Source organism: Asterias rubens, chromosome 12, assembly GCF_902459465.1.
Source record: "Asterias rubens chromosome 12, eAstRub1.3, whole genome shotgun sequence".
NCBI classification, from domain to species: Eukaryota; Metazoa; Echinodermata; class Asteroidea; order Forcipulatida; family Asteriidae; genus Asterias; species Asterias rubens.
This window is the reverse complement of record NC_047073.1, coordinates 5,486,610-5,547,557: the sequence shown is the minus strand read 5'-3', so window position 1 is coordinate 5,547,557 and position 60,948 is coordinate 5,486,610. Positions and strand designations below refer to the sequence as shown.

The 60,948-nt window shown below is 39.4% G+C and overlaps 2 protein-coding genes, 1 long non-coding RNA gene and 1 pseudogene across 4 annotated transcripts; 3 read left to right on the top strand and 1 right to left on the bottom strand.

Moving 5' to 3' along the window:
- Positions 1-989: 989 nt before the first annotated feature.
- On the bottom strand, positions 990-5,246 carry LOC117297554 (alpha-amylase 1-like). The gene is made up of 4 exons (XM_033780650.1): positions 5,220-5,246; positions 4,106-4,245; positions 3,106-3,347; positions 990-2,789 (listed from the first exon to the last, which is right to left on the bottom strand). The coding sequence occupies exons 2-4, from the start codon at positions 4,243-4,245 to the stop codon at positions 1,693-1,695; spliced, it is 1,479 nt and encodes a 492-aa protein (XP_033636541.1). The 5' UTR covers positions 5,220-5,246; the 3' UTR covers positions 990-1,692.
- Positions 5,247-11,477: 6,231 nt separating this feature from the next.
- On the top strand, positions 11,478-16,340 carry LOC117297527 (alpha-amylase-like). The gene is made up of 3 exons (XM_033780614.1): positions 11,478-11,620; positions 13,217-13,443; positions 14,479-16,340. Exons 1-3 carry the CDS (start codon positions 11,478-11,480, stop codon positions 16,281-16,283), a joined length of 2,175 nt encoding a protein of 724 aa, XP_033636505.1. The 3' UTR covers positions 16,284-16,340.
- Positions 16,341-22,343: 6,003 nt separating this feature from the next.
- On the top strand, positions 22,344-43,626 carry LOC117297809 (annotated as a pseudogene).
- Positions 43,627-56,419: 12,793 nt separating this feature from the next.
- LOC117297368 lies at positions 56,420-59,083 on the top strand. Of its 2 annotated transcripts, none has more exons than XR_004519876.1 (3): positions 56,420-56,509; positions 57,119-57,195; positions 57,791-58,824. It is a non-coding gene; the product is annotated as an uncharacterized LOC117297368 (long non-coding RNA). The 2 variants fall into 2 exon arrangements; XR_004519875.1 differs by lacking the exon at positions 56,420-56,509 and adding an exon at positions 59,041-59,083 and having other exon boundaries at positions 56,676-57,195; positions 57,791-57,881.
- Positions 59,084-60,948: the final 1,865 nt, after the last annotated feature.

Sequence of the window (60,948 nt, the reverse complement as noted above, 5' to 3'; positions counted from 1 at the left end):
CAATAACTTTTGGTTATTGTCTAAGACCAGTACTATCACTCGGTGTATCTCAACATATAGAATAACAAATCTGTGAACATTTTGGCTCAATTGGTCATCGAAGTTGCAAGAAAAAAATAAGAAAAAAGACATTCGTTGCTCAAGTTGATGTGCTTTCAGATCCCTGAAAAATGCTTCGGGGCTGCAGTATTTTTGAGATTAAAATATTTTAGTGAGAAATTACCTCTTTCTCTAGAACTACATTATTCCAGATGGACAACTCTCCTTATCTTCAAGTACGCGCTAATCCTCCAATCAGATTCGCAGAATGGAGTGGTGATAAAAACCTATATTGCACGGCTAATATCACTACCTTGCGTATTGTGTGTTCTATGTCACGCGCCAAGTTTGCTTGAAGATAAATACGTTATCACACGCACGCTCGTGGAAATACGGAAAATATAGCGCGTCTGCGTCCCATATCCAACTCGGCCTTCGGCCTTCGGCCTCGTTGGATATGGGACGCAGAAGCGCTATATTTTCCGTATTTCCATGAGCGCGCGTGTGATAACTTATAATATTATGCTCGTTACAAAAAAAGGTTTGTACGCTTGTTTGAGTAATTACCCAAAGTGTCCAGTGCCTTTAATAACTTCATTATGGCCGTATCTGAATGGTTGGCTACGGCTAGCTATGACCATTGCTAGGGGTGTTGCTAAGGATGTTATAAACGTCAATGCACGATTACGCAGTGATCTAGCTGTAGCCATAGCCAATACAGCCATTTCGGACACGGCTAATTTTATCTTGTTTGGAAGAGGGTAACATTTTTAGAACAGATTATTTAAGGAAATTAACTAAGAAATAGTAAACGTCACCCTGTTTTTTATAAACTATAATAAATGTATTTCCGAAAGGCCTTGAAAATTTTGTGGTAATACGAAATAAATGAAAGAAAACAAAGAAAGAACGAAAGTGTATGCGTTGACTGTTTTATTTATGTCCAGGAACCTGATTGCTTCAAAGTTGACCTTGATTTGCTATTTTAAATTCATTTACATTTGATGCTCGTATAATGGGCCTCCCACACACAAAACAAAAATGAGATTGAAAAGAAAAAATGCTCCAACGAATTGTTACGGCACCAGAAGCCCCAAATTATTACCCCCCTCTTTGACAACTTCCAAAATGAAAATGTATAGTTTCACCACTGGTTAGGAAACATTGACTTTGAGTCCGTATTTGGATGAAAGACAGCTTCTTTAATTAGTTTATGGCTAGTTCATTTATTGTGGTCATACAAGAGAAAAGAAAATGCCAAACTAATTTTTTTTTTGGTGATATACTAATTTTCAAAGGGTCCTCGTGTGAGTGGGGGAACTGCTGGGAAAACTATACTGAGGCCCTTTTCGAAACCACGGCTTCGGCTTTTGATTCGGCTTTAGGCTCCGTCCTCTCGTCTGAAGCCCTGCTGAGCATTGTGCGCAAGCTAGCCTGAGCCGAATTTGGGGGCGAAGCCGTGGTTTTAAAAAGGGCCTAAGCGTTTCACGGAAACTCGCCGATGAAAAGCGCCCCCATGCGATAAAAATATACCGTAAATTATTAAAGTAGGCCTACCGGTACTCGATAAAGGCATTCAGTTATCGATCGTACGCTGGGCATTTTCTGTCAACTCAATCTCCTCCCAAACGAGATAAATGAGCTCAAAATAAATCAATATTTGGACCTGATGTGGAGAGCCACAACGGGGTCCTCATTTCCCCCGCCCTGAATATTAAAAGTTGCAAACCCCTGGTAGTCAACGAAGACGGATGGTCCGGTGCACATACCGTGAACATAGTCACCGAGATAGATGTTACAGTAAGTACCCTGAGGAAGGCCTGTTTGAAGCGTCTCGTAGAGATTCCCATGTTCGTTGTTGATGACGAGGAAGCCTTTGTCGCCTCGCCCGAATGCAATCATGTGGTTCCCATTGTCCCACCAGTTGGTGAGTGGTTGCCCAACCACCACGTTACGGAAGTCCACCATGTTCTTGATCTGTCTCCAGCGATGTTCGCAGACCCACCCATTCCCACACGTCTCGTCCGGGTTGATGACGGGGGACAGAGTGTTCCCCTGGGGGTCTCGAGGTGGACTGCTGTCGGGGTCATTGAACGAGAAACTGCTCATCACCCGTACGATGCCGTACGGATGAGCTAGCATGAAGGCGTTCGCCATCTTATACAGCCTTCCTGCCTTGTGTGAGATGATGTTCCCACCACCTCCATGTCCCCTCTGGTTATCATGGTTATCGATGAACACCACGGCAGCGGTCTCTGGAAGGAAGCCCCAGGCCTCACCGAAGCTGTTGAAGTGGCTCAGTACCTTGTCCCCGCGGAAGCCCAGGCTGACCTCCGTGCCGTACTTAAACTCCGTCACACGGCCGAGATGACGGTACTCCCAGGACGAGATTACCTCCCCGCCTTGGTTGATCACCTCTTGGAAGATGAACGGCCGAGCGTTTGGCGGGAACCCGAAAGCCGTGTTCAAATTATTGACCTTCTTCAAGACAGCGTCCAGGTCTCCGGGCCACATGTGCTTAGCAGCATCAATCCTGAAACCAGCAACCCCAGCATCAACCAACACATTCAGATACTCTGCTAGTTTGTCCTGGACGTAGCTCTTCTCTACGTTCAGATCTTTCAGGCCTACGAGATCGCAGTTGCGAATGGAGTCTATGTTACTGTAGTCAATATCACCAGAGGTTGGACATCTTCCTTGGGGCCAGTTGAAATCTAACGCTGAATAGGGGACCAAGCCAAAATCCCATGCTACATTTACAAAAAATAATAAAAGGAGAAAGCTACTTTACTGATTACATTATTATTGTTAACAGCATCTGATTTTTCATAAAGCAGCTGAACTCATTATTAGTCTCAAAACAAGGTTAGATATTGCCAAGTCGACAGAAGCAATTGGGTAAACATGTAGGCCTATTAGCCAATCGGTATTATCAGTGCTATAAACGGTGCAAGTCATGACCGTATGTATATAATGCCGGGAACTTATCATTTTAAGATGGATGAAACAAAAATGCGAAACGAGTCTCAATATTCAAAAATACACAAGACTTGCTGAGTCTCTTACCATCTTTTCCACCGGGGTTACTCGCGGCCATGTGGTTAATGACAGCATCAACATAGATACGTACACCAGCCTTATAGCATCTGGATACCATGTCTTTGAATTCAGCCGGACTACCACTGCGACTATGGAGGGCGTAGCCTATTGGTTGGTAGCGCTCGAACCAGGGTCGATCTGGTGGGAGCTCTAGGTGCTGGTTTGGGGGCGATACTTGTACACCGGCGAACCCATGTGGTCCAAGCCACCTAAACACCAAAAAAGAAATTGCGTATGTTTATTATCAGCTCCACAATATCAGGTCCCCTGTATTAAACAAGAACCAAGTTTATAGAGCCTTTCACAGGACGCAATATTATGTGCTTACTGCTTACTGCTTACTGCTTACTGCTTACTGCTTACTGCTTACTGCTTACTGCTTACTGCTTACTGCTTACTGCTTACTGCTTACTGCTATGCTTACTGCTTACTGCTTACTGCTTACTGCATACGGCTTACTGCTTACCGCTTACTATAGCTGCTGCGGAGAACATGTGCTTAGTAAGCACAAGGCGTCTCTATCTTGTACATGTACTTACTTGAATGTGTACTTAATACCGTAACCTTGTTGAAGGTCGTATAGGGCCAACACAGCTGACTTCGCGTACGTACACTATTTCATAAACGCGCGAGAAGCTTGACTTGCTAAAACGGGACGCTCAATAAGAATGAAACATCTGCATGCTTAGAAAGATTATACAATATTAGGAACCTTTAATCTCAAAAGGAACAGCTATAAGCAAAACAGCGAGGGCAGCCAAAGACGCTAGATGGGCAAATTTTGGTCAAGTCTGCAAGCACACTATTTGCAAAGCTCAAAAGAAAATTTACTAAGCAGAAGAAGTCACCGACCAAGATGTAATCAATTTCACTGTACATGATATTATAAAAGGAATTGGTATACTTCAAAATGAAGCTCCACATACCTTAACAATTAATGGATACAATAATAATAATTCTTATTTACCTTTCGCACTCTGCAGCTATGTCGACCCACCTCCACTCGAAGAGATGGACCAATACTTGACGATTGTGCATCGTGTACGGATCCCATTGAGCTACGGCCAACCCCAAGAATAGGGTTGAAATCAGCCACAAGACGTACATCTAGAAAGAAGGCAACAGTCAAGGAAGATAGTTCCTTTAATTACCAGGTCTCAGATAGTAGTGTACTAACCTCCTGGACCTGTTTCTTGACATGGTGATGGATATAGAAATTCGAAAACAGATCTTGTATTTTGCATGAGTTTTTTGTTTAAAGACACTGGACACTATTGGTAATTGTCAAAGACTAGTCTTCACAGTTAGTGTATCTCAACACATGCATAAAATTACCAACCTGTGAAAATTTGGGCTCAATCGGTCGTCGAATTTGCGAGATAATAATGAAAGAAAAAACACCCTTGTCACGCGAAGTTGTGCGCTTTCAGATGTTTGATTTCGAGACCTCAAAATTAATTCAAATCTGAGGTCTCGAAATCAAACTCGTGGAAAATTGCTTCTTTCTCGAAAACTACATTACTTCAGAGGGAGCCGTTTCTTACAATGTTTAATACTATCTACCTCTCCCCATTACTTGTTACCAAGAAAGGTTTTATGCTTATAATTATTTTGAGTAATTACCAATAGTGTCCACTGCCTTTAAGTAGTAGGTCTTAGAGGTATGTACTAACCTCTAGAACCTAATTCTTGACATGGTGATAGATATTGGAATTTGAAAACAGAACTTGTATTTGGCATGGAAGTTTTTTGTTTGTTTAATTATTACCAGGTCTCAGAGGTTAGTATGTTTATTTACTAATCTCCAGGACCTGTTTCTTGACATGGAGATGGATATAGGAGGTGAAAACATAACTTGTTAGGCATGAACGTTTTTTTTTAATTACCAGGTCTCAGAGGTTAATATTTTTATGTGCTTACCTCTGTTTTTACACAATGTACGTTGCATATTGGAAATACTAATAAGGAAAGACAATAATTAACAAACGGCACTCGATGAGTTTTCAGAGCGGTGTAAAACCAAAATTATATGTCTCAATTTTCCCCCAAAAGTCAACAAAACGCAAACAAAAGTTACTTACCTTGCAATGTGATCTGGTTCTACGGCTTCAAACAATCAACTGCTGCCGTGTAGCTCTCACAAAGGTTTTTATTACTCAGCTAGCATGTCAACATTTCTTGAAATAGGGTATAGACTCACTATCATTGATTGACATTATGTTTTGATACCTCGCGATGACAAAGTAGTTTTGATGTGAAACATGAGATAAAATCATCTACGTCAGTCACTCCATCCAAAAGAAAGACTCAAGATAAATTTTTTTACAAAACATGTAAGCACAAAATTTGCTATTCACAGACAAATATATAGCTTTTAACTGAAACCGGTTACCAACCAACAAAGGGATATATTATTTAGAATAGAAACGGTTCACTTATCCAGTAGTAACAAAGAATCACAGGAACTTGAAGTATTGATCTCACATTATTAAAATAAACTACAGGTATCCTAAAATACAACTCTGAACAAACATACTTTAAAAAAAATCAACACAATAAACAAAATACTTCACATGAAAAATCCCATCAAAAACTCGCAGGGCCGATGATATTAATGGTTTGACCCCCCCATTCTAGATTCCCGATGGCATGACCCCTTTTTGGGGTCAGGCTGACCCGATAACTCTTCAAACTTAGATATTTACTAGGATTTTGCCAGTTAGAACCATTTTGTGTAATTTTGACATAACATTTTGACCGAGATCGGTCAGGCATCATAGTGTGTATTTAAAACCCGGCCATGACACTTGTGCCATTGAGTAAAGCGGCGGTCCCAACCCGCCGTACGTGCAAGTGCGTGCTGTCTACGTGCAAAAACGTGGGCAAGATTTGGGGATCCGTACGTACGTGCCGAGTACCGCCGCAGTACGGATTTGGGAGCACGCACACACGACGTAGCACTTTTAGTGCATGAGGAACTTTCTCTGCGTCACCCGTACGGATTCACCCCCAGTACGGGTGACGTGCGTGCCCTCTAAAACAGCCAACGTGCGCTGAGCGCACTGACTCCGTGAGTCTTTTTGTTTTCTTCCAACGGTCACTTGCACGAGTACGTAAGCACGTGCTCAACACTTACAACACACGTGTGCGCACTGATTTCTGCAGTATAAAACAAAACGAGCCGTCGGACGAGTGCCATCATTTCGTCTCAAAGATGCCGAAGAAGACATAGAATAAGAGGTCGCTGCATCTGCAGCTCAAAAGGCAGCGGATATGGCCAGAGAGGCCCAACAGAAACGGGCCACGGAAGATGAGAGGGCTAGAGAGGAAGAGGGGAGGAAGAGTGAAGAAGAGTCAGATGGTGACGCCAGAGAGTCTGATCATGAGAAGGGTGCTGCTGGTGGATCGGAGAGTGGGACACAATAAGAACAAAAACATTTTACTATTTGTTTGACACAATGAATACATAAAATTAAATTATGAGTTCATGGAATAGAGTTCATCAAATTAAATCATGAGTACCATGAGTTCATGTGCTTAAACAACCCGATCTTGCCATGGTAGGCGGCCCGAAGTGGAGAACTTTAATATAGTCCACCAAATAGTTTCTAAATACACAATTGTACATTTTACATGTAATATTATCGTACGAACATGTACAGACATCGGGCGAAAAGCTCACGTTCATCGCATATGCACGCACTTACAACATGCGAGTGAGTATAGGACACCGTACGTGACAAGCACGTGTAAGTACGGCCTCCGTACGACAACGTGGCAATCGCAAGATTATCGTACGTTGTAAGCACGTTGTAAGCACGTTGTTAGCCCTATATAGGACTCTTTCTCTGTCACTGTAGTACAAAACGAAAGTGTAAGGCCGCCAGGGTTAGCACGTTGTAAGCATGTACAACTCCCTTACCACGTGCGCAACCTACGTTGCACGCAACCACTCACGGCCAGGCGTGGCGTGCGGGCCACGTACTTACACCTTGCGCAAACTGTGCGAGTTACGTGCGTTGACGTACTCCCTCCCTGCTCTTGCCACTCCCTCCCCACGTTTTCAGAAAAATGTGGCGGACGTGGCCTCCCAAAAAAACGTACGGACAAAAAACACGCACGGTGGGTTGTGACCGAGGCTTAAGGCACCTACTGCTTCGTAAACAGGGAAGGTTGTGCATTCTGCTCTACCAGCAAGGTTCCTAGTGGATAATACACATGCATCCTTATAGGATACGGACTGTAGGGGGTAACCCTCTTTCAGCGCAGAAGTAGACAACGTTCCCCCGATGGCAGTTGATTTGAGTAGTCTCCACCCTGAATGGCCGTCTGGAATTGTGGTGTTTTAGGATTCGGGTACTTTTTCAACATTTCCAAAGATTTACATTAAACCTATAGAGTTTGAAGATAATGATAGTGCAAAGCTTCCTTTCAAATTTTGCTAACTAAGGTTGTGTAGTTTTTAAGAAAAACAATTCATAAAATAATTTTGGTTTCATGAGACCAAAATCATTTTAGAATGTAAAATCCCCCTAACCAGTTATGATATTATACTAAAACCGTAGCATAACTGGTTAATAAGTTTTTACATCTGTAAATACCCTTTAAGGCAGTCTCTCATTAAAAACAATAACCACATTCTCTGTTCCCTGCCGTCTCCTGATAAACCCATCATTATTTGAAAGCGGTCGGATGAAGTGGTTCAAATTAATGTTGTAGTTATCAAATTAGTTATAGTTCCCTATTTTTTTAACATGACTGTCAGCTAGCCTGTTTGAAAAGATATTGACGTGTTGATTAAATTTATAAGATAACATTTTGTGAATATTATAGAATGTGATTCTGATGACTTGGGCCTAATGGTGGTAGCAAGTCAATAAAAGACTTGTATCATGCTGCTTCCATCTTGGTCATGTTCCTCGTATCGAAGAACAATAATGATCAATGCTCATAATCATGTTGAAATAGGAACCAGACTATGTTCTTCCAGCCTGGATACCAATGGGAGACATTCAAGATGGCTGCACCATGATAAAGGTCGATTGAATGGGTCTGGTGGTTGTTTGTATTACTTCGGAAAGATGATGATTTCAGGTCTGACGATGGTTTGGAAATTGTGCAGGGTTCTTTTTTCCAAAAGTTGGAATCGGTTACAAAATAATAACACTGATGTACTTCATAGACCGGTTTAAATGCGTAGTTTATAACTATCTTTCTTTATTAAAAGCCATTGGACACTTTCAGTGAACAGTATTGTCCGAGGCCCACACTTCGTGTATCACAAATTATATATAAAATAACAAACCTGTGAAAATTTAGGCTCAATCGGCCACCGGAGTCGGGAGAAAATAACGGGAAAACCCACCCTTGTTTCCGCACGTTTCGCCGTGTCATGACATGTGTTTAAAATAAATCCCTAATTCTTGATGATATTGAGAATTGATATTGTTTTAAAGTTTTCTCAAAAAGTAAAGCATTTCATGGATCAATATTTCAAGAGAAGTCTTTCACCATTACCTTCTGTTAACCCTGTAAGTTATTTAAATCTGTGAGCCTTTAAACAAAAATTCTGTACCGAAAGTGTCCAATGGCTTTAATACAGTGATATGTTTTTAATGTTTTTATTTTTTGTTTTAATCGCCAGCTGCATTTGTTCGTCCACTGAAATGAGTCACGAAAGGAAATTGTGAGGTTCACTTCCTTCCCCTCCTCAGCCTACAGACATGCTTCCAGCTGTGCTCATGGGCCGAAGGAAACCCCAAGAAAGAACAAACCAGGTAGGCTAAAAGACTGGTTCATACATTCATAACCCTAACCCAACCTACTCGATGACAGTAAAAAATAGCAGGAAGTTCTGATCAATACCGGATTTACTCAGCGGTCTAAGGTCACTCCAACAGCTTTATATTATTCCCCGTACTGCGTCTCTTTGGAACTCTTTGCCTTGTGTATGTCTCCATCCATCCTTCAGTCTAGACTGTTTTAAGAGGAATATCAATTCCTCTCTATCAATTCCTCTCTTCAGCTCCCCTGAAGTTCTTTCCACTTTCAATAATGTATCTTCGTAAGCCACATACCAAGATTGTCTTTTAGTCTTGTTTGGGGCGAAACTGCAGACATTTTTTTTGTAATGACATTAATTTGTTATCGTACGAGGTTTTTCCCTCCTGTTTCGTGTAGCTTATCTCTATGGAGATTGTTCATTGGAACCCTTTTACCTCCTGTATTGTCTGATAAGTTTTAAAAACCAATATTAATATGTTGATAAGGTATTAAGTTCGTTTATCTGTTTGTTTCTTCTCTGAAAAGTAAAAGTTGGTTTGAACTGAACCGCGGGGTTGTTTTGTAACAGATCGAGTGCAGTGGAATACATGTTCGGAGTAACATATAACTCAGATTGTTACGAAGACTTAGGTTTAGGTACTCCTTATTGGAAGGAGGACGACAAAACATTTTTTGAGGCCTGTGTTGGGATCTTTCACAATTTAGTGCCTTGAAGTTGAATCAATGTCAATTATTAAAGACCCGAAAATAACCATTGCGTATACTTGAGTTGCAGCAATTAATTGAGCTTGTCACGACATAGGCTTACACAAACGTGCACAAACTCGTATTTATTTCCTTTTCACTCGAAAGTTGTGGTGATATTTTGATAGTTTTTCTTGGATGAGCTTGAGTAGGGGAGATTACCAAACTAAACCACTTCTTAGTTATTTGAAGTCATTCGTTCGTTTCATTCGTTCATTCGTTTATTTTATTAATGGCAGTGGACACTATTGTAATTACTCAAAAAATTATTAGCATAAAACCTTTCTTGGTAACGAGTAATGGGGAGAGGTTGATGGTATAACACCTCATATTTAGAACTTGAGGTCTAGAAATCAACCATCTAAACGCACACAACTTCGTGTGACAAGAGTGTTTATTCTTTCATTATTATCTCGCAAGTTCGATGACCGATTGAGCTCAATTTTTCAAAGGTTTGTTATTCTATGCATAACTGTGCAGACTAGTCTTTGACAATTACCAATAGTGTCCACTGTCCATTGTCTTTAACAATTTATTCTTTTACAAAAATCCCATGGCGACCAGATTCCGACTTATTCTTGTTTTAAAATAAAATTCCCATAGCGATCAAGGGTCGAATTACAGGAAGCTAAAAATACCACCAATCGAGTAGGCGTCACTAACAGACCTTTTGTGAATTTACTAAATCTAAAAAAAAAATGGCAAATAGTTATACGTTCTTGCCCTTGCCAATATTATTCTTAAATCCTTTATGAAACAGTGTGAAATTTAGTCTTAAAACCATGTGGCGCAAAATATACTCAAATCCAACTAAGACTAATGCTCTTATTTTAGTTAAAGAAGATTACAGGGGTTGCACATTTTGATTGTTTCAAAGTTGTTTACATCATCGGATGTACAGTAATTGATATTGGTTACGTAATAATGAAAAAAAAGGTGAGCGACCCCTTAATATTGGATGTCCTTTAAAAGAGCATCTTCTGGATACCGTGCCTCGTCAGTCCACTCTGTCACGGATAGCATTAAGGTGAGTTCACGTCTCTTTAATTTTTAATTTTATACTTAACTTAATTCATTTTTGTTGTTGTCATTTTGCTAGTATTTATTGGGAAACTGTATATATGATTGTATTTATTTATATAAAATGAGTAGGATAGATGTCCTTAGCGATCGATCCAAACCGGACCTTCTTGAGAAGCATTAAAAAGTACAAACAAATGCATATCCATTTATAAAAAATGTTCTGAAAAGAACAGGTGGGTAGTGGGATAAGATCAAATGAGTCAAAACGGAATACAAGCAACATTATATTATATTTATATTTTAATTCGGTGGAAAATACAGTTAAGTTATAACAACCACAGGTCGTCCAGGGAAAGGCAAAAGTAAAACAAAATGCAATCAAAAAAGATGTGCCCTCCCAGACCTTGCTCATTTAAAAGAGTACAATTTTATTTCCTATTATATTGCACAGAAATCTAATATTGTGTATGTACTTAATTTAATCTCTTTTAATGGTAAACCACTACATGGTGCTTTGTAAAGGAATTGGTCTCATCTTCATATCTTAGCTCCACAATACCTTGGTGAAAAATACTTAACGTTTAAGAAGCGCAAAGAGAGCAACTGAGTGACGGATATGAGCGCTGGGCCTATAGTTACAAGAAGCCAGTTATATTATTGTTATTAATTATTAGTCGCTGGTTCAATTCCCACATGCATTGCACCTTCAAAATTTAACAAACTGTAGTCCATAAAAGTGCATACGTTTGTTTCATGTTTTGCTAATAATTAATGTTTGATCCTTTCAGATGACGTCACTGTGCGCTTGTCTTCTCGCCGTTTTCATTGGCTCAGCTGTTGCCCAATGGGAGCCAAACACTGCGTACGGCAGGCAAGCTATTGTCCATTTGTTTGAATGGAAATGGTCGGACATCGCAAACGAATGTGAAAGGTTGGTATCTCTGTCTGTTCAGTTTTATTGCGTAACAAAAACAGGAAACAAAAGCTAAACTTAAAGGCACCGGACACTGTTGGTAATTACTCCAAATATATTTGAGTTAGCATAAACAACTTACTTGGTAACGAGCAAGCTGTTGTTATAAAACATGTTGAGAAACGGTTCCTCTGAAGTAGGCCTGAAGCCTTTTATTAGGCATCTGAAAGCACACCGATTTGGGCCACAAGAGTTTTTTTCTTTCAGTATTCTCTTGCAATTTCGATGACCAATTGAGTCAAAGTTTTCACAGATGTGTTATTGTGGGGATATGTTGTGATTTATTGTTTAAATCCCCTATAAATAATGATTTCTATAATAAAAATAGCCTGCGAAATTTCACTTCAAATGGTGGTCGCGTTTGCTTGAGATTTCAACGAAACCATGGAGTGATTAGGTCGACGCAGGAAGATTAAAGGCAGTAAACACAATTGGTAATTACTCAAAATAATTATTAGCATAAAACCTTTCTTGGTGACGATTAATGGTATAAAACATTGTGACAAACGGCTCCCGCTGAAGTGGCATAGTTTTCGAGAAAGAAGTTATTTTCCACGAATTTGATTTCGAGACCTCAGATTTAGAACTTGAGGTCTCGAAATCAACCATCTAAACGCACACAACTTCGTGTGACAAGGGTGTTTTCTTCTTTCATTATTATCTCGCAACTTTGATGACCGATTGAGCTCAAATTTTCACAGGTTGGTTATTTTATGCATGTGTTGAGATACACTAACTGTGAAGGCTAGTCTATGACAATTACCAATAGTGTCCACTGCCTTTAATCCGTAATGGGAGACTTTGGGACGCTAGGTAGCAGCAGACTTACTAGGTAAATTTCCATTGTTTATGTAGTTCTGAGCATGCGCACATGAACGAGAACAATGGATTTTACCTGGTAAGTCTGCTGCCACCAAGCGTCCCAAAAGTCTCCCATTGGAATACACAATCCGAGAGACGCTACTGTCAGTAACGCTTCTCAGAATCAAATTTGAGGGGGATAAAAACTGATCTTTTTACATAATTTCATTCAGTAAAGTGAAATGGGTCACTCGCAAACCGTTTATGTTCTGAAAGTTTGTGTTCTTCTAACCAAGTCAGTTTTTATTGCAACTATTTTTAGAAGTGATAACCCAACGTGTAACTTCCCTATAATTCTAGTGAATACAAAAGTATTAGGTGAAATGATCGGCCTTTTCGTCGAGTGCAAAACATAACTATTCGTTGTTTTCACTCAAAATGTAACATTCAATCTTGATGAAGAGTTCAAAGTTTGGTGTTTTTAAAAACGGACTAGAGGATACAAATTTGTGGTATTTTTTGACAGGACTCGGGGAAAGTACTGAGTATACAGTTGCTAACACACATCGGTGTATGGGTAAAAACCAAAAATTTATGTTCTTTATTCCCGACGCAAATTTAACATCTATTAGATAAAAATTTACTTGAATTTTCAACAGTGCAGATGTTTTTATGCGAGTATGGAAATGAATTGTAATTAAAATCAATTTACCATGACGGTGAAATAACAAAGTAGCCACATTTTCTTCCCAGCTATCTTGCACCAAACGGATTTGGAGGTGTTCAGATCTCGCCACCCAACGAGCACCGTACGGTATGGAGCCCTTGGCGGCCGTGGTGGGAGCGTTATCAACCCGTTAGCTACAAGCTCACGAGCCGCTCAGGCACGGACTCCGAACTCAGGGATATGGTTCAAAGATGCAACAACGTTGGTGTAAGGATCTACGTTGATGCTGTGGTCAACCACATGGGTGCTGGAGGTATTGTTATTACATGAAACTTTCAGATTATAATTGATTTATACTTTACTACCAAAGCCTAAACATTGAATAATTTAACTTAATAACTCGATTAGGTACAGTAGCGTATTGACGCCATATGAAGACATTTTTTTTTCTCAATTATAGTGAACGTACACAATACATTTGGATCGTGTACGCACACGATAAATCCTAATTTATCGTGTACGTGCATGAACAACTTATCGTGTACATACAAGATACGTTTTGGATTATCGTGAACTTTCGAGGACCTCTAAACCTATCGTGTACGTTTGAACGTAAACGAAGAAAGATTGTTGTTACTCATGTGGCGAAATACTTTTCAATCCGTAGTGCTGCAAACATTTGCGATATGGGGGCACAAGTCATGAGTAAATATACGTAAAGGACACGGCCAAAGCGACTGTCGTAAATATATGCGAATATTTGCGATTTGGAGCACACATTTTTTAATATTAACGTAAATGTATTCATCCAAACGTTTGAAATTAAGCCACCATGCCTTTAAGACTTTCGAGATTTAAACTACTGACATTTCTTAACAAAAAGGGGAAACGGAAGCATTTCAAACAAAATATTTTAAGGGGACTGTTTTACTATGACCATCTTTCTACCATATCAGTTAATAATAATATGTGAGCATATTTTCAGTCTATATAAATGTTGTGCATAACCTCAAAGCTGTTGAGAGGCAACAATGCAAAAAGGCATGAACATTTTTTCAATACAATGTTAAGAGATTTTTTAGTGAAACCAAATCTGCTAGCCTTGTTCAAGAGCTGAACCATTACCAGTCTTAAAGTAGCTAGCCAGCTACTATGATGTTAAGATCATTTCATTTGAACTTAATCTAGTAATTTAAACTTTTCACTTTGTCAAAGTTCCCTAAGTCTTGCTATGCTTATCTCTCATTCTTTTGTACCATCTTTATAATGTTTGCTTATGGCATCCTATTCCACTGTGTTCGTCTGTGATCATTGTTTTTGTTTCTTGATCTCTTGCCATATTATTCAGATACGGGGACTGGCACAGCAGGCAGCTCTTACGACGTTGGTTCATTTAGCTTTCCAGGTGTACCGTTTAGTAGGTGGGACTTCAACGTCCCAAGCGGTAAATGCTCCTCCAGCAGCGGCAATATTGAGAGCTACCAGAACACCAACCAGGTTCGTAACTGCAACCTAGTGGGCCTTCCAGATCTCGACACCTCTACGTCGTACGTCAGGTCTGCCATTGCGGGTTTCATGAACGAGCTTATCGACATCGGGGTGGCCGGCTTCCGAGTCGACGCTTGCAAGCATATGTGGCCCGGGGATCTGGGCGCGATCCTCGGCTCTCTGAACAACCTAAACACTGCATACTTCCCATCTGGGTCTAGGCCATTTGTGTTCCAGGAGGTGATAGACCAAGGAGGGGAGCCGATAACAGCGGGAGAGTACACTCCTTACGGCAGGGTGACAGAGTTCAAGTATGGGTTGAGAGTGGGTGAGGCAATGAAGGGTTCGAGCAAACTCAGCTACTTTAGTAACTTCGGGGAGGCTTGGGGACTGCTTGCCGACACGTCAGCCGTGGTGTTCGTTGACAACCATGATAACCAACGTGGACACGGTGGAGGTGGTAGTATCATCACCTTCGAGGATCCTCGTCTTTACAAGATGGCGAATGCCTTCATGTTGGCTTACCCTTACGGCTTCACTCGCCTGATGAGCAGCTTCTATTTCAACCACGACACCGATGCAGGTCCACCAGCAGATGGCAGCGGCAACACAATGTCCCCTACCATTAACGGAGATGGTACCTGCGGGAACGGCTGGGTGTGTGAGCACCGATGGAGACAGATCAAGAACATGGTTGGTTTCCGTAATGTCGCAGCTGGCCAGCCTCTCTCTAACTGGTGGAGCAATGGCAACCAACAGATTGCCTTTGGTCGTGGAGACAAAGCTTTCATTGCTATAAACAACGATGGATACACCCTCTCTGAGACGCTGTACACCGGCATGCCATCTGGAGAATACTGCAACATCATCTTGGGTGACTTCGATGGGTCTACCGGGTCATGCAGTGGTCCTACAATCAACGTCGATGGTTCGGGTAATGCTTACTTCAGTGTGGATTCTGGTGAAGATCCAGTGGCGGCTATCCACGTCGATGCTAAGGTTGGTGAGTCTACTGGCAATGTACCTATTGATAACGGTGGTGATAACAACACCCCTGTAAAGGACCCGACTGCTCCGGCCGGTACACAACGCACCGTAGTCTTCATCAAGAAGCAAACAAACTACGGCCAAGACTTGTTTATCCGCGGCGGCATCGACCACGCCAAGAGAAGCAGTTGTACGTCTAATGCCGACACCAGTGCCTGCGCAATGCCGATTTACCACAACATCGGGGGAACCAACACCAAGTTCAACTCCTGGAAGGCTGGAGACGATTTCCTTGATTGGTACGGTGCAGAGAGTGACCAGAAGAGCTACGAGGGAAGCACACCTGACGGGACCCCACTTGTCTGGACGACAAGCAACTCTGGCAACGGAGCAAACGTTGACGGCAACGGGTATGGGTACACTCCACTGAACCAATGGGGCGACCATTACTGGATGGTGGACGTGAATATGGACTGCGACAAGACCGAGGGAGGATGGTTTGAGTTGAAAGCGTACCTGAAGAATGGAGATGGGTGGGAGAGTGACATCATGCAAGGGTCTTGTTCGGGGTCCGCTGGAGGAAGCAAACCTTACTCCAGCAACAACCACTTCGCTAGATGCGGTTATCTTAACGTTTTTGATTTTGGTTCTAGCCACTGCACCATTGATTCGTTGTGAGTTCCATATTAACTTGCAAATAAAAATGACTTTATTTCATTGTGATGATTTTATACACTAAAAACTAAATTATGTTCAAAATGACCGTGTCTGATCAAATTATCTTCAAGCCATTGTTACATTGACACATCGTCTTCAAATTGGGCGCTTTGGGAAATAAACAAATATGGTCGGAAAGGTGAATTTAAAAAGTAAAACCTTTTCCACAGAAGTATCCCCATGTGGTTAAAAAGAAACAGTTCAACTAAATAAAATCTGTTCAACCACAATTATTTCATAACAAACGTTTTTCATTGCCAAACGCGCCAAACCCGAAGGCAATGCCTCCTTTTAACATAAGAACTTCATATAACAAAATTGTTGAACTTAATTTCACTCTTTTGCAGTAGAGTCATGTCGTCTCTAAAGTTGTTTGGATTGAATGAGACGTACATTATGCCTACCTCATAATATTTATTTTTTATTTATTAAAAAAATGTAATAATGTTGCTTAAATTATCGAATAAAAACACAAGATCTCACCAGCAACACTCGGTCTACTATTTAGTTTGTCTTGTAGAATTTTTCAAATAAAATTTGTAAAAAAACAAAATGGTTCATTACAACTAGGGATTAACGGAAACAGTGAATCCCATCAATGATCGACAGAACAATATTATTTTCCAAGCATAAGTTCGAAGAATTGACATTTTTGAGATAAAGCTTGCGACTATGTTTAGAATAAATGTTAGATAAAAAGCTTTGTACTAACGTCATCAATTTGCGAGCAGTAAACAGTGCGTGCCAATCAATACGGCATATGGCGCATTCCCAGATACCGAAACAAAAATAGACGTCAGCGAATGCTGATTCAAACTTAAACAAACAAAAACATAGACAAGTTTGGTAGGCTTTTGATAAATGTATAACTCGATTATGTAAGTAGGATTTGAAAGTTTGCATGGTGGTATAGTATACGTAGGACAGGTTTGCGGTAAAACCATGTGAATATCACATTTGAGTAGTGTTTCTGAAAAAGAAAATCCGATGGTTAACAACTCAACGTTTCGATCAGTATGCTCTGCTCGCTTCAGGAGAATACTGGACTGGTAATGAGAAGGGAAAAGAAACATAGAGTATCTACTTGCTGAGAAAACAACAATAAACTGTTGAGGTGATTTACTCGAACGTTGAATCCATCGTTCAGCGGGGTGACAAAGGGTGCCAACCGCATCACTTCGGGTGGAACGTAAAGCCGTTGGTCCCATGTGTTGTGATAACGCATGTAAAAGTACCCAGTGCATATCGAAAAGAGAAGGGGTTCGCCCCGGTGTTCCTGACTGTGGGTGCTATATGCGCCGTAGCACCATAAAAGCGCCTTGTTTAGTAGATACGTGCGCTGTTTAAGACAAGACTTCGATTAGGTAAAATGGACACCAACCCTCAGACATCTGATGAGAATTAAAGTCACCTGGAAGTGGTATTTTTTCAAAATAAAGCTTTTGTCACTAATATATGTGTTTTGATGAGTTGAATGTGAATAAACAGTTAACTAAGGTTTTAAAAAATCAGTTCTTATGTTATTTACAAATTTAAGAGTAGACCCCGACCCGAGAGGGCGCTGTTCGTGACGTCAATCGAGGCAGACTTTGCCTAGAGTAAACACAATTGTAATGCGTAGAGTAAACACAATTGCAAAGTACATGTACGGACCAAGTCGTGAATTTGATTTTTTTTTCCGGCAATGCCGACCAGGTGTAATGCTGCTGAATGCAGAAAAACACTTTTTGAAATGTACCAACTCACGACTTGGACGTACATGTACTTTGCACGTGTGTTTACTATACGCATTGCAGGCAAAGTCTGCCTCGATTGACGTCACAAAAGGGGTAGGTGGAGTCAGCCCCCCAAACAACTTTATATATTTTGTAAACATATAAATCGTGACAAACAAATACTAAAAAAAATTGTTTTATTGTTCGTAAGCATATACTCTTATGTTTGAAAGAAAAAAATTCTATTTCCAGGTGACTTAAAGCGATTCATTCATAAATCTATTACATGTATCTTTAAGAATTGTATTTGTTGCTGTTCTTATTTTGGTACCGTTAAATGCAATGGACACTATTAGTAATTACTCAAAACAGTTGTCAGCATAAAACCTCACTTGGTAACGAGTAATGGGGAAAGGTTGATGGTATAACACATTGTGAGAAACGGCTATGGTCATACTAAGGCTAATACTAATACTGGCTTTGCCCGAAGTTGTTTTGTACGCGCTCAGGGGTTCACACGATGAGAACGGAGCCTGAACCCGATTGCTAGGCAGAAGCTGTGGTTTCGAAGAGGGCCTTTGTTTTACGCCTGAGCGCGTTCAAGGTTACACGCTACATAACGCATGCGCAGTCAACACACCTTCACGCCTGAGAGAACCACAGATTTAAGGTGTATTCTTCGCTTCGAATTAGTTCACGTTTTCACGGGTTAGCTCGAGGTGAGTAAGTTCATTTCTCTTTTTTATTTTTATTTACCATATAATCTTAAATAATCTAGGTATAGGGGGCCTAATCTTAAATAAACAATTTTAAAATTACTTTTTATAAAATTTTGTATGTGTTAGTGCTTTTGGTTTTTTTTAGGGGATGGCAGTGTTCCTCTTTTGAGGTGGATACTACCAGAGGTGTAATTAGTTTCGGGAGGGGGCGGGGGTGGGGCATGGATTTTTTACTTCAATATTTATTGAAACAAAACAGTTTTGTATTGGTACTGATGATACACTCGGGTTATTTATTGATCAATCAAGAAGATGGTTGCTACAATCCACAGCCTTCTACAAATACGTTAAATTGCTAGGCCAGTGTTAACCACGTATTAATTCAGCATGACTTGGAATAAACAGTATATTAAAAGATCACTTAGACAAACATTAAGCATGTATTCTGAAAGTTGAATAATGCTGATGAACGGTGACCAAATATTTTTTACTTGTAAGGTTTGATGTTTTTTTTTGCTTTGTCTTTTGAGGGTGCGGTTTACCAAGACAAGATACCACCGAACTCTTTTCTGAGACACAAAAATATTAATTGGTAACGAGGAATGGAGAGCTGTTTAGTAAATTTGAGAAAGAGATAATTTCTCTTCCAATACAGTAAAAGACTTAAGGTTGCAAGCTTTTATTTGGGCATCTGAAAGCACACAATTTTTTTGTGCAACAAGGGTGTTTTTTCTGTCAATACTGTCTTGCAACTTTGACGTCCAATTGAGTAAAAGTTTTCACAGATTTGTAATTGTGTGTAGGCTATTTTGGGACCCCCCCCCTCCACAATTACCAAAAGTGTCCATGCCTCTATCGTGTTAACCCACAAGGCCTCGCCTGGTATCACAAACAGTGCAAAGCTACACTTGAAGTAGCTGTTAAAAACACAAAGTTTGGTTACCACAAACATTCATTTTTCTGGCAATTTTCATTTTGCGCACTACATGTCTAAACCAGAGAAAACGTTTACGATCGTGGTTCTTGTTACATTGCTGTTCCAGATATTTCGGTTGAGTAATAACCCACTGTAGGGAGTGCCATGGTAGGTGAGGGTACAATAGATTCGTGAATGAGTTAGCTTTTGTCTCGTCTTGTCCTTCAACCTTGAAACTCTCCCCATTACTCGTTACCAAGTAAAGTGTTATGCTAATAATTATTTTGAGTAATTACCAATACCGTCCACTGCCTTTAAGCATGGTTTTGAGTCATTGCATGGTGTGGTATCATTTACATCCATATTGTACTTAGGCCGTGTCCGAAACGGCGACTTCGGCTACAGCTACGGCTAGATCGCGTGCGTCTGCCTATTCTTCAACACTGGTAGACGCGCTGATCTAGACGTAGCTGTAGCCGAAGTCGTCGTTTCGGACACGGCCTTAGCTTGAGTTCATGTAACATATCAATGATCGTCCCCGTCATATGATATCCGTGGGGAAGCAGGTTGAACTTTGCAAAGTCCAGTAACGAAAACGTCTCAATGAAAGATAAATCTCAAGCAACGTAGCTCAGTACACAAACTTACAAATCAACAGCACCGTAAATGACATTTACACTAGCAACATGCATTCCATAAAGGGGGGGGGGGGTAAATCCCATTTTATTGCCTTTTTCTGGCCCAAAAGTGAAAATTACCATGCAAAACAACCTGAGAAGTAGCCATAACTTTTGGGTACAACCCTGTAAAAATATGTTATTCTTTATCTTTGTTTCAGATGACGTCACTGTCCGCTTGTCTCATCGCCGTTTTCATTGGCTTAGCTGTTGGCCAATGGGAGCCGCACGCCGCGTATGGAAGACAAGCTTTTGTGTATCTCTTTGAATGGAAATGGTCGGACATCGCAAGCGAATGTGAAAGGTTAGTAACGGCTTAGACATGTTTGTTGATTGCAAAACCGATGGTGTATAGTCATGACCGAATGAATAATTATAGCACCAGACTAAAGATTGTTTTGATCACCAGAGTGTGTGTTCTAGTTCCGGTCGTTACAATATTGTGCCCTTGTGCAAATGATAATATCGTACCGTGGTTGCATTGTCCTTCGTATATCACTCAAATTGATGAAAGAACCCAGATTTTATCGTGTGAAAAGTAAGGATTCCGCAAAAAATATCAAAATACAATGAGCACTGAGCAGTTACCCAAAACGCACCCTGTATTCTTTTAGGATATAACAAAACACTGTTTCGGTTGAACGGCCAATGGGAGACTTTCAGGACGCTTGGTGGCAGCAGACTTACCAGGTAAAATCCATTGTTCTCGATAATGCGCGCATGCTCGGAACTACACATACAAGTCTGCCGCCACCTAGCGCCTCAAAGTCTCCCATTGGTTTAGCACTGCCCAATGACTGAAACAGTTATTTGTTAAAGCAGCGAAAACGAACCCCAGGTCTTTGACAATTTTTTACCAAAGTTGTCCTGACCTGTGCATTGAAATATAAAAGTAAAGCTATTATGCACAAACTGAACAGTCATGTTTCAGTTCTGAATATTTTCGGTAGGCATTTTATTTGTTCACCGAGGCTGACAATAACTTTACACTTTAAGTTACACTATAATCGTTTTCACACGGTATCACCAACTTTCCATGTACCTTTGTAATGCACAGAGCGTACTCTTGATCAATGGCGGGAAATATGTACACGAAGTACCAATTTTCTTGTGCGTATTACAAACTTAAGTGGGAATGCATTGGTGCGGTCTCCTCGCAAACAAAAACTGTTTTGCGCTTCTGGTTTCATAAATCGACACTAGTACTAATTGTTTTCTACCCAAAAGAGTAAAAAACAAGATGTGTGCTCAAGTTGATCCAAGTATCATAGGTCCACAATGAAAAAAAAAATAACTGAAAACATTAACTTTGTTTGCTCAAAAAGAAGCAGTCTCTGGCCAAGTGCGGGAAATAATTTTCAAACTGTATCAGGCGGTGGGCATAGGCAAGATGTATAATTATTTAATCGAATGCAAAAAGGGCATAAGGTGCCTGGGCCACTTCTAATGGTTTATTGAGATATCAAAACCTCTGTGTGGTGTAAAAGGCTATGGTCATTTACCTACTTTTTGGGGGTGGGATATACCGGTGTGGCATGCGAAATTCGGGGGTGGGGGAGGGGCCGGCCCTAGACAGTGTTCCTGGTTATCCGCAAGATAAAGACAGGTCCCCGCGGCTTGCTGTCAGATCCACGATTCCATTGGATACAATCATCGTTTGATAAACGTGCAGGGACAATGCGTGCGTTCGTTTAGCTTCCCTGGGTCGACCCCCGGTGCCTTCGAATAGCTTCCCTGGGTCGACCCCGGTGCCTTCGAATAGCTTCCCTGGGTCGACCCCGGTGCGTTCGAATAGCTTCCCTGGGTCGACCCCGGTGCGTTCGAATAGCTTTGACGTCTGTTTCAGTTTCAGTTTCTTTCCACAGTTTCAAAATCACAATCAGTGTAAAAAAAAAAAAAATTATAAAGAAAAATATGTTTTTATTTATTTTAGTCACAGCGCCCTCTATGTTCGTTCATTACGCACGTGTGTTGTTGTTGTTGTTGGTGTGTGTGCACGTCGTGCCATCTTTGGTCGTGCTCGCGCTAATAATCAAAGTGTTGTTTTCATTGACGTTGTGTCAAATAGACCTAATAATGGAGTCAACGGTTGATAGGGAGCTCAAGCGGAGACTTGGGAGGCCATTACTGACAGAAGATGAACGAAAACGATCAAAAAAAGAGGCAGATGTCAGATACAGAGAGCGCCAAAAACTACTTACTTGCAACATGAAACTGCCGGTGTCAGTGTTTCAGCTCTGGCGATTAAAGGCAATGCAGCTAGGGCGTCTCTCGAACGCTGAGTTGGCGACATTGCTGCTGAATACGCACACACAGATGCAGAAGTGAGTTATTATAACGAGTCTCCTGAACGAATATTTTTTGTTTTGTTTTACCAAGAAGTGACAGTGTAGTCGTAGGACAGGCAGAACGCTGGGCGAAGGGAGTGTTGTTGTCATAGTGGTGGTTTTGTGGGTAGGTCAGAAATCTCATTCTCTATTTTAGTATTAATATTAACAATAAATGATTAATATTAATGTCGACAACTTGACTCGACGTGTGGGTAACCTTTTTTAAATAAAGGGAGGTAACTTGGTACTGTAGTACTACTTAGACCATGGCCCAGTACCGGGGCGCTGTTTACTCCTTTTTTTCGAAATTTTGACATTCTCGCTCGAACTAGTACGACAGAGAATGTCAAAATTTCGAACAAAGGAGTACAGCGCCCCTGTTACTAAGTACTACTTCTACGCTAGGCAGATAGATATAGGTGGAGATGAAACTTGATTTAATTACAGGCAGTGGACACTGTTGGTAATAACTCAAAATAGTTTTTAGCGTAACAACTTTTTAGGTAACAAGTAATGGGGAGAGGTTGATTATATTATATATAAACATTGAGTGGCTCAGAGTGGAATTGGAGGAATCCAAGGTAAAATTTTCACTGTTCCATTTCACGAGGAACAGTCCAAATTTTACCGAGCAATAAATATTCCTTCCATTCCACGAATTAAAGCCACTCAATATTTGTATTATATAACTGACATAGATCCTTGTCATTTGATGTACTTTAATTTTAAAGGTATAACATTATGACAAATCACACAAATTACTGACCACCAAAAATCATATAGCGTTGCGTAGTCTCAGCAACAATGCACAAATCAGATTACAACCTTTTGCACAGGTGCACCTTTGTTTTAGCAGTGGCGCTGTACTGCTCAAAAACATTGGCAACAAGGATGATCCTAACTGTTGAATGGGAAATGCTATTCCCCATGGGCGAATAAGTCTTTATGATCGCCGGTGCCGATAGGAGTAATGGTGAATGTCACTGAAGTAAGTTCCACCTATCAAATGACAAGGATCTGTATGTCAGTTATATAATACATGTATAACCATTGTGATAAGCTCCCTCTGAAGTAACGTAGTTTTTGAGAAAGAATTAATTTTCAACAAATTTGATTTCGAGACCTCGAAATGAGGTCTCGAAATCAAGCATCAGAAGGCACACAACTTTGTGTGACAATGGTGTTTTTTCTTTCATTATTATCTCGCGACTTTGATAATTAATGATTGAGCTGAAATGTTCACAGGTTTGTTATTTTATGCATATATTGAGATACAGCGAGGGGTAGACTGGTCTTTGACAATAACCAATAGTGTCCACTTTCTTTAAATTAACTTAGATTTTAGAAAGAACATGGTGCATTTTTAAAATAAATTATAAACTACATTGTGATTTTGGGCATTACTAAATTAAAGAGTAAGTAAGAGCATTAACTATTATGTTATCACACAAGCAGGAGTGGAATACGGAAAATCATAGCGCTTCTGCGTCCCATATTCAATGAGGCCGAAGGTTGAGTTGGATATGGGACGCAGACCCGCTTTGTTTACTCGAATTCCACGAGTGCGCGTTATAAGGAATTTATCCTCCAGTCTCACGTGCAACGCGCAAAGTTTACAATTTCAGATCGTTATTTCGCGGCAAACAGCATGCACACACACTAAATTTAGAATGTCTTTTTTGCTTTGTCCGTATATGGAGAAGCATTGACATTCACACAACGCACTGTGTAATAAAAACAGAGGAAGTAGTATGTTTTTATCCCCCTAGTAGTTCGAGCATTTGATTGGTGGATTAGCGCGTACTGGAAGATAGTAGAATTTGTAAAAGTTCTCTACTCATTTTTAGTATTTATTAACACTACAGATTTATTTAATTAAGAAAAAACAATTGAATAATAAAATATTGCTGCATCAAATTAGTCATTTCCATGTGTCACTGTAAAATCTAACTGTAAATTAGACCCAGAACTGGGGTGCTGTACTCCTTTTTCCGAAGTTTGTCATTATAGTATGGGTTGATCGTGCCCATTTGTCACTATCGGTTGAATGATTTTTTGCAGCACAGTGTAAAATGTCCATGTATTTTGTCTCAGAGTGCTGGGCGAAAACGGTTAGTTCTGGGGCAGGCCCGCGACCCCAGCCAGGACTGACATTCGTAGTTACAAAGTTTAACAATGGTCACTGGATCTATTTCTTATTTGTATAAAACAGCATAATTTTTTAACTGTAGATCTGCTGACCGATCGTTTGTGCCACTGCCCCAGCCAAAGTTGACATCACCACCTCATGAAGTTGGACCTGACCATGTTCGAGGGGACACTTCTGAATATTCTAATGCGTAAGTTTAAAGCCATGTCACACCAGGCAATTAACAGGCAACCAGTGTGAGTCAATCTCAAAGAGAAGAGAATCCATTCAAATGTGAATCATGTTTCTTGGGAATTTTTTCTTTCTTCTTGGGAATCGTATTTAAAGACATTGTTTAATGTCACCTGGAAGTGGTATTTTTTCAAAATAAAGCTTTTGTCACTAATATATGTGTTTTGATGAGTGGAATGTGAATAAACAGTTAACTAAGGTTTTAAAAATCAGTTCTTATGTTATTTACAAATTTAAGAGTAGACCCCGACCCGCGAGGGCGCTGTTCGTGACGTTAATCGAGGCAGACTTTGCCTGTAATGCGTAGAGTAAACACAATTGCAAAGTACATGTACGGACCAAGTCGTGAGTTTGTACGTTTCAAAAAAAAAAAAAATTGTTTTTTTCCGGCAATGCCGACCAGGTGTATTGCTGCTGAATGCAGAAAAACACTTTTTGAAATGTACCAACTATAGAGTTAAATATATGAACTAGAGGGCGCACTGGTCTATATACGCGCTCCGGCATGTGTGCAGGCGGACATTTTCTAAGTTGACAAAACTGGCATCTCACAGCATGTGTTTGTGCGGCCATTTTGTAAGTTGAACAAACAGCATCGCCTGAGCATTCAAAAATAACAAAACTCAAACGTGTATTTCATATTCAATGCGCGTGCAGAATGACGCACTTGTCATCTTGCGGTCCCGTAGCTTGTGCACGAAGCATCACTCGTGCGCCCTCTAGTTCTTATATATAACTCTATGGTACCAACTCATGACTTGGACGTACATGTACATGTACTTTGCACGTGTGTTTACTATACGCATTGCAGGCAAAGTCTGCCTCGATTGACGTCACAAAAGGGGTAGGCGGAGTCAGCCCCCAAACAACTTAATATATTTTTTAAATATATAAGTCGTGACAAACAATTACTAAAAAAATTGCTTTATTGTTCGTAAGCATATACTCTTATGTTTGAAAGAAAAAAAATTATATTTCCAGGTGACTTTAAAGATTATTCATGTGCTGCCAAATGCTTGCACTACAGTTTGTTGACTCCAAGTTGCCTGCCAAACATGCCTTGTGTGACAAGGCCTGTGTGTTTTGCAAACTACAAACTTTGTGTCTGTATACAGTGTACTGTACCTTAAATATACCTTATAATACCACAAATATTGACCCAAATTATTGGCACTAAAGTGCAGCAGCTTTAGATAAAGCATTTTGTGAATCATTTCACTTATTAGTGATGTGGTTAAAATTGGAAAGAGATAAGTTACGTTTAATCCCTCAAAATAGGAATCTGAGAAGTGCTACCGACAGTAATGGTTCCTAGATTGTGTATTCTAAGTGCAGATTATGTATTTCTAGGGGGATGTAAGTGCTCACAACTATACGTACTGCATTGATCTTAGTAAAAAGTGTTGCTGAATTGCTGCCACTGCGAATACACCTAGGCCAATGCCTAGGCCAATGGTTGTTTCTACTTCAAAATAGTTCCCGACGGTGCTGTATTTTTTATTACCACCCCAAAGATCTCACCACTATGCTACCACGCTGCTTGTTGGATAATGGCATTCCCAATACATTATTTTTTAAATTAGACTTTGCCTCATTCATTGTCGGCTACTACCCAGGCTTATTTTGAGCCCGTATCAAACACATACATAAGCTGCTAAGCATTGGGAGAGAGTGCAGTTTCCTGACCTAAAGGAGATCCCAATCCGACCTAACCATGCTCAAGGAGAACCTCTATAATAAGCTAGATAAGAATGGTTTATCATTATTATTAATATCACATCTGATGAAGGAGAAGAAACAAATGAACAACTTGATGAGCAAGTCTTTCCTATGGCTTGTAATTTAAAAAAAAAAAAATTCAAAATATAATAATTTGCAGCTGTCCTCGTCATTTTTGACAAAGCTACATTTGTTACATTATTTTAATCCACATTTGTGACATTTGTACAGATGCATCCAATCTGACGAAGAAGCAAAAGAAGAAACAAATGAAGAACTTGAGTAAGTTTTTGCCATGGTTTTAAATTTTTAAAATAATATTTAACCAAATAAAGTAATTTGCAACTGTCCTTGTCGTTGTTGACAAAGTTATATTTCTTTAATTTCAATCCTTTGTTGTACAGATGCGTCCCGTCTGATGAAGAAGAAGAAAAAGAAGAAACAAATGAAGAACTTGAGTAAGTCTTTGGTATGGTTTTTAATTTTTTTATTTTTTATTTTACCAAATGTAATAATTTACAACTGTCCTTGTCATTACTGACAAAGTTATATTTCTTACATAAATTCAATCCACATTTTGACAGATGCATCCCATCTGATGAAGACGAAGAAGAAGAAGAAGAAGAAACAGATGAAGAATTTGAGTAAGTGTTGTGTATAGTTCTTAGTTTTGTATTGTATTTTACCCTCTGCAAGGATTGCAACTGTCCTCATCATTAATTGACAAACACTTTGGTCAAGCTTGCTGTTGACCTTTAAAACCTAATCAAGATAAAATCTGCAGGCCTAAATCATGTTACCTGTGAGTATTGTTGTGCTTTTAACTTTTTGTTTATAATTGTTAACTTGTGTATTGCCAGACTGGTGTCCTTTGTAACCAGCCTTGTGTCATGTTGACCTTTTGTGACCTTTAACCTCGGTCTTTTCATTGACCAAACCAGTACAGGATATCACTGCATATTGTCTGAATGCTTGTCTTTTTCAAGTAGAGGATAGTCCTCCTTCCTGTGCAATAATAAGAACAGTGTAAATGGGATATTAAAGACAGTTGGTGTATCTCAACATAATGCATCAAATAAAGAATAACAACCTGTGAAAATTTGAGCTCAATTGGTTGTCAAAGTTGCAAGATAGTAATGAAAGAAAAAAAACACCCTTGTCACACAAAGTTGTGCTAAAAATTTAATTCAAAATCAAAATTACTTTTTCTCAAAAATTACGTTACTTCAGAGGGAGCCGTTTCTCACAATGTTTTTTACCATCAACCTCCCCCCATTACTCGTTACCAAGTAAGGTTTTACGCTGATAATTATTTTGAGTAATTACCAATAGTGTCCACTGCCTTTAACTTGTTTCATCTTGAATTTATTCAGTATCTTAGATTCAAACTACATAGAGCAAGGTGACTTTATTTACCTGGATGACGAAGAAGATGAGCCGGACATGGACTCTGACGTTGAATGGAAACCTGGAGCGTGTTCAAGTAATCTTTTAACACCAAATAAAACAAGGTGAGCTCTTTTCTGTTTTGCTTTCGAACAGATTTACATTAAACTTAAGTTCGAGTCACACTGCAGCAATAACGAAAACCATAACGATCACGACGCAAAGAGTTGCATTCTGCGTGGAGCAATTCAACCAATAGAATGCATTATCTATGCGCCATGATCGTTATCATTTTCGTTAACCCTGCAGTGTGACTCGCCTTCACACGGTTTAAAGATAATGATGGTAGAAAGCTTTCCTTTATTATTTGCTGAGAGATGAGTAAAACAAGTCACGATAACTATATTTATGTTTGCTTTCAGATGCCTAATAAAATGCTTCAGTCCTGAAGTCTTTGATTATTTGAGTAAGAAATTACCTCTTTCTCAAAAACTATTTAGTTTCTCGCAATGTTTTACTCTAACAGCTCTTCATTGCTCGTTGCCAAGTAAGTTTTTATTCCAAACAATTATTTTAAGTAATTACTAAAAGTTTCCAGTGTCTTTATTTGATAATACAGGAAAATGAATATTGGATCAGAAAAAGACAGTGAAGAAGAAGTTTGTGAAAGCGATGACGACATGGAATCGGGGAGACAGATGCCTGGTATGGAGTATTTCACACGTGATGGACTCCATAAAGTCATGAAGGACCCCACTGGGCTTGAAAAAAGCAAGTTCTATATCATCTCACATGCAAGGCTTGTGGACTTGGCACTTCAAGTATGTGCATCATGTTCAATGTGTCATCTGCCTGTACATGTTGATATAACTTCGAGAGGGACTTCACCACATATAAGCTGGGTAAGATTACTTGACTTGCATACATGGTACCTGTGTAACTGTAATGATTCACTGATGCAAAATAAGGGAATAAAAGGGTAGCGACGAGTTCTTAAACTGCCGTTAAAAAACGGCCACGACCCTGCAAGGTTTAAAGCGGCAGTTTAAGAACGAGTCACTACTCTTTTATTTCCCATTCTTAAATACTTTTTTGGGGTAAAAGGCATAATAAAGTAAGAAACTCTGTAAAACTTATCAGTTTTGTCGATGACCTTGAGCTCAGTACGTGTTCTGATATTTATGACAGAAACAGTTTTTAGATGCGCGTAGTAGTAGTAGTAGTATTCATCCTCGTATTCATGGGCCAACATGACATGGCGAAATCCATCACCACTAAGAACGAGGTTGTGGGATAAGCGTATCAAAAAACATCCGGTTGTAAACACCACCAGCTGGTCATTATCAACCATTTAAACGCTCTCCGCCAAAAGGAATAGCGAAACTGTATTTACAAAAAAGTTGAAAACCGATTCAACACACTATGATTCCCATTCAGAAAATACCTTTTCGGTCAAAAAACATCAACACTTTTTGTTCAAAAAGTAAAATAAATGCAAAAATTATAATTGTTCAATGATTTTTTTCAACACAACACCCCTCCAGATGAAATGGTAAGGCCCTCGGATAAATAACTCCTTATAAGGGAATGCTATGCGCGTATCACGTGATGTGGCACAACTGTCCCGGCCGTTGCTCTCGACCAATAGGAATGAAGAAACTGTCTTATAAGCACAGGTGCAAGCTCGCGTGTCACGCCCATGTTTTCAATACTTTTTACTGGTCATAAACAAAGGTTTATACACACCCACATGACGCGCTCTCTACCAATAGGAATAGCGAATTGCCGTGTGATATAAAAGCCCGAGCCGAAGGGGAGGGCCTTTATCACACGGCAATTCGACCGTGCAAGGTTAAGCTCTGTATGTTTCCACCTCCATGGTATGTTCAGTATACATGTTACATGTACATGTACAATGTCCGTACGCGTGTGTTTTCCGGTTCCGTTCGTGCGCATGCGCGTATAGTCTTGGTGCATATTCGCTGGTTTTCCTTTCACACACAGCGCGGCCAACTCACCGACAGCGCCTGCATCGCCCGTAATAAGAAACGTCTTGCATCAAGACAAGCGCGGAGTCTCCGCTCACAACCGGTTATAAACAAAGGTTTTAACACCCCCACGTGACGCGCTCTCCACCAATAGGAATAGCGAAACTGTATTTATGAATGAAGATTTATTCATGGTTGATAAAAACACCGCAATAAACCGGCTAAAAGCCGAAACGTACTGTTTACAAAAAACGGTCATTAAAAATATAACATATATTTCAAAAAAAGAATAAAATATCAAGTAATTCTTGCTTTGGATTGTTCTTTTGCTAATGAAATACCTGAAATTATTCAAATTATAGAGTATATGTACGAACCATACTGTAAATTAAAGCAATACAAGAGCTAATAGATATTAATTTAATTTTAAATTTGCATCAGGGATAAAGAATATTAATTTCAGTTTTTACCCAGACATTGGTACATGTGTGTGCTAGCACAGGCATATAATACAAGAGCTGTTATGAAAACTGATTTTGGCCGAGAACGATAGCCCAATGGAACAGCCTGCCAGCTGTTAGGTAACTGACACATAGAAATTATTGGGCTATCGCTTTTTATTCAATGCAGTAAACAATATACTTAAAAATCATTGGTTGTTAAAGCCATTATACACTTTCTGAACAAAAACAAAAATAAAAGTTCACAGATTTACAAATAACTTAAAGGGTTTACAGAAATTAATGGTAAAAGACTTCTTTTGAAATATTATTCCATGAAATGCTTTATTTTTTGAGAAAACATTTACCCAATTATCAATTATCGACATCGAGAATTACGGATTATAGTAAACACATGTCGTGACCTGGCAAAACGTGCGGAAACAGAGGGTGGGTTTTCCCGTTATTTTCTCCCGACTCCGATGACCGATGACCTACTGTTATTTTATATAAGTGGTGATACACAAAGTGTGGGCCTTTGGACAATATATAGTTTACTGAAAGAGTCTAATGGCTTTAACTAACTTGGATTAAATTAGAAAAAAAGCCAATAGAAAATAAAGAGTACATTATTTGAATTGAAGAATAATGTATGTGTCTTAAAAAATAAAATCCATGCATGGACATCTACGAATTTGTATTTTACAGGTTTGCAAAGGGGATCACATTGCAAGGTTCTGTGGACAGGAGACCTTTCATCGTTCTCATATCGGTGATCTGCAACTGTCGGCAGCACTGTTTCTTTCAGGAAACAATTTCTTAAAAGTTCAACGCATGTTTCGTTTCATGAATTTGGCCAGCATTCATTCCAGTACACACAGCGCAATTCAACAAAAGTATGTATGCCCAGCTGTGGAGGAGAAAGCAGAGATGTTAATACAACAGGCAAGAGATAAACATAGAGGAAGACCACTGACAGTCCTGGGTAAGTTTCCTATAAGCAGTGTTGAATGACTCGAATCCAGGACTCGGACTCTAGTCCGTCTCGAGTCACAATTTCGGTGACTCAGACTTGACTTGAGTAATCGCGGCAAAAGACTTCGGATTTGGACTCTGACTCGGACGTGACCATTATGACTCGGACTTGTCCCTGAGGAGTCGTGACTTTTGAGTCACTTATTTTCAAAAACCATACCTTCAGTTTTAAGTATTAAATTAAACAATTCTGATGATCCAATCGTCATGGCCGGAATGTAATTAGAGGAATTTTGCACTTTTTCATTTTTATTTCAGAAAGGTTTTCTTTTTCTAAACCATTCAACTTTGTTGGATACCTATTTTTCTACTGAAATGAATAAATCAGGGGGCCTATATAATTTTTTTTTTAGGAAAAACATTTTTTTTTTTTATCTTTAGAAGAGATTCTTGGACAAGGAATACAACTACATGATGTGTATTTGTAAAACCTGAAATGAAAATTAAACTGCAGGTACAGAACTTCATTTAAATTGTATGAGTTTTATTTTGTCATTTCATATTCTTATTTTTTGCCATTTGGTTTGCAATCAAGTGTTCCGATATACATGTAGGTGAACCGGTTGAAGTTTTCTAACTAGTTAATTATTTTAACAAGTGACTTGTGACTCGGACTCGGACTCGAACCAAGTGACTCGGGACTCAGACTTGACACAGGTGACTCGACTACAACACTGCCTATATGTCCCTCAGCACCTTTTATCTGTTGGTATTGTCATCAATCAGCATACACTTATTTTATGTGAATCTGAAGCCGTGTTCACATTGAACTTAAAATGGTTAACTTACTGATATTAAGACCAAGTGCGAACAGTCGGTAACTTACCGACACCTCGATGCTGTTAGCTTAACAGGCCGATTTGAGCCGCGGTACATGTAACTTAACAATGTTAAATTAAGAGGTACTCTGTCCAAGAAGTCCAATGCGAACGCACCAATCCGGTAACTTAACAATACTGTCACGTGACTTCTATCTAAAAGGTCTGCTGATGTTCAGACCACTGCATGCAATGAACGCTGCTATGAAAATGTCAGGTTAAAAGCATGGCTGCTTTTCCACTGCTTACGTAGCACGCGGAGCCCAAGCTTGAGCCGGAGCCCAAGCCAATGGTTTAGGAAAGGCCCCTGTTAAGTTACCGGGCACAAAGTAAGACAACTTTACCGGGCCGGTTAGATAATTTACCGGGCTGGTAAGATAACTTACCAGGCCGGTAAGATAATTTTACTGGCTGGTAAGATAACTTACCTGGCAAGTAAGATAACTTACCGGGCCGGTAAGATAAATTACTGGGCCGGTAAGATAACTTTGTACCTAAGAGTGTGCAACAGTGTTCAATAACTTTTCATAGTGTGTATATTGTAAGAATAATTTGTATAAAAATTTGGTCCACACATAAATATCTTGCTTAACAGAAACTGGTTATACCAGCCCCAAATTTCTTGCAACTGGTGCCACACTCATTTTTTGCTTAGGTAAGAACTAAGCAATATTTTGTGCTAAGCGCTAACTGTATATCACAATTAGGCCCTGATCTACTTAACAAACAATGGCAAAGGGTTCATTTCACAGCGGCTGTTCATGATCATTTTACATTTATGTCAGAAACAAATTTGATTAGAAAATTACAGATGTACCCTTTGTCTCACATCACTCCAGATGAAGTTATTTTCTTATTTAATGTTTTTAAGAGTTTTAGCCTCTATTCCTATAATTATTTGTTTTTTTTGTGTGAAGTTGCCAAATTAATAATATACAAATATAACATGGTTTGATGAGGGTCACTAGTCGATAATTAGCTCCCCAAGGTATTGGTAGTTGACAAACTAGTTCCCTATACTTCATACATATTCAGTTACCGGAACATGAATTTTGAGCAAGAGAAAATGATTACTGTGAAACAAAATGCACATGATAAGTTTGTTCATGTGTTGGATGTCGCTTAGAGAAAACTGTTCGTGCGTGTATACAAAATGGTGCCACGGTCAATAGCGCCCGGTAGTGCGCATGACAAGTAGAATAGCTCACAGGGAACTATTACTTGTTATGCGCATTTACCACTTGCGTGAATACTCATGTGCGCGCTTGGTAGTTAGCAAAATTAATACCTGGCACGTGATGATGAATGGACCAATGAGAACTCGACTCTCTGTCATGAATATGTATAGTAATAATAAATAATATTATTAGTCATTATCTTGAAAAAATAATTTTGTCTGTGGGAAAAAATCATATATCTTATAAAATCCTTTGATTTTTTCTTAGGTGATGGGCGCAATGATAGCCCTGGACACTCAGCACAGTATTTGACTTACACAATGATGGAAAACGACACAAAGGACGTTCTCCATGTAGAAATTATGGACAAGCGTGAGGTGGGATGGTGAGCGTACGAATGGAGCCCAGGGCTCTCTTCAAGGGTCTGAAGAACCTGAAGGAAGACAACATGGATGTTACAGAGATGGTTACAGATGCACACAATGTAATCACAAAAAAAATGCGTAAGTAACAATTGTTCACAACAGTCAGATGCACTTTGGCAATCAGATTTTAAGATTTAAAGACACTGGACACTATTGGTAATTGACTATAAGACCAATCTTCTCACTTGTTGTATCTCAACTTATATGCATAAAATAACAAACCTGGAACAATTTTAGCTCAATTGGTCATCAAATTTGCGAGATCATAATGAAAGAAAAACACCCTTGTCACACAAGGTTGTGTGCTTTCAAATGCTTTATTTCAAGACCTCAAAATCTAATTCTGATGTCTAGAAATCAAATTCATGGAAAATTACGTCTTTCTCGAAAATTACGTCATTTCAGAGGGAGCCGTTTCTCATAATGTTTTATGCTATCAACCTCTCCCAATTATTGTTACCAAGTAAGGTTTAATGCTAATAATTAAAAATGAGTAATTACCAATAGGCTCCACTGCCTTGTATAATGGAAACTTGCATCAGGGATAAAGAATATTCATTTTGGTTTCAGCCGTAATATACATCGATGTGTGTTAGCACCGAATACTCAGAACTTTCCTGAGCTCTGTGAAAAAAACACAAGCATATTACTCAGCCTGTGGGTTTCAATTCAATTCAAGAGCAGTGTCTTGCCAACTAGACTACCGAGATTGCCTGATACCCCTAGCTAGAGGCAGTTTGAATCCTATATTGTTTTTAACATTGGGTCCTGCAACAATTAAATAGATGGAAATTTGCATCGATGCAATTTTTGTTTGTTTATTACTGGACTTAGTTATTGATTTTACATTTTAGGAAAGAATCTGTGAAAAATGGGTTGGTGAAAACCGGGTTTCCATATTTTGTTTTTGTGGCTTTAGCAGTGCATACAGTGTGAAGTATTTACGTCCAATTGAACCTATAACAGTATTATTTCTTATTGGAGGGATTTTGTTTTGTTTTACTTCACTATTGACTGCAGAAATTCCTACATGTTCATGATGACCACACCTTCAATCAGTACTGCCCTTACAGTTGGAAAGTCTCAGTGCAAGTACATGTATACACACTTGCATCTTATTTCGTTTAAAACTCACACATTTATTTTTCTGTCCTTGTAGGATCCTTACCTGAAATTAAGCACTCGCATGATATCTGGCATGGAGCCAAAAACCTGGAGAAGAAAATTACAAAGGTTTGTTTTTTGTTTTGAATTGGAAGATGTGCATAATTCATAGATTCATACCTCGAAAGTTTCATTCATGGATTTCCAACTTTTCAGTTTTAAAGACACTGGACACTTTTGGCAATTGTCATAGACCAGTCTTCTCTTGTGGTGTATCTCAACATATGCATCAAATACCAAACCTGTGAAAATTGAACTCAATTGGTCGTCGAAGTTGCCAGATAAAAATGAAAGAAAATACACCCTTGTCACACGAAATGTGTGCTTTCAGATGCTTAATTTCGAGACCTCAAAATCTAATTCTGAGACCTTGAAATCAAATTCGTGGAAAATTACTTCTTTCTCGAAAACTATGTCACTTCAGAGGGAGCTGTTTCTCATAATGTTTAAAACTATCAACAGCTCTCCATTACTCGTTACCAAGTAAGTTTTTATGCTAATAATCCGGTCGTGACACTTGTGTCCTTGAGCAAGATACTTTACTATAATTGCTTCTCTTCACCCAGGGGTATAAATGGGTACCTGCGAGGGTAGAGGTTGATATTGTGTATGAAAAGCCACAAGCGCCTTACAGGCAGCTCAGGGCTGTATACTCTCAAGGGAGCTGAGAAACATTACAGGGATGTTATTGGCCCTATGACCAGGGCACTAATGTAAAGAGCATTGATACGGTTATTGTGAAATGCGCTATATAAGAATTTGTTATTATTAATTATTTTTAGTAATTACCAATAGTGTCCACTACCTTTAAGATAAATGGTAACAAATACTTACTTGGTAGTCCGGTGTAAGGTTAGGGTTAGGGTTAGGGTTAGGGTTAGAGGGTAATTTCACTTTGAAGTAATATGGTTATGGAAAAATGTATCAGTTTTTGTCCTCATATTACGAAAAGTTTTTTTAGTGTGGACATAATCACTCTGGATTTTCGGCGTAATTTTGGAACCCCCTTTTTGTCACAGATTAATTTATTGAACATTTAACGGTTCAACACAACCAAACGGGTCTGAAAACCACAATGGTTCTTGCATTACAGGTTTCCCCTCTGGCAGCCAATAAACCACTAAAGTACTGGATACACCATATCACAAACCATTTTTGGCACTGTGCTAAAACGTGTGGTGGGTCAGCTGAGGTGTTCAAGGTAGGACTTTTAACATGCCTCCATTGTTTGAAATCAAGTGAAATACAGAATTATTTCAATGTAAGGTTCAAAGAAATAATGTATTATTATTTTTAGTAGTATTATTTTAATTTTTTACTGGTTCATAGAATAAATGTATTATTATTTTTAGTAGTATTTTTATTGGTAATGAAACCAAAGATGCCTCAAAAGTACTTTAATCAACGTAGCTTGCAAGCCTGACCAAACTTGTTAACAAGTTTGCTTGCTATGTGAACCAGAAAAAAAAACGGGGTTAACTACTCTTCCACAATAAGGGTTCTGGTTACTTTTACACGCCTTACCAATGTTGTTTTAAAGGGAAGGTACACATTTGGTAATTACTCAAAACAAGTATTAACTTAAAAACTGACTTGGTAACGAGCATTGGAGAGCTGTTGAAAGTATAAAACATTGTGGGAAACGACTCCCTCTGAAGTTACATAGTTTTTGAGAAAGAGGTATTTTCTCACTAAAATAAGTAAAGAGTTCTAGCTAGAAGTATTTTATTCCTATCTGAAAGTTCATAAATTCGTCCAATAAGGGTGTTTTTTCTTTCATCATTTTCTCGCAACTTCGATGACTGATTGATCCCAAATTTTCACAGGCTTGTTATTTTATGCTTATGATGGGATACAAGAAGTGAGAACTCTGTTCTTTGACAATAACCAATAATGTGTACAGTGCTTTTAAGGGACCTACCTCAGCTTAATGTCCCATCCGAAGAACATAGCAACAGCTTGCTCAAGTGTCATGACAGGAGCTCGAACCCTCACTCTGCTGATCAGAAACACCAGAGCTTGAGTTTGGTGTTCTCAACCACTTGGCCATGACACGACAATAACTATTTACTTGTAACAATGTGTCAACACGGTGTCATGGTCGAGAGGTTAAGAGAGTTCAAGTTCTATTGGTTAAGTCATCAAAGTGTGGGTTCAGGTCCCAGTCCTGACACTTTCGTTCTTGAGCAAGATGCTCTTACCATAATTGCTTCTCTTCAACCAGGGGTATTAATGGGCTGGGAGGGTAGAGGTTGACATTGTGTACGAAAAAGCAACTGGAGCGCTACAGCAGCCCAGGGCTGTATACTCACAGGGAGCTGTGAGAGATTACGCAGAGTGATTTTGGCCCACTGAGCAGGGCACTAATGTAAAGCGCATTGAGGCGCTATATAAAAACCAGCATTGTAGCCACGGTGGGCGGTGCCAGGTGGGCCTTTGGAGGACCCACAATGTTTGCCCAGCATCCCAAACAAAATACACTGTGCTGCCCAGCACAGATTTCCCCCAGATTGCACTTCAGCAAAGAAAAATAAATAATTTTGTTGAACCACGTGGCCTTGATGGACCAAATTGTATTTGGTTGCAACCAATAAAATTGGAATAGCTTCAACACTGATAAGAACTTGTTATCATATGAGACCAATCCAAGAACTGATTCAGCGGTAGTGCAGTTAATTACAATTCCATAAGCTAAAGTAGTAGTCCAAGCCAGTTTTCTATACCGTAGTAGTTAAAAAGCAGGATAATTCTTCTCAGTACTGAGAAGTCTCCCGAACATCCAATCTACTCTGCGATAGTTGAATAAAGAAAGACAGCTCTCTAAGAACAAACTCTACCTGGCAAGTAGATACACACATGGTGTTACCGCAAACCAAATATACATATGATTATTATTATTTACTGCAGCAAAAGTGGTGTGGAATTCTGCACCATGTGACCAACAAGCATGGGTGGACAGTGGGAGGAGGGACCCGTTCTTTACGCTGTGATCATGGAGAGCTGCCACCGTGTGGGAAGTACCTTGTTGCTGGATCTCCACCACATGTTGCATTAGCAAACATTGTCACGGATGCAAAGTTCATCAAAGATATTCCCTTCTACATCAATTTCAGGTATGAAATAGATGTATACATTTTATATTCGGTTTGCAGTACCAGATGTATACATTTTATATTCAGTTTGCAGTAACACCATGTGTGTATCTACTTGCCAGGTAGAGTTTGTTCTTTAAAGAACTGTCTTTCTTTATTCTACTACCGCAGAGGAGATTTATCGGATGTTCGGAAGACTTCTCAGTTCTAAAAAGAACTGTCTTGCTTTTAAGTACTACTTCAGCTAATAGGATCGTAATTAACTGCACTACTGGTCTCAACGTTTTGACTAGCTTGCTCTAGTCTTCGTCAGGAGACTCTAGGAACAAACTCTACCTGGCAAGTGGAACCACACACGGTGTTACCGCAAACCAAATTATATTGACACCTTACCATGCAATGCTTCAAATCTTATAGATGTATACAATACATTAATATAAAATGACATAAATCATCATCAATATTTAAATATTTTTATGATGGTAGTTGCTTAGGCTCTTGACGTTACGGCGAGGTGCTGGTAACCTCTCACTTTAAGTATTTTTCGGGTTTATGTTTTAAAAAAGAAATTACATATGTTTTGCTCCTGGTGGTTTTGTTTACTTTTACTTGTTATCTTTTTGTGGTTTTTAAACTGTTGTTTTTTACATTTTTTAGTGTTGCTTTTTAAAATATTTTTTGATTTAGTGGTAAGCGCCTCGAGGCCTGGCATAAGATGCCATATAAATACTCTTTTATTATTATCATGTCGGTTTTAAAGGTTTTTTTCAGTCTGTTCTGGGTGGTCTGCTTTCTCCCTATGGCTTTCCTACACTTGGTCCTGTCCGTCGGTCCCTTGCATTGACTCAAACTATATCCTGTAACAAATTCTCACTGGTGATTTCTTGTACATGTTTTGGCAAGTTGTAGTTATAATTGTTTGGACTTGCTAAGTTTGAAGACACAAATGACTGGACAAAGACACATGTTGAAGTTAACTTAACATCACCGCGTTGGGACATCTGTTATCATAAACTCAACGGATCAATGGTCACTAGCCATTGCATATTCAACACAACATATCTTGCTTTTTCAGTTACCATGTCTAAGTCTTGCAATCCTAATGAATATTTTATAATTATTTTTTCCAGACATACTGGTGAGGTTGAGTGTCTGAACAGCCTCATACTAAAGTACGCATCAAAGAGATTTTCCTTCGGGTAAGTCTGTCTATGCTTTTGCATATCCACCATTACTTTGATGAATTGTTTTTGTGGATACTCAGTACTTTCTTGAGTTCTGCCGAAAAATCCGCAACCAATTTACTCGGTTGGGGTTTGAAACCATGACCTTTATATCGCTAGAACAGATGTCTCACATAGCCACTTGGCTAGCTCGGTGGTCTAGTGGTAAGACATCTGCTCTAGCAGGGCAAAGGACGTTGGTTTGAATCCCATAGCCACTGGGCTAGCTCGGTGGTCTAGTGGTAAGACATCTGCTCTAGCAGGGCAAAGGACGTTGGTTTGAATCCCATAGCCACTGGGCTAGCTCGGTGGTCTAGTGGTAAGACATCTGCTCTAGCAGGGCAAAGGACGTTGGTTTGAATCCCCTAGCCACTGGGCTAGCTCGGTGGTCTAGTGGTAAGACATCTGCTCTAGCAGGGCAAAGGACGTTGGTTTGAATCCCCTAGCCACTGGGCTAGCTCGGTGGTCTAGTGGTAAGACATCTGCTCTAGCAGGGCAAAGGACGGTGGTTTGAATCCCATACCCACTGGGCTAGCTCGGTGGTCTAGTGGTAAGACATCTGCTCTAGCAGGGCAAAGGACAGTGGTTTGAATCCCATAGCCACTGGGCTAGCTCAGTGGTCTAGTGGTAAGACATCTGCTCTAGCAGGGCAATGGACGTTGGTTTGAATCCCATAGCCACTGGGCTAGCTCGGTGGTCTAGTGGTAAGACATCTGCTCTAGCAGGGCAAAGGACGTTGGTTTGAATCCCATAGCCACTGGGCTAGCTCGGTGGTCTAGTGGTTAGACATCTGCTCTAGCAGGGCAAAGGACGTTGGTTTGAATCCCATAGCCACTGGGCTAGCTCAGTGGTCTAGTGGTAAGACATCTGCTCTAGCAGGGCAAAGGACGTTGGTTTGAATCCCATAGCCACTGGGCTAGCTCGGTGGTCTAGTGGTAAGACATCTGCTCTAGCAGGGCAAAGGACAGTGGTTTGAATCCCATAGCCACTGGGCTAGCTCAGTGGTCTAGTGGTAAGACATCTGCTCTAGCAGGGCAAAGGACGTTGGTTTGAATCCCATAGCCACTGGGCTAGCTCGGTGGTCTAGTGGTAAGACATCTGCTCTAGCAGGGCAAAGGACGTTGGTTTGAATCCCATAGCCACTGGGCTAGCTCGGTGGTCTAGTGGTTAGACATCTGCTCTAGCAGGGCAAAGGACGTTGGTTTGAATCCCATAGCCACTGGGCTAGCTCAGTGGTCTAGTGGTAAGACATCTGCTCTAGCAGGGCAAAGGACGTTGGTTTGAATCCCATAGCCACTGGGCTAGCTCGGTGGTCTAGTGGTAAGACATCTGCTCTAGCAGGGCAAAGGACGTTGGTTTGAATCCCATAGCCACTGGGCTAGCTCGGTGGTCTAGTGGTAAGACATCTGCTCTAGCAGGGCAAAGGACGTTGGTTTGAATCCCATAGCCACTGGGCTAGCTCGGTGGTCTAGTGGTAAGACATCTGCTCTAGCAGGGCAAAGGACGTTGGTTTGAATCCCCTAGCCACTGGGCTAGCTCGGTGGTCTAGTGGTAAGACATCTGCTCTAGCAGGGCAAAGGACGTTGGTTTGAATCCCATAGCCACTTGGCTAGCTCAGTGGTCTAGTGGTAAGACATCTGCTCTAGCAGGGCAAAGGACGTTGGTTTGAATCCCATAGCCACTGGGCTAGCTCGGTGGTCTAGTGGTTAGACATCTGCTCTAGCAGGGCAAAGGACGTTGGTTTGAATCCCATAGCCACTGGGCTAGCTCTGTGGTCTTGTGGTAAGACATCTGCTCTAGCAGGGCAAAGGACAGTGGTTTGAATCCCACAGCCACTGATGAGCTAGCTCGGTGGTCTAGTGGTAAGACATCTGCTCTAGCAGGGCATAGGACCTTAGTTTGAATCCCACCCTAGTAACTTGGTGTGTATTTGTTCTACTAAGCTCATGGAAAGTACTGAGTAAACAGTGCTTAATTCACATCGGTGGAAGGGTGCAACAATTTTACATTTCATTGATTATTACCAAGTGATATTATTTCAACTATAAAAATGTAAAGACATGCCTGATAACATAAATAATTGGATAAGTTTACGTGTGTTTATGATTCTGACTGAAATGCTTATAGTCTATGGCAGCTGAAACTATGTAATTATTTTATTTATACCCATTCATAAATAAAGACAACTTGGTATTCACGTTACGGACAAATATTGGTAGTTATCTCAACCCAAAGAGAAAGTTTAATAACAAAACTTGTTAACATATTTTCCAGTTACGTTTGCTATCGGGCAAGGAATCTTCTTGCTATTCTGGATTACATGCATAACAAGGACAGACCTATGAAGAAAGATGCGGATGGAAAAGACAAGTGAGTAAAGTGTAGTACCATTTTATTTGTTTTCTGATGAACAGTTGTGCAGGATTCAACTGTGAAATAAGCTTGTGGTCACAGAGTGGTACTACCAGGAGAGGCAGTGGCCATTTTGTGGCGTTGGATTCACTGAACAACAAGTAATTTACCCTTGAAGGCACTGGACACCTTTAGTAAATGTCAAAGACCAGTCTTCTCACTTGGCAAAAAAATAACAATTAAACCTGTGAAAATTTGAACTCAATTGGTCGTCGAAGTTGTGAGAGAATAATGGAAGAAAAAAACAATCTTATCGCACAAGTTGTGTGCTTTCAGATGGTTGAATTAATTTGAGACCTCGGCAGAGGTCTCATATTTGATTAAAATATTTTAGTGAGAAATCACTTCCTTCTCAAAAGTTAGAGGGAGCCGTTTCTCACAATGTTTTATACTATCAACAGCTCTCCATTGCTAGTTACCAAGTAAGTTTTTATATTACCAAATAGTGTCCAGTGCCTTTACAATGGGAAATGATGGCCTTGGCTTTTGATCCAGACTGGAACTTCGTCAGAGGCATAAACAAGCACAAACAAAAAACGCAATATGGACACAGTGTAAACAAGTAAAGACAAAGGGATCACCACTAAGGGCTACCACAACAGAAAAGCAAGTGTCTTGCGTAGAGAAAGGGTCTTAAGACCTGGTCACACAGGCCCCAATAATGAAAACGAGAAAAATAAAAATTCAACCGATTGGTTGAATAAGCGTGGGCCTATTCTGCATTGAGCAATTCAACCAATTGAGGGTGTGCATTTTTATCTTTCTCGTTTTCGTTCTCATTATCGGAGCCTGTGTGACCGGGCCTTTACTCTGACTAGTGAGGGGTTGTTTAAAACTGCATACAGTAGATTCCTGATGCAGGTTATATATACAAATAGTAGGGTCACACGTATAGGAATTGTCCAGCAAGATAAGCATCAAAGATATTTTTACTGTATGATACCATTGTTTACAAACTCACACATCGGTGTATGGGTAAAAACCAAAATTAATATTCTTTATCCCCGATGCAAATTTAACATCTACTTCAATATTCCTATCCATATTAAGAAATAAAGCAAATTCATCGACAGTGATAATTTTAACGCCTGTACATTCAATTTTCAAACAGACATATGGCATGCTGGTCTAAAAAGACTCGCGAGTATAGGGCACAGAGGGTTCGTGTCCCAAAGACATACGATTACATCCCCTCGTTAATGGCGAAGGCTCTTACCAACCGACATGACGACATGCACCCTTTGAGACGACCTCATGCCATGAGGGATGATGACCCTCGAAGAATTCAATCCACCCTGGCCACCAAGCCACGACCCCCAATGGAAGACTTACTAAAGCAGACCAAAACTAGATTTTGAACCGCTGACTAATTTGTACACCATTACCCACAATACACCTTTCTGTTGCAACGATCACAACCCATAAATCTTTACAGAAAATGTTGAGTTTGGTCACATTTTTTCTTAACATGATTTATTGTTTTAACACAATTGAACATTTGGCCGGACGCCAAGCAAACTGATGCATCTAGGTTTATCAACAAAAGAAAGATATAGTCCAATTCACAGAGGGCGTTGTGGGTAGTCAGTGCTTTAACAGTCTCAAGTAGATTTCTTTTATGGCAGTAGATAGTTGTTAAAAAATTATAACAAAGTTTTATAAAAAACAAACATACCCACAAAAGTGCTCAGGGCGCTATTACAAAGAAAACTCAAAAAAAAAAAAAAAAAAAAATCACAAAGAACAAATAAAAAAAAACAGATTAAATGCAAAAGGACAGATCTATTGACATGAGGTGTGTTTTGAGATATGTTTTGAAAGAGTGAATAGAAGTGGATGTTATGATGTGAAAGACAGAAGAAGAAGTTTCTGTCGCGGATAAGAATATTATGTTTTGTTTTACCCTTTATACAGTGATGTGTGTAGTAAAGACACTGGACACTATTGGTAGTTGTCACAGGCCAGTCTTCCCACTTGCTGTATCTCAACAAATGCACAAAATATCAAACCTGTGAAAATTTGAGCTCAATGGGAGACTTTCTGGGACGATAGAGGGCAGCAGACTTACCGGGTAAATCCATTGTTCTCAGAATTATGCGCATGTTCAGAACTACGTAAACAATGGAAATTTACCCGGTATGTCTGCTGCCGCCTAGCGTTGGAAAGTCTCCTATTGGTCGTCAAATTTTGCGAGATAATAATGAAAGAAAAAACACCCTTGTCACACGGAGTTGTGTGCTTTCAGATGCTTGATTTCGAGACCTCAAGTTCTAAATCTGAGGTCTCGAAATCAAATTCGTGGAAAATTACTTCTTTCTCGAAAACTACTCCACTTCAGAGGGAGCTGTTCCTCACAATGTTTTATACTATCAACAGCTCCCCATTACTCGTTGCCAAGAAAGGTTTTGTGCTAATAATTATTTTGAGTAATTACCAATAGTGTCCACTGCCTTTAAAGCACTGCATGCTCAGTACTTTTCCCGAGTCTTGTAAACAAAATCCACAGGCATTACTTAGGTGGGATTTGAACCCACAACCTTTGCCCTTCTAAAGCAGGTGTCTTGCCAACTAGACCCCGAGAGGCAGTTCAAATTTTTGTTCTTGCAGCCGGTATTATAACAATAATCTTTTTTAAAATTATTGTTATTATTATTATTGGCTTATTAAAAAACATTCAAACTTGGCAGCCAGAGGCCGAATTGTGTTTAAAATTACAGAGCATAAGAAAATATAATAATAATATACTATTTTTTAAATTACAGAAAAACATTAGAGGAACACGTTGCCTTGGATCGGTCGAGTTGGTCTTTGAAAAAACGTTTGTAGCCGTTTGTTATAAAATGCATATGGTTAGAAAGATAATTTAAAAGTAGAATACAATGATCCACACAAATTTGCCTCGAAATTGCGTGTTTTTCCTTTTACTTTGCAAACTAAAAAAATTGACTCCCATACGTGGCCGACTGTGTTAGTCGACCAGTTAAAAGGAAAATCATGCAATTTCGAGTAATGCTTGTGTGGATCATCTACTTTTAAAATATCTTTCTAATCACATGCATTTCATAACATTCAAACGGTTACAAACGCTTTTCAAAGACCAACTCGACCGATCCAAGGCAACGTGTTCCTTTAAGAAATATAATTTTTGTTCTGGTTTTTACCCATACACCGATGTGTGTTAGCACTGTATACTCAGTACTTCCCCGAGTCCTGTGATAAAATATCACAGGCATATTACTTGGGTGGGATTCGAACCCAAGACCCTTGCAATTCTAGAGCAGTGTCTTACCAACTAGACTACCAATAACTACCCGGTAGCTAGAGGCAGTTTGGATCATATATTTTGATAGCGAGTACCACAACGATATAAATGATGTTCAATGTGCATCGGGAAAAAAACACATTAATGTTGGTTTTAACCCATGACTGTGACATTTTTTTCACCGGATTCGGGGAGGTACTGAGTGTACAGTGCTAACACACATCGCTGTATCAAAAACGAAAACTACAACATTTCAGAGAGAGCCGTTTCTCACAATGTTTGATACTATTGACCTCTCCCCATTACCCATTACCAACAAGTAAGGTTTTATGGGAGAAACACATCTGATAACTTCATGTTATTTCTCCGACAGATTTTATGAATAAAGTCCGGCGGCCATAGAACTAAGAGAATATTTCCACATCTTTCATTTAAACCGGTCACACTCTCTGGACAATTGTCCAGCACATATCTTATGTTGAATGAAAATGTTGAAATGCCAGGCGAATGTTGAATGAAAATGTCGAAATGCCAGACAGTGTGTCACAACCTGCCTGAAATAAAGCATAATGGTAATGGTTCACCCACTGCAGCATACCCACAGTGCAGTCCCTTATGACACACACGAATACACGTTCGCATGTAGCCCTGGCGGCCCTACACTTTTGCCCTGTATGTAGTGGGCCTACCGGGCGGTACTCTTCACCTGTGTGCTGTGCTCAAATGGCTGTGCTGTACATCACAGCACAGCAGAGTCGAGTCATATTATAGCGCTTTTTTGCATGCTGCATGGCCATTCCACAGGCACCAACGATGTTCAGCCATTTGTCATGTCCCGTGTTTCAGCACGGTGTGTATTCAAGCGGCTGATTAGGTATTTATTAGTGGACCGAATGAGCTTTCTCCAAACTAAAGTCTGCCCAGTGGTATGGTCTATCAGATTATGTAATAAATGTTCATCTTTAATGCAGCAAAAAAGGTACATTTACTTTGGGGTTTTGTTATGTCTGGACGATGAGGTCTTAATTGTGGCGGCTAATTACTGGTTAATATGCAAAACAAATTACTGTGAAAAAAATTACTCCGTATTACATACAATAAAAAAAGTCGCTAAAATTAGAAAGGACTGGAGACAAAATTACACCGCCTTTAACTGCATGGGTTCTATCTCCCCTAATTTTCGGGCCAGAATTAAAGCCAGAAACGCGGCTAGCTTCAACTCGGTGACGGAGGAGAAAGCGAGGCATCACGCGATTTGAACGAGTTTGAATAACAACGTATTGCACCGAGACCTAATTTTCTGAACGAGTGCGACGTGAAGTCGGGTTTTAGCAAGTATTTGCAGCGTCAAGCATCGTACTTCTACAACATCTTCACCCGGCAACTGCTTATGATGCTAATAGCAGCCTTCTTGTGGCAATGTCTTGAGGCAATGTTATATTATCTAGTATTATCTTCAGGGCCAGTGTTGCTGCATACAAAAGAGATGCACCCCAACATAAAATTGGTAAGTTACGTACAGTTGATCATATCCACAAATCGTGAAGAGCATTCTTTTAACAGAGCACATTTTGGTTAAGTGAAATCTTTTTTTCCGAGTTGCATTTAGAGGCGTGGGGGCCATTATCCAAAAACCTAAATTGTCTGTGAGGTTCTGCGGGCAAACGACATTGTCAATGTTCGCATGCATCCTCACATACACCACGGACCCATGCATGGACCAACCCTTCCATAAGTACCATCCATACCCGGTGATATTAAAGACTCGTGCTGTTGTACAGAGTTGATTTTTGTGCAGATTCTTATCCTGTCATCACTTACGAACCTGCAAATGTAAAACTTCCCAATGGTCAAATTATTATCGACGTTTTGCTGTATTTGGTTGATGTTTCCCTCGAGGCTCTGTCTATTTCTCTAAATGTTGCCAATGTACCGATATGTCAGCTCTCAAGGTTCACGAGTGGATATTGTAATATTTATTTTTCCCACGCTTGCTGTACCATCCCTCATCAAAGACTTGCCAACCTTTTATGATTTTTGTCAACTATCAAACTGTATCCAAGTGCCGGCCCAACTCTCAAAAGCCAATGTTTAAACCACCGTTTACATTTCACCAAAACATGTTGCCCAATCTATCAAAACCTGCTGACTCGGAGTTGGGCCTAATGTTTTTAAACTCTGAGTTGGTCTTAAAATGGATTTTGTGCTTTTTCAGTTAATTGTCTCTGGGCTAATGCTACGCAAATCGTTCAGTACCTCAGAATTTCCATCCCTGAAGAGTTTTAAATATAACTGATAAACTGTTCCGTGAAGCCAATGTTGTAACGAATGGAATTGACTCTGGCACATTTTCATAAACAAACAGACTGCACTTTTTTTTTTTTTTATATAAATATACTTACTTTTCTTTTAATTGATTGTTCGCTCTTTTTATATCCGGTCACTCACAGACCTGCCAATCAAAAACTTTTGAATGTTCAATTTATTTCTGATGTTGTGCAACCTTTGGTGTGTTTTTTGAGGCTCAAGATGTCTATTTTTCAAAATCTTCCAATGTACATTGTACTGATGTTTAGCTCTCAAATTGTTCAGAAGCAGAGATGTAATCTTTAATTTGTCCATTGCATGTTGCCCCACTTCTCAAGACTTGCCAACATAATTGGTTTTGTTAAACTCCCATTCTGTATCCAAAATGCCAATGTTGTAACATCTATTAGTTTTCCAAAAATATGTTGCCGGTCCCTCAAAACTTCATGACCAATTGTTGTATAATCATTAAATATTAATCCCAGGCAAATGTTTTTTCCCTGAAATTTGTACACTGCAATAATTGTACACTGCAATCTGTTCAAAGTATTAGCATTCTAGCAAGGCATTAAATAGCGTGTCGGGCCGCGCGCTGTCGGGCCGGTCGACCCACTATCGAACAATTCCGACACTCTTTTATTTCACCGATACGCTATCGATACGCTATAAAAAAATCATCATGATTGTTTTTTCTTTGTTTTGTTTTCATTAAAAAACATTTATAGTAACGCACATTCACAGCGTCAACAAAGCATCCAAAAATTACACCGGTACGCGGTCGCCGTCGATGGTCATCGGAAGGCAGCATAAGCGGCGAATTTACACGCATATTCGTTCATATTGTTTAGGTTCCAATCTCATCTCTACGGTCCCGCCCACATGACGTCACGGCAAGGCACCTTATACCGCATACATTCTACAGTTTTCTTGAAGAAATTGGTTCCGTAGCTTTTTGGAAGTCGTCATGTGTGTGCGCTGCGGCAGCAAACATCCACTGCAATGATTTGTTGCAGCCTGCACTGCAAGCACGTCGTTCGTTCGTTCGCTGCCGCTCCATTTTTTCTGAATTCAGTGTCTGCATCTCTGGGGTGTATAAACTGCAGTTAGGAAAAGAGGAAAAAAGGAATAATAGCATAAAAGTTATAAGCAACAATTGCATTTGTAGCCTAGGCCGAGTTCAATACGTGGTTCGTATTCTTTCTTTCTAAATCTAAAATCGCTTTTAATTTGTTTTCTTCACCAATTTTATAAAACGTTCTGGAATTAATTTTTCCATACAAACGTTTTGTTTTCGTTTTTTTTCTCCAAAGATCGTTTATAGCTTGCTTTGTTCTGCGCTCTAGGTTTTAAGTTGTAATGTGCGTGTTGTTCAAATTTTATTATTCACAAAAATTAAACAAACTATAATGAAAACTTTGCACAAACATACAACACAAATACTTAGAAAAGGGTCAATTACCATAACTAGTCAGTTTAAGGAAACAATTACTATTATGGTAACTTACTCTCGATATTTTGATTGGCTGCAAACACTTGTGTGAATTATGATTTTTACATTAATTAATTGATTAACTTGCTTAAAATATCAAAATATCAGCTTCATGACCGAATAATTCTGAATAAAGGACAAGCATTATTACAAAAATTTCATAATGGCTTATTCCTCAAAGACATCCTAATGATTTTGTTTTCAACTCGCAAACTGTATCCCAGAGCCAGTGCGACTCTAAAAAGCCAATGCTTTTAGTTTATGTCTTTTAATCTTCAAAGATTTGTACGTTGACTGTCTTTAAAAATCTTAATGTCATGTATGTCTTGATTCTGTCTCTGTTGAGATGCTGGTTGTTTCTTTGACAGAGTTGACTGCTGCCTGCACAAAATATGATGAAAGCCTTATTTTGAACATGTTGCGAAGTTCACTGCAGGCTATCCATGTGACTGTATGTAAAGGTCGGGCCCCCTGGCTGTGTGCATATAGAGACGTGTGCACTGTGTGGCCTGGTACCTAGGCGCGTGTAGTTAGGGACCAGACTCTTTGTGCCGACGATGAGTTTGAATTCCCGACAAGACGTCGATGGTAGGGGCGGTAACAATCCACAAAAGGGTCATTACGCAAGTCATATATGTCGGGAATAAACAAAACACATTTTATTGATGTTCAATACATATTTTAGAAATAAATGACAGCAAAATTAACTGTTTTATTTTAATTCACTGCAGTATCCCTTTAAATATTTTTTTCAAGCATAATGTGCTTTTTAATTTTTTTTCACAATGTACAAGTTGGTACTGTTTTGTTGACTGTCTTTTAAAAATTTACCAATCTTTTGACTTTTATTAAGGTTGTGCCATACTGGTTGGTTCTTTGACAGAGTTGGCTGCTGCCTGCAAATATGATGAAACTTATTAACTTGGAACATGTCTAGAAAGTCACTGCAGGCTACCTGTGTGACTGTCCAGGTTGTGCTATCTAGAAACTCAATGCTTCACTACAACCACTGTAAGTCATCCATGTCACTGCAACTAACATCTTCAATGGGTAGGTCTTGAAGTTTTATCCCATATCTACTCTATTTGAACTTCACTTTGTCTCATCCACCAATACTTGTCCCGTGCACTGAGGTCATATCTCCCTGTTTTCTTTTTACCTGATCCAGTCCTTGGACATGTGCAACTAACAAATTGTTTTCACTTTTAAATTGATCCCAAGCTGATTTTGTGTCATTCATGAAGTAATACCAAAGTCTGTGCCATTCTTTGAAAAAAAAGAACAAATCCAAAGAACTCTTTGGATTCTTCTTTGAAATCACACACCCCAAGTGTACAATATATATTAGGGGCTAATCCTGGGGGGGGGGCCACTTTCCCCAAGCTCTAAACAAAACGTTGTTTCTATTACAAATGTGACATGACAGGTTAAAAAACTAAATAATCAGACAACGATGGATCTAATCCTAACGTTTGCTTTGCCACTTTAGCGGCATTCCAGCTTTTATTTAAAACTGTGTTCCCTTTGATGCCATAATGATATTGTACTTAAAATATGCAATCCAAAAACCATATCGATTTGCATGTTTCATATTTTGCTGAATCTTTTGTCAGTTGTAAGCAGATTAATAAAAGCAATATTTGGTGATTATTGTGCTGATGTTTTTCTCTGCTTCACTCCAACCACGGCAGGTGATCCAAGTAACGCCAGAGGTTGTGCTATCTAGGACCTCACTGCTGCAAATCAACCGCTGCAAGCTATCCATTTGACGGCAACTATTTTCTTCAATGGGCAAGTCTTGAAGTTATTTCCTGTACCTACTTAAATTGAATTTTAATTTGTCTCCTAAAACAAAACATTTCCCTTATACTGAGGCCATATATCTCCATTGTTTTTACCTGATCCAATCCTCGAACACTTGCAACTAAAATCATTATATTTGTCACTTATAAAATGTTCCTAGGCTGATTTGGTGTCATTTGTGACCCGCTCTGTGAAAATGAGTCGAATGTTGCGCAATGCATTAGCATGTAATGGACGGTTACATGTGGAAGGGAATCTAATTTTTTTTATAACTTATTTAGGATCTATATTTTCAAAGAGGGTGACAGTTCGGATGACGAAGCAGTTAGCGACTCCTCTACTGATGAACGGCCGAGCAGTAAATAAGAAGACAGCGGCGATGGCATTGACAACAACGGCAGACCAGCCGTGAATGATGCTGATTTTCCTGAAGATGTTGACAATGCTGGTGGTGAAGCCGATCCTGACACCGAGCGAGTGAAGGCAGCGGACTTCCTCTGCAACTGCAAGATTTCTAATTATGCACCTTGCTCAACGCGATATTCAGTGGAAGATCTGCTTGCAACTCGCTACGAAATGGCAGAACTCACAAGAGGTAGGCCGTACACAAATTGTTTGTTTTGGTTTGTTTTCATTATGTAATTCGAGTCAGCATTGGAGCAGACAGATGGCACTACTCCTTTGACTTTGCTGAGCAGGTTCACTTTTCGTTTGACCCTGTACTGTCTAGCCCAATTTTCTCACGCTTCCAAAGTTGTGGATATTTATAATCCACTGTGAGGGGTGACATGTCGGGTTAACTACCCAATAGATGATGCAGGAACAATTTCAAAGGGAAGTAACTCGGTGATGAGCTTCATCAATCACTTCTTTGAACACTACAGTCAAGCTTTTATGCCACTCTAAAAAAAAAATAAGTTGTTGAAAAGTCACATTATACCTGTTTTTTGTGATCCCGTTACTTTTACTGACGATCAAGTTCTTATAAAATACACATGGAACCAAAACAAGTATGTTTGTCAATTTAATCATTCATGTATTTTCATACTTGCAGGGGAGAAGGACATGCTTATCCTTGGTCCTTTTCGAGGTACTGCAAACAACAGCAACACCACAGAAAGGAGCAAAGAAAACGCTCTAACCAGAGATCATCATATTCCTACCATGGCAACACTGTATGCGGGCCTACGTTCCTGTTTCTCCACAGGTAAGAATCAACTTTGTTTACTGGTTCATACTTGCAAATGAGATATGAATTTTGACCTCACGGCCGTTTTACCTTGAATGTTTTTTAGGAGTTGAGAACAGGTTAACTGATTCAAATTATTTGTTGCAAAATTGTTACCTCAAAATTCATATCGCACTCGCATTGAACCCAAGTCTCTACACTCCTGGGGTGACAGGTCTTTTTTTTCAGCTGCGCCACACATGTTAGATCTCGTCTTTGTACCACAAAATTCAAATCTCCTTTCAAAATTTAGGTTAGAGGTTTTTAAGGACAAATTTTGTTGTATCTGTTTTATTGTCTCGTTTTGTTTTTCCGCGCCTATCAAAGCTGCAGTATTTCTTAGTTTTATGTACCTTGGAGAGAAGGGTTTGTCCTGGTTTTTCTGGCATGTTAAACAAATGATGATGTATAAATGGGTCTTGCGCTTCAAAAACTTAGCATAACTGTCTGAAACATTTCTGCTCTCAGTAAATAAATGGATGACACTTTATAAATGCTTGATTTTATTACCTTCCAGCTACATCAGATCGAGGAAGCTCTTGGAGAGGGTCAGAACCTCCAAGCGGACAACTTTGCTTTCAAGACGGTAGAGATAGAACAGAAACTGACAATAGAACAGCAGTGATGAACACGACGTCTAGAGTCCCCATCAAGACAACTGCCTCAAACCATCATGAGAACACTGGTTGGATGTGTCGTACTGCCCTCAATGAAATTGTTAAGTATACTTTTTGTATCAACCCTTCAATTTTCTCAAAGCACATTCTGTCCTGTCCCTCAAAACTTTTCAGCCAACTGATTTTCAAGTAGCAATATGTTCATAAACTGCTGTTGTGCTTAAAATTATGTGACGTGGAAAGCTCCAAACTCATGTTATGTTGTTCTTAAATACTATGATGTTTGGCAATATTTTAATTTACTGAAAATCATTTGTCAAGTAGTTTTCAAAATGTGGCAACCAAGTGACTTTTATTATGGGATTTATATTGTCCTATTGCTTTGATTTCTTCTAAATTGTCATGCTGGCTGTCCTTAGACAGGGTTGGCTGCTCCTACAGGCGATGAAAGCATGTCATCCTGGATCATAAGAACATCGGTGAAGAATCTACAAAAGACAACTGCCTCAAACCATCATGAGAACCCTGGTTGGATGCTTCTTACTGCCCTCAAGGAAATTGATAAGTATACTCTTTGACATCATTGAAGGTATATGTACAACTTTTGAATCTTGTGATGTTATTACACTTTTGTTTAAACTTATATTATTCCTAAGGCACAACTGTGCCATCTCTGATAAGCAGAATGATGAGTCACTCAAAACTTGCTAAGCTGAATAATTCTTCGATTCACTACAAGTTCACAACCCATTGGTGTGCAATCTCTTGAAATTATCAATGTGTTGTCCAGCCCCTGAAAAAAAACCTTACCAACCAAGTGACTTTGTTACTCTGAGATTTGTATACTTTGTCAAAACTCCTGTTGTCCAGTTTTGTGGCATTTCTTGAAACCATACCTAAGTCATGTTGGACTGCTCAAGTTGTTTTCAAAGCAACTTTCGGCAATCTCCCAATACCATTTCATGATGCCATTGTACAGCTGTAATTATGGTTTCATTACAACCCTACAAGGTCTTGCTAGTTGACTTTTGATGAAATGATTAATGAAGTGTCTTTTTTTTCTTTTCTTTAGATTGTTCACTGATTGGAGAGCCAACTCATTGTCCCAAGCAATACACCAGTCCCCTGTCGGACCTAACGTCATGTTACACCCGAAGTCAATTTGATTAATAGTCTCTTCATCACCAGTCTCCCCCCCCCCCCGGACCTAGGGTATTTTATAGCCGAAGTCAATTTGATAAGGAACCTAGTCTCTTCATCACCAGTCTCCCCCCTCGGACCTAGGGTCATTTATACCCGAAGTCAATTTGATAAGGAACCTAGTCTCTTCATCACCAGTCTCCCCACTCGGAACTAGGGTCATTTATACCCGAAGCTAATTTGATTAGGAACCCAGTCCCTTCATCACCAGTCTCCCCCAGCCTTAGGGTCTTCTATGCCCAAAGTCGATTCATTTAGGACCATAGACTTCTCACCAGGCCCTTCCTGCTCCAATCTAACCTTCAGCTACCACTCTCCAGTATAAGCAAGAGTTGGAGTCGAGCAGGCTCCTGACAGATGGAGTATACTTTCTGAAACATTGAACCCACCTGTTCTTCTCCGAACCAATTATCGTTTAACAGAAAAACTGTTGTATGAGAACAGCAGTGGTGAACCCGACGTCTAGAGTCCCGTTAAGACAACTGCCTCAAACCATCATGAGAACACAGGTTGGATTCTTTGTACATCCCTCAAAGAAATTGTTAAGTATACTTTTTGTATCAACCCTTCAATTTTCCCAAAAGCACAAACATGAAACTATTCGGGAGCTGCTTAAATTTTCTCAGACTTAATGTACACAAACCCTATAATGTTTTGCTTCACTTTGTTTGGATTAGTCGCCCAGTTGGTTATGACAAAGGAAAGTCCACACCCATGTTGTGTCATTCCTCAAAACGTAAGATTTTGGGTTGTCTTTAAATTTAGCAAAATTTATTTGTTAAGTGCTTTTCAAAATGTGGCATTTTTGTGTGATCTTATCATGGGACTTATATTGTAATGAATGCTTTGATTTCATCTAGGTCGCATGCTGGATGATAGGGTTGGCTGCTGCTAGCATTGATGATGATGAAAGCATGTCAACTTGGAACAAAAGAACATTGGTGAAGGGTCTACAACATCGATTGCAGTGACATCATTGAAGGTATATGCACAACTTTTTAACCTTGTGATTTACTTAATACAATTGTATTCAACTTGTATTATTCCTTAGCTACAACTGTGCCAGCTTTGATAGGCAACATGTTGAGTCTTTCAAAACTTGGGAAGCTGATTTTGTTTAACACCCACTACAAGTTTGCATTCCAATGATTGTTTGCTCTTTTGAAAGTGGCATTACATCCATACTTAGTTCATGTTGAACTGCTCGAGTCATTTTCAACGCAACCTTGTACAATCTCTCGATACCATTTCGGGATGACATTGTATGGCTGTAAATCTTATTTAACAACAGCAATACAGTGTCTTGCTAGATGACTTTTGATGAAATGCTTAATGTTGTGAGTCTTCCTTTTCTCCTTCAGACTATTCACTGATTGGAAAGCCAACTCATTGTCCCAAGCAATACACCAGCCCCCCCCCCCCCCAACCTAGGGTCATGTATACCCGAAGTCAATTTGATTAAGAACCTAGTCTCTTGCATCACCAGTATCCCCCCAGACTTAGGGTCTTCTATACCCGAAGTCAATTCATTTAGGACCATAGACTTCTCACCACGCCCTTCCTGCTCCAACACGCATCTTCAGCTACCCCTCTCCCGTATAAGCAAGAGTTGGAGTGCAGCAGTCATCTGACGGACAGAGTATACTGTCTGAAACATTGAGCCCACCTGTTCTTCTAAGACCCAGAAATCATTCAATCTTACCGGTCACAGTTTTGAGACATCGCTGAAACTCCAGAGCAAATCTATACAGGAATACACAATCAAAGAAGTGTTATTGCAGTAATGCTTCTCATATTCAAATTTCATGAGAATGAAAATTATATCTATTTTACATAATCATACTTCTTCAAAATGCAATGTTTCTCCAAAATTGATTATATAATCAAAAGCTGCAGTACTTCTTAGTTTTCTTTATTATCCAGAAAAGGGTTTGCCCTGGTGTTTCTGGCATGTTAGGCAAATGATGTTGAATATTTGAGTCTAACTGTATTTCAAAGATTTAGCATAACTGTCTTAAACCTTTTGGCTTTCAGCAACAAAAAAGATGACACATTGTAAGTGCTTGATTTTATTATTTTTCAACAACTTTAGATCGAGAGGGTTCTTGAAGAGGGTCAGAACACTCCAAGCGGACCACCTTGCTTTCAAGATGGTAGAGATTGAAAAGAAACTGTCTAATGAGAACAGCAGTGATGAAAACGAGGTGTAGAATCCACGTCAAGACAACTACCTTAAACCATCATGAGAACACTGGTTGGATGCTTAATAGTGCCCTCAAGGAATTCGTTAAGTATACATAAGGTACACAGACCCTTTATCTTTTGACTTGACTTTGTTTGGATTGGTCACCCAGTTGGTTGTAGCATAGAAAGCTCAAAGTTCATGTTGTGTTGTTCCTCAAACACTACGATCTTTGGCTGTTTTTTAATTTACCAAAAATCATTTGTCATAAAAAAAATATGTTTTTCAAAATGTGGCATTCTTGTGATTTTTATTATGGGATTTATATTGTCATGTATGCTTTGATTTCATACAGGTTGCCATGCAGGACGTCCTTAGATAGGGTTGGCTGCTGCGAACACAGATGATGAAAACATGTCAACCTGGAACAAAAGAACATTGGTGAAGGGTCTACAACATAGATTGGCGTGACATTATTGAAGGTATATGCACATTTTATGATTCTTGTGTTTTTATTACATTTTCTTTTCCCAAGCCACAGCTGTGCCATCTCTGAAAGGCAAAACTTGCTTAGCTGAATACATTTCCAACTCACTAAAAGTTCATGACCATATGATTACGCGATCTTTCGAAAATATCAATGGGTTTTCCAGCCTTTCAAAAACTAAGCAAACTTGGTACTCTGAAATTTGTATTCTCACTTGATGTTGTGATGCCTTTGATATTTCGTCAAAAATCCCATTGTACAGTTTTGTGGCATATCTTAAAACCATACCCAAGTCATGTTGAACTGCTCAAGTCGTTTAGCTACCTTGTACAATCTCTCGATACCATTTCATGTTGACATTGTACGGCTGTAATTATTGGTAAATTACAGCCATATAATGTCTTGCTCAATGACTTCTTTTTTGTTTAGTTTTGTGCCATCTCTTGAACTGCTCAAGTCATTTAGCTACCTTGTACAATCACATGATACCATTTCATGATGACATTGTATGGCTGTAACTATTGTTTATTACAGCGATACCCCTTGCTATTTTAAAATTTTAGATGCAAACTTATTTTTTTCTTTTAAATGTTTTTCTTTGTAGTGTCATGAAGACTTCAAGAGATCACCAGTTACAAGCTCATATGAATCTGAATATGATGTAGGCCTATACCTAAGAAGGTTAATAAATAATTCTTAACAATTGTTTTTGTTGGCTTTTCAAGGATGAGTTGGTAAATGGAGCTTCACATCCAATAGAACTAGCATCCAGATTATATTCATCTAGCTAAAAAGGCTAATCAACGTCCAATGTCATGCATTTTAAGCCTCAAATAATTAGTGGCATAAGTTTGATAAAACTGACTAAGCCCTCCGATTTGTCAATTCTAGGCTAAAATTCGCTAAAACTGCTAGACCTTACTCCTTGTGACTTTTTCAATTTGAATGCCAACATTTGAAAAAGCTGCTCGACTTACATATTGTGATTATTTTAACTTTAGGTCCAATTGTGCTTTTAAGCACTGCTGGACTTGCCCCTTGTGATTTTTTTCAATTTTAAGGCCTAAATTCAATAAAAATGCTGGACTTACCCCTAGTTATTTTTTAATGTGAGGTCTAGATCTGCTTAAACTGCTGGACTTGCCTCTTGTTATTATTTAAACTCTAGGCCCAAATTCGATAAAACTGCCGAACTTACCCCTTGTAATTTTTATATTATTTTTAAAATTTTTATATGCAAACTTATTTTGTCCTTTAAAATGTTTTTTTTTTGTAGTGTTTGTCAGCCACCATTATGAAGATGTCGAAAGATCACCAGTAACAAGCTCATAATGATCTGAATATGGTAAAGGCCTATAACTTAAAAGGTAATACATAATTCTGAACGATTGTTTTTGTTGGCTTTTGAAGGATGTGTTGGTAAATGGAGCTCCACATTAAATAAAACTAGCACCCAGATTAAATTCATCTAGCTAAAAAGGCTGATCACCTTCCATTGCCATGCATTTTTAAGTCTCAAATAATTGATGGCACAAGTTTGATAAAACTGGTGAAAAGCTCTCGAATTTGTCAATTTTAGGCAAATATTAAACTGCTAGACCTAGTACCCTTTTTTTAATTTATTTATAATAGTCACTGCATGGTGCTGGTAGTCTTAATAAACAATACTTCTGATTAAATCTGGGTTGGGGGGGGGGGGTATCTGTTGCATTCCCCCTCCCAATCAAAACCTCTTTAGGTCAGTATTCCACCCAAATTATCTTGCACATTTGAGGGATTGCCTTTGAAATTATAATTGACCAATAAAACCTTGACTTTACAAAAGGAAAGTTAGCAAAACAGTCTAACACTTGGATTTCTTGTTGTCTTGTGAGAAAATATGCATAAGGCACCGACCATGAATCGCAGAACCTCGGCTGTTAGCCACAGCAGATAAATAATCTGCCAGTGTATAGCGTAGAAATCCCAGAATGCTTTAGTTTCCAATAGCCAACTATGCAAATACAATGAGAAACTATAGTGCAGCCTGTCTTGTCTGCCACGTTTGTATAACAAACAGACAACAAAAGTCCTGGAACTGGGGATATGGCAAAAGGGGGATAAGGGGTGCATTATTTCTGCTACTTTCTGTCCCTCTTTTTAATGGGTGAAAAGTGTATCACCACAGGGGCATACCCGTGCAAGATACACAAAGAAATATCTAGGTATCTTCGCTCCACACATGGATAAATGATTACCTGTGAGGGCAGAGTTGTTTCTTGTGATTGATTAGCTTACATATTTGGGGGCACAGACTGTATACTCCCCCCAGGGAGCTGAGATGGTTTAAGGAATTATTTAAGGCCCAGTAAACGGGGGTAATAATAATGTTGAAGTGTCACTGCGTGACAGACCTGAGCGCTATGAGAAGCCACCATTATTGTTATTATTATATAAAGAGGTGGTCTAAATTACCCATGCAAGAGTTTTGATGACAAAATATTGACTTACAACTTAATAATTATATCCGTTAACTTGACCTTTCAGGGCCAGTAGTTCCTGGAGATCAACTGCCTTGGGCAAACATCAGTATCATCAAGACAGCTCATCTGTGGATCATCAGAGAACAAAAGTAAGATATTCTTTTTAGATGAGTGGAGCCTGGTTCATACTTCCTGCAAATGCGAAGCAATTGTTGCAGTCAAAAAATAATTCATAGCAGTTCAAATCTGCTCAACTCACTTGTGAATGTTGTAGGGAAAAGAGGGTTCTGACATAAAATTTGGTATTTGCAGGAAGTATCAACCGGGCTTTACATGTGTTGATATTTGATGCTTTACATGTAGTGGGTTGTTTTGGTAGCTTACTATCTTGTACCTAAGTACACCATTGCAAGCAAACAAGCATATACACGTTTTTTTGTGCGCTAACTTGGTGGTGCCTGCGGAACGAGTGGTGCGTGCGGATCGAAATGGTGGTGCCTGCGGAATAAAACTAAAGGGACCTGGACACGTGCACGTGGCATGTGGGGTCCTACTTCCGGCTCGCTCCACTGAGTGGTTGATCTTAAAGGTGCATTCGGGCTCCTCATCTGCTAGGATGGTGCTGGTGTAATCACAAATGGTTGACCAACGGAAGTAGTCCCTAAGTTCTTTCCAACTAGGGACCGCGCTAGTACAGTAGGGGACTGTCCCTCCTTTTGGGATGGCGGACCTGACCCGCCTTCGGGCGGTGCAAAGGCCCTGATGATCTGGAAACCGTGTGGGGCAGGTATCCTGGGACCTTCACGTGGTAGCCCTGTTTTAGACGAACCTTACCAGGATGAATAGGCCAAATTTGAAACTGAAATATATTGCTTGTATAGGTCTACTTAACTATAAGATTGCCCTACAATCTTACTCTGTTCAATCAGATTATTAAAACAAGACTAATGCAAGAATATTTGCTTTGTTTTACATGTGAACCAACTGTGAGGTGGCATCTACAAAGGAACGATTGTCATCCATGACACAGCACCAAAGCCAACAGTGTCAGTTCTTAGGCGAGGCCTTAATGAAGTCACCCAGGAAGGTTCAAGCTCAACAGAATGGAGGACTGACACCTGTTGCAGCCTCGCAACCATCAACATATTGCACATTTTTCAAACATTTACAAAAAATCACAAGGCTATATATAGTATAAAATACTGCCTTGTAAATTTATCAATCTTATCTGCCCGAAGTGCAACATGGCATATTTAACAAAAAGCATTGTATATTTATAAACCTTTGCAAAATGTTTGCAAAAATAAAAAATTACAAGGCGTTTTTGATGAAACTGTGCCCAAATATTCCACAAGACTATATATTTAAAGCCCTGCGTTTTATCAAGTTTTGCTAAAATTTTGCAAATAAATTACACAATACTCAGAACCTTGCGTATTCATCAAATTTTGCTCAAAAAATTGACAAGACTATAGCTTTGCGTATTTATCAAATTTTTCTCAGATTGTGCCCAATAATTCCTCAAGACTATTAGGCCTTGCGTTTTTATCAAATTCTGCTCAAATTTTGCCCAAAAGTTCCACAAGACTATTGCCTTGCGTATTTATCAAACTTTGCTCAAATTGTGCCCAAACATTGTTGCTTGTTACTGGTGATCTTTCATTGTGCCCAAGAATTCAGTTAGAATATAGCCTTGCGTTTTTATCAAATTCTGCTCAAATTATCGCCAAAAATTCCACAAGACTACAGCCTTGCGATTTTATCAAACTCATGTTGTGTCGTTCCTCCAAAACTAAGATGTTACTAAATTTACCCAAAATCATTTGCCAAGTATTTTTTCAAAAGTGGCAATCAGACAATCCTGGATAATCTTTTAAGTTTTCCTTTTTTTAATTAGAGCATCCCAGCCTTTATTACCAGCCCACTCCCATATTGGTGTTGTACTTTAAAACATGCAATCTATTAATCGATT

Bases quoted from the DNA above. Each gene is read 5' to 3' on its own strand.
- LOC117297554 (XM_033780650.1), bottom strand. From the start codon at position 4,245: ATGTACGTCTTGTGGCTGATTTCAACCCTATTCTTGGGGTTGGCCGTA. The intron at 3,348-4,105 runs GTAAATAAGAAT...TTTGGTGTTTAG, and splicing joins ATAGCTGCAGAGTGCGAAAG to GTGGCTTGGACCACATGGGT. The intron at 2,790-3,105 runs GTAAGAGACTCA...TTGTAAATGTAG, and splicing joins TAACCCCGGTGGAAAAGATG to CATGGGATTTTGGCTTGGTC.
- LOC117297527 (XM_033780614.1), top strand. From the start codon at position 11,478: ATGACGTCACTGTGCGCTTGTCTTCTCGCCGTTTTCATTGGCTCAGCT. The intron at 11,621-13,216 runs GTTGGTATCTCT...TTTTCTTCCCAG, and splicing joins ATCGCAAACGAATGTGAAAG to CTATCTTGCACCAAACGGAT. The intron at 13,444-14,478 runs GTATTGTTATTA...CATATTATTCAG, and splicing joins CAACCACATGGGTGCTGGAG to ATACGGGGACTGGCACAGCA.